This window comes from Macaca nemestrina, chromosome 10 (genome assembly GCF_043159975.1).
Source record: "Macaca nemestrina isolate mMacNem1 chromosome 10, mMacNem.hap1, whole genome shotgun sequence".
Taxonomy (NCBI): Eukaryota; Metazoa; Chordata; class Mammalia; order Primates; family Cercopithecidae; genus Macaca; species Macaca nemestrina.
This window is the reverse complement of record NC_092134.1, coordinates 18,934,625-19,006,713: the sequence shown is the minus strand read 5'-3', so window position 1 is coordinate 19,006,713 and position 72,089 is coordinate 18,934,625. Positions and strand designations below refer to the sequence as shown.

The 72,089-nt window shown below is 42.8% G+C and overlaps 1 long non-coding RNA gene across 2 annotated transcripts; it reads left to right on the top strand.

Moving 5' to 3' along the window:
• The first annotated feature begins 36,396 nt into the window (after positions 1–36,396).
• On the top strand, positions 36,397–60,958 carry LOC105495403 (uncharacterized). Of its 2 annotated transcripts, none has more exons than XR_011608498.1 (5): positions 36,397–36,600; positions 38,391–39,181; positions 41,083–41,297; positions 58,383–58,451; positions 60,629–60,958. It is a non-coding gene; the product is annotated as an uncharacterized lncRNA (long non-coding RNA). The 2 variants fall into 2 exon arrangements; XR_011608497.1 differs by having other exon boundaries at positions 38,391–39,216.
• Positions 60,959–72,089: the final 11,131 nt, after the last annotated feature.

The following is a 72,089-nucleotide window of genomic DNA, read 5'->3' as shown; positions in this document are numbered from 1 at the left end:
AGGAAATGTCCTATAAACAAAATAGCCTCCAAAGACAAAGAGCATGTTTTAGGATGGGAACAGAAGTAATATGACCCAAATCATACCATGACCTCATTTTTAAAATGAAACAAGCTGAGAAAGTTCAAATCAGTTGTCCGAGGTCACACAGCTGGAAAGGAGCTGAACTGAGATTTAAATCCTGTCTTTAAGGCTGGGAACAGTGGCTCGCTCCTGTAATACCAGCACTTTGGGAGGCTGAGGTGGGCAGATCACTTGAGATCAGGAGTTCAAGACCAGCCTGGCCAACATGGTGAAACCCTGTCTCTACTAAAAATATTAAAATTAGCCAGGTGTGGCGGTGCACACCTGTAGTCCCAGCTACTTAGAAGGCTGAGGCAGGAGAATCATGTGAACCCAGGAGGCAGAGGTTGCAGTGAGCCAAGATCATGCCACTACACTCCAGCCTGGGTGATAGAGTGAGACTCTGTCTCAAAAAAAAGTGAAAACCAAAAAATAACAACAACAAAATCAAATCCCGTTTTTAAGATTCTGGAACCTATGTTCTAACCAGGGGCCTGCTTGTTTCTACTTGGATTAAACAGTTTTGTCTTATGCTGCCCCTCCCCTACTTCTTCTTTCCCCCTGCTCCTCCTTCTCTTCCTTCTTCTGCTTCCCTCCTCCTTCTCCTCCTCCTCCTCCTTCTATAAGTAGTGTACATATACGGCCTGTATTTTAGTAGTTTCTAACCTAGGATCAGTGGGACCCACAAACCACCTTAATTTAGATGAAAAATTTTGTACACGTGTCTGTTTTTTGCAAGGAGCTGGTCCATGACTTTTTTCAGATTGTCAAAGAAATTCAAATACAAAAAATTTATAACCTCTGCTGTGGACCTCATCTCTCTCTCTCTCTCTCTCTCTCTCTCTCTCTCTCTCACACACACACACACACACACACACACACACACACACACACATATCTCTGAAAGAAGGCAGCCTTCACCCAGACGTGGCATGAAGATGCTGGGAGATGGGCTTTGGGGAGGAGGACCCTCTCCTTGGAGAGCGCCCTCAGATAGGAACGGCATCTGCTGGGGTGAGGGTGAAGGAAGGGGAGGAGGTCTCTTTTAGATGCCGTGTTGGCCCGCAGCCCGCCTGGACACAGATGGCAAAATACACGCTGTGGAAAGAGCATCCTCCCTGCTCCCTCTCCTCCCATCCTGCGCTGGGGCAAGAAGCCTAATCCCAGTCTAAGTGAACCCCAAACATGAGGAGTCAGGGATGAAAAAGGCTTTGGAGCTCGCTCTGTTTTCACTTCTTGGCTTTGTAGTTGGGGAAACTGAGGCCTGGGGATAGAGAGGGGCATCTTCAGTGACTCCGGTCAGTGGTGGCAGAGCTAGGTCAGACCTGCACCTCCTAAGTGCTTACCCAGAGCTCTTTCCACCCTCCTAAAGTCAGTCTTTCCCAGTCTCATCCCAGCCGCAGTTCTGTTAACCAGGAACGGAGGCAACCCTGCCATTCTGCCGACGAGCCCAGCTAGAACCCAGGAGATTTTAATGTCATGAGCTGCTTTTGATGTAGTCCTTTAAAAATCAAAAGGCCCCAAAGCTCTTTCTCCAGTGTCACCCACTGGACAGTTGGCGGGCTTTATCTGCCAGCACTTAAAAAAGAAAAGAAAAAACGGAAAGATATTGCCACTAAAGAAGAATCGGAGGCCCCCGGAATCTTAACAAGGCAGCTCTGTTTCTTATCATCTTCAAAAAGCCTTTATTAAGCCTCTCTGGGCTCATGTGGCCAAGTGAAGCACTTTACAGAATCAGATCAATCAGTGGTCCGTCAACAAATGTGTACCTTGAACCTACTGTGCGAAGCCGGCGATGTGGGGGGTATGAGGGCATGAGGCATGACCCTTGACCTCATGTTAGGGATGCCAAGGGTCTATCTGCCCAAAACACTGCCTTATCCAAGTTAGGGTGGAAAAGGTGGTGAGTATTGTTGGGGATAGAAGAGGAAGGAAGGAAGGAAGAGGACAGAGAATCTGGGTACCAGGCAATTAGAGCTTCCAACACCCTGGGTATCCTGTGATTCAGGTTCTCAGGCCACTGTTTTCATTATATTTGGCTCTTTGGGGCATGGAAACCATCTTGGGCATGAGATGTTCTCAGTACCCAGCAGAAGCCTGGTATTCATAAATGTCTCCAAAGCAGAATCACAGACCTTAAGTTAGCAAAAGAGCATCATCACGAATTAGATATGGGAGACACTGAACATGCAAGGTTAATGCAGGGTATGAGAGTCCATTTGAGCTCGAATCCTGGTACCTCCTTCCTGTGAGACCTTGCACAAGTGACTTCACCTCTCCAAGCCTCCCTTTCTATAAAATGAGTCCTATATAGAAGCTACATCGTGGGTACGTTGTGAGCTTAAACAAGATGTGTGTAATGTGCTGAGTGCAGTGCCTAACACACAGTATGTGCAAAATACATAGTTGCTATTTCTACTTTTATTAGTTTTGGCACTTTTACTATTGTTCTTGATAGCTTGCACTCTCTAATTTTATCATGTAAAGCAGAAAGTTTTACATGGATATTTTATTCATTTAGTCATCTTGACAAATTATTTTTTGAGCACCTACTGTGTACTAGGACTATCTGTGTGCTGGCCATACAGCCGAAAACAAGACAAGCTCTTTCTTCTTCAAGGACTCAGATCCCGGGACATATGTCTCATTTTCAAACCAGGTAAAACCACGCAGCATCTGCAGATGGAGTGTTTGGGGTACGCTTCCCGTGGGTGTCTCTCTCCTGCTTGGGTGGGCACATCTGCTTTGGTTCTGCCAAGGTGAAGAGTCTGAGGTCAGAGGTAATGAATGACTAGGACCCATTGTGGTCCTAGTCCCTCCCCCAGCTATAGGTATCTCTTGCCTTCTTAGTTTGTTCCTACAGAGGCGGCTCTGTGTGGTAAGGAGGTCCTGGGTAGGGAAGGGGTCAGGTCAGGGCACTGGGGTTTATGTCCCTCACTGTCACCTTCTCACTGTCTTACCGTAGGCAGATTCCTGGCTCTATTTCCATCTTAGGGTCCGTATCTCTAAAACAAGGACACATGTTGATGAATGACTCTTACCCTTTCTGACAGCAAAGCTCACTGATGATCACAGCCTTTTCCAGGTATGGACATAATGATGCCATGTTTGGAGAATTGTTTTTTGGCTTCCAAAACAATTGTAGCTAAACTCAGTGATGATGGGACTTAAGCTGAGGAAATACATCTTCTCTCTCCATTGGATCCTGGCTTAAAGAAAACATAGATTTGAAAATGGTTGCAGAAAACAGTTTGGAAAAAAAATCTAGTTTTTTAAGATGGAGGATAAAGAACTTTTGAATCAAGTCAGTCAGACCTGAGGTACAAAACTTATCTTTGCTACATTTCTGGCTGTGTGACTTTTGGCAGGTTACTTAACTGCTCTGTGTCTCAGTTTACTCATCTGCAAAACAAGGATTAAAATAATTTTTTCCTGGAATTACTGTAATGTTTAGAGATAATATTTGCAAGTGGTCTAGTATAGTACCTAGTACACGCAAACAGCACATGAAAGCAATTATTATTACTCAATAAGTGGAAGCAATGCCTCATTTAGTCTGTGTTAACTGTTGGAGGGGCCATGTAAACATTTGGAATAGGTTCTGCTATTCCAAATAGAAATATCCAAATAAGTGACCTAAACAAAATACATGCATATTTCTTTCTCTTGTAAATAAACCCAGAGGTGATCAATACAGAGCTGCCATGAATGCTCTACTCCTGACATCCTAAAGAACCTAGATTCCTCTCAGCTCAATGTTCTGTCATCCCTGGAGTGTGGACTGATCCTCATGGCCCAAGATGATTGCTGAAGCTCCAGCCATCACATTTCAAGTGCCTGGATAGAGAAGGAGGACAAAAGGAGCTACTTTCTCCCTTAATAGGGTTGCCAGATTTAGCAAGTACCATTACAGATTACCCAATTACATTTAAATTTTTGATAAATAACAAATAATTCTAGCATAGGCATTTAGGATATACATATTTTTAAAGTCTGTTTTTTAATTTGAACTTCATATATAATTTGGTGTCCTGTATTTTATCTGGCAGCCCTACCCCTTAAGAATCTTTCTCCAAGTATCTCACATTTCTACTTACATTTATTGTCCAAAACCCAGTCACATGACCAACATCTCTGCACATGAGACTGAAAAATGTTGTATTTACTCTGAATGACCCTATGCCTTGCTAAAAATTAGTCTTTGTTACAAAGGAAAAACAAGAAAACAGACATTGGGGACAGGAAATAAACAATCTCTCCTGTGTTTTATTTGTAAACAAGGGGTGATAACATTAATGTGCTTGAGTATATTGCACACTGTCAGAGAAAAATAATCAATTCCATTAGAATATATAACTTACCTCTACTCAGTGATTTAGATTTTCAAAGCATACTCACGATGACCACATAGACAGATGTTGTGGACCTGATTTTTCATCTGAGAAAACTGAGGCTCAGAGAAGTCATCTGACTTGCTCAAGGTCACGTAGAAAGAAAATTTTATGACAATCCAGGTCCCTCATCGGCACAACCTTCAGTGAGTATTTACTATGCACCTGTTATAGAACCAGACTGCAAACCTATTCAGAACATAAGATAGAGACTATCTTGTGTATTATTTTATCTGCAGCATCTTTTACAGCCCCTGGCACATTGTTGGTACCAGTTTTAGATTTCTATTGCTGTGTAGCAAATTACCACAAACTTATAATCTTAAAACTATATACATTTATTATTGCATGGTTTCCTTGTCTCAGAAGTCTGAACACAGTTTAGCTGGGTGTCCTACTCAGGGTCTCACAAGACTGCAGTTAATGTGGCAGCTGGGCTGTGTTCTCATCTGAAGACTTGACGGGGAAAGAATCTGCTTCTAAGCTCATTTAGGCGATTGGAAGAATTCATTTCCTTGTGCTACATACAACTCATAGCGGCTCATTTCTTCAGGGTCAGCAAGAGAGAGAGCCTCTGACCTCAGGGAAGGCCATGTTTTTAAAGCTTTTGCCTGGTTAAGTCAGATGCACCCAGGATAACCTCCCTTTTCTTATAACATAAAAATCAACTAATTTAGCAGCTTAATCTGCAAAATGCCTTCATCTTTGCCATATTCCATTGGCTAGAAGGAAGTCATAGGTTATACCTATGAGGTTATACCCAGAGGAGGGAATTATGCAGGGCATGAATGTCAGGGCTTGGGAATCATGAGGGTTACTCAGTTCTATCTGCTACAGTGACAACATATATTTCAATAAATAACTGAATGGATGAATGATCGAGTATATCAAGCTTGTCCAACCTGCAGGCCACATGTGGCCCAGGACAGCTTTGAATGTGGCCCAACACTAATTTGTAAATTAAAACATTATGAGATTTTTTGTTGTTTGTGTGCACGTGTGTGTGTGTGTGTTTTTTTTTAGCTCATCAGCTATTGTTAGTGTATTTAATATGTGACCCAAGACAATTTTTCTTCTTCTTATGTGGCCCAGGGAAGCCAAAAGATTGGATACCCCTGGATTATATGAATACATGAATATTTAAGTGACTTAATGCTAAAGACACAAATACGAACTAGATGATCATCCGGCTCTAAATACTGTGTTCTTTCTCTACATCACACCAGTATCCCCATCCCTGAAGGCGCCTTCTGGCTTTGAGAGTCCCAGTTCCATGATCTAATGTCTAGGGCCTCAGGCCTAAGCCTCTAGGTACCTACGGGCAGGAAACAAAGAACCCCAAACAAAGAAGCCGCAAAGAGGCAGGAAGCCCGTACATCATGCAGCAGCCTCGGTGTTGGAAGCCCTGTTGAAGTGCCGACAGCGTTTTTATGTTTGGAGAATCGTAGTAATGGGGAACACATTTTTATTAAATATATGCAGCATCAGGGTGTCTGCTAGTAGCTATTTTCTTAAACTCACACAGTAGGTATTGATTACCGACCCAAAGCCGTGTCTCCTAGGAACTGTAAGTTATGTCCTTCCTGGCTTTCTGAAAACTATCTTAAGCTGTTGTGTGGTTGTCAGTTCTTTCAATGAGAAGCTAAAAGATTTTTTAATGTATTTTTGGTGGGGGTTGGGTGGATGGAATGTTGACCCAAAGTGAGGCATGTGTAGTCAAGCCTGCTGATCCACACAGATCTATTAGATTAATTTCATTTAATTTAACTTTTTTAAGACAGAGTCCAGCTCTGTTGCCCAGGCTGGAGTGCAGTGGTGCCATCTAGGCTCATTGCAACCTCCAACTGTAAAATGGGAATAAATAAATTCACAGGATTCTTATAAGAATTGAATAGCGGAGCATGTAAAGGTATGAGGATTATGCCTGGAAAATGGCACATAAAGCCTCTTCCTCTTTCTTTTCTTTCTTCCTTCCTTCTCTTTTTCTTTATTCTTTACTTCCTTCTTTTTTCTTTCTTCCTTTTTTCCTTTTTCCTCCCTTTCTTCCTTTTTTCTTGATTTCTTCCTTTTTTCCTTCCTTCCTTCCATCTAACCTCTTCCATCCATCCATACAACCATCTACTCACCCATCCAACTATCCATGCACCTATTGTCCGTCCATCCATCCATCCATCCATCCATACACCCATCCACCTATCCACTCTCTTCTCTTCTTCTAACCTCTGTTCCTGTGTCTATGGTCCTGATCTCTTAATTTCCTATTTGGGGCTCCAAGTTTGCCCTATGAGCTAGAGGACATTTCTGGTCTCTAGGATCCCATGGCCCTTCAGGATATAGCTGTCACTGTTCTGCCTGTCCTTTATCTGACCACCCTTAATCACTGCACAGTCCCAGACTCCTGGACCCAGGCTTTCATTCCAGGTTCTTTTTTTTTTTTTTTTTTTTTTTCTGGGCCTTCCAATGCCCTCACCCTCTTCTAAATCCTGCCGGATTTCCTGCAAGCCTCTGGCCATTCCTTCTCCAACTTCTGTGGGTTGTTTTCCACTGGTCATTCATTGGCTGTGGAAGTTTCTCAGGCTCCTTCCTTGCTCTGTCTCTCCTCATTGTGCATATTGGGTCTGGGAGATTCCCATCATTCTCCTTATCACTGTGCTGGAGATTTCCCATTTACTCCTCCAGATCCACTCCCCCTCCTGCTCCCCCTTCTCTGTGCCCAAAAAGTTGGGCCACATGGACACATCAATGGACTCCCTGCCCTCTGGTTTCAGGTTGGGAGGCACCAGCAAGAGACTGGAGGATGGGAGGATAGGAAGGTCTGGGTGTTTATTCCCTGCTCCCTCCCTGCTAGGCCCCTCTTCCAAAGTCAGGCAGCCCCTCTTCCTGAGAGCAGCTACAGATCTTGCCAGACACTGGTAACCACCCCTTCCCCTTCTCCCTTCAGAACTCAGGATGGTGTGATGGTCATTTTCTTATGTCAACTTGGCCAGGCTACAGTCCCTGTTATTTAATCACACACTAAGCTCTGTGTTGCTGTGAGGGTATCTTGTGCATATGGTTAACATCTATAATCAGCTGACTTGAAGTAAAGGAGATTTTCTTTGATCATAAGTGTGGGCTTCATCTAATCAGTTTAAAGGCCTTAAGAGCAAAAACTGAGGTTTCCCTGTGAAAGAAGAAATTCTGTCTCAAGACTGCAGCATCAGCTCCTGCACAAGAGTTTCCAGCATGTTCACCTGCCCTACAGATTTCAGACTTGCCAGCCCCACAATATCATAAAGCAATTAAAAGTAACTCTCTTGATAGATGGGTGGATAGATGGATAAATGGATAGATAAAGGATAGATGGGTAGATAGATGGATAGAGTGATAGAAGGATAGATGGATAGAAAGAAAGATCGATCGAAAGATAGATGAATGGATAAAAGGCAGAAAGGTAGAGGATAGACAGATGAATGATGGGTGGATAAGATTGGCAGATAAATGGATATATGGATGAGTAGATTGATGAATGGATGGATAGTTTGGATACATAGAAAGATAGATGGATGTATAGGTAGATAGAAGGAAAGATGGGTAGATAAATGGATAGATGATAAATAGAAGCATAGGTAGATAGAAGGGAAGATGAATTGATAGAAGGATAGATGAATGGATGAATGGATGGATGGATGGATATGTAGAAGGATGAATACACAGAAGGATGGTCGGATAAATATGGAGATAGAAGGATAGATGGGTAGATGGGTGGATAGATGATAGACAGGATAGATGGATGAATAGAAAGATGGAAAGATAGATGGATAGTCTACACTGATTCTGTATCTCTGGAGAACCCTGACTGATACAGGTGGCATAGGCACCCCACTGTTGCTAGCCCCAAGCTTCTTCACCCCTTTGTGGGTCTCCTTCCTCTGTTCATATTCTTATAGGACATCTTTTCATTTAACTCTTCTCAGTTGCCCAGTTTGAATAAACATATGCTTCCTTCCTAGGCCCTGGGTGATACTCCATCAATTTGTAGACAAGGCCCAAGTCTGTACCTCCAGCTCAGTCCCTGCAATTTCAACCTTGAACCTGGTTGAGATCTATAATGGTTAATTGTATTTGTTAGCTTTAGTGGGCACCCTGGCCAATACAATATTTCCACTTGAACATTCTACCAATATCCAAAACTTCAAAACATCCCAAATGAAGCCTGTCATTCTCCTCCTCAGGCACAGCAAGGGCATCCCCTCTACCAGTCCCTCACCCCCTTATCCAATCAACCACCACTCCGTCCATGAGCCCTGCCTGCCATATAGTGAATGTAACTGTTCATCAGACATGTATTTCCTGAATGTCGACTGCGTGTGCAGCCCCATTCCAGTGCTGGGCATCTGTGCTGAACAACACAACCAAACCCCCAGACATTCTGGTCAGGGAAATAGGAAATAAATAAACATGTCAGGTAGTGACGAGGGCTATAAATAAATGAGTAAAACAGAGCCAGAGTTTACAAAGGTGGGAGGCACAGAAGGACTACTTCAGGACGGAAAGGTGGTTGGGAAACCTCTCTGAGGAGGTGACATTTGACCAGAGTCCTGAAGGAGGTAAGGGATGGAGGGAGCATGGTTACATGTAGGAGAAGATCGGTTCTGGGTGGTGGGAACAGAAGATGCAAAGGCCCTGAGGCAGGAGCGAGCTTTGTGTGCTGCAGGCCCGGGTGAGAAGGTTCATGTGGTGGAGGGAAGTAGGAGAGGCCTCAGAGAGCCCAGTCACCTTTCTTCTCCTCACTGCAGCTCCTGAGCTCAATCCCCTGTGTCTGTCTCCTGCATTGCTGCAGCAGTCTCCTAACTGTCCTCTTTTTCCACTACTTCAATCCATCCTCTGCAACCACAGTGACTGGTTCGATCACAACACTGCTCACCTTTGAAATGTCCAGAGCCCTTGGAATCAAGTCCACAGTCTGCATAGAAACATACAAAGGTCACCTTGATCCAACCCCCTGTTGATTCTCCTGGCCTCAATCACCCCTTGGCACTCCCCACCCCCCACTCCTCCCCAGCCACCAGGAACATCTAATCCCCATGCTCACCACACTCTCGCTTGTCTCTAGGTACTTGTGCCGTTTCCTCTATTAGTATTCCATTGGCTACCCTATGCTTTATCCAGACATCAACTTTGATGTCATCTCCTCCAGGAAGCCTTCCGTGACCCCAAGCCTGGGTCAGAGGTTCCCACTCTGAGTTTCCACAGCCCTTAGTATTGAGCCATCAGAGCCCACTTTAGCTGTATGGAATGTGTCATCTCTTTGAGCACAGTAACTGTGCCAATTATGTCTGATTCCCAGGGCTGAACAAGTGCTTGACACCCAGGAGATGCTCAGAAAATACTGATAAAATAAAGGAGTAAGGAAAATGGAGCAACAGACTCTCAAGTATGCAGAAAAGATATAAGGCTCTGTCTTTGCCTGGATAATCTAACAACATACCTGGGGTGGGGGGGATGAGATTCACACACACACAAAAAAAAACACAGGATGCTTAAAGCTAAGCTGTAGGGGTCAAGAGACATTCAGAGCAAGGGTGGCTTGGGGAGGGATGGAATATTTGGGGTTTATTTCTAGGAAGAGAAATAGGAAAAGATAGGATAAGGAAGAGGGAGAACTTGAGTGGCACCTCCAAGAATAAATAGGATTTGTATAGGTGCAGAGGAGGACCAGTAGAGAAACAGTACCATCAAAGACAGGGGGTGAGGCTAAGCTGAGTACCCATCCAAGTGATAGCTGTTGAAGAACCATGGGGAAATGCCAGCTGGGTAGCAAAGGGTAAGGCAATGCAGTCTCTAAGAAGTCATGGGTAAGAGCAGAGCTTCTGGAGTCAGACCTGGGTTCAAATCTTCCCTCCACTGCTGGAAACCATTTGACCTGAACAAGTCACTTTCCCCTTTTGGGTCCTAGTTTCCACCTCTGTAAAATGAAGATCATGAAAATTCAGCTTCAGGACCCTTTACCCTCACAGGTTCCTTCAAGACTCCAGGAGGGGCTCTAGAGATGCTACCACAGGGTCACACGGTTTTAGAAAAAAATGGTAATTTTGCCCATCAATGATAGACTGGGTAAAGGAAATGTGGTACATATTCAGGCAGGAGGAAATACGTACTCTCATCTTTGCCAGGGTCACCTAGGAGGCAGGGCAGGGAGGGCAAGGCAGTCCTGAGAATCTGGAAGGGCTGCCCTGGGGAGGCTGAGGCCTCAGGCATGCAGGACCAGAGAACAGCAAGCAAGCATCTGTGTCGCCAGCAGCAGGGGGACCTGGTCCGGGGGACACCATGGAATACTATGCAGCCATCAAAAGGAATAAGATTATGCTCCATGGATGGAGCTGGAAGCCATTATCCTCAGCAAACTAACACAGGAACAGAAAACCAAACACCCCACGTTCTCACTTACAAGTGGGAGCTGAACAATGAGAACACATGGACACAGGGAGGGGAAAAACACACACTGGGGCCTGTCGGGGGGTGGGGTTGGGGAGGAAAGAGCATTGGGCAAAACAGCTAATGCACGCAGGGCTTCATACCTAGGTGACGGGTTGATGAGTGCAGCAAACCACCATGGCACCCAATTACCTATATAACAAAACTGCACATCCTGCACATGTACCCTGGAACTTAAAATAAAAATAAAAATTAATTTTAAAAATGGTAACTTCATTTTATTTTTTCTTATTCCAATTTAATAAGCTTCGGGCCCCATAAAACTTGGATCTTTACCCGCCAGCCCCCACCCTCACCTCCAGCCCTCTTCCAGGGGATTAAATGGAATCATGTGTATAAAATCCTTAACACACATATAGTAGATACTTGGCATATAGTAGATACTCAATAAATGTTAGCCATCATTATAACCATCACCTCTATCAACATCTTTGTATTCATCAGATTAATGGAAAACAAACAAGAGAAACTGAATCTAACTAACTTGACAAGAAAAAGAATTACTGGGAGAGTTTCTAGCAGCACCTCAGATTGGCAGGAAGGCTGGTGAAGTAGGCCTAGGGGAGGGCAGGGATGAGAGCATCGGGGCAACAAGAGGGCCCCTCCCTCCCATCCCCGCAGGCAGAGTTCAACAACATCGCTCCCTTTTATGAGTTTACTTCCCCACCCCTGTCTGAAGAGGAGTGTTCCTGTCTTTGCAGATAAGGCAAATAGGTCTGCCTTAAATATTTCTATTACTTTAAAGTTCATAAATCCATTGGTTTAAAACTGTCAGCACGATGGGAAAATTCTGAGATGGAGCCACGCTTATCATTAGCGGAGGAATTTGCCCGAAGCGGGGGCAGGATGCTGAGTGAAGGATGGTGGTGGTGCCCAGAAATAGGCTACCTGCTTGCCCCATTCATGACTCTTGCCCTCTCAAGAAACATTTTAAAATCTGGCCCTAACCGTCAGATGTCATATGAGGCAGGGGTCACTGCAAGCTTCACTTACAATATTCCAGGTCCTTGTCTGGCATGAGATGATGTCAGGGCAAGATGCTCATCCACCCTCCAAACCAGAGTGGCCCTGCATCTGGGAAGTAGGAAGTATTTTGCGCTCACCACTCATGCCCTGCAGAGTGATAGGAAAAGCCTCAGATGAGAAGTAAAGAGGCTCGGGTTCTAGGCAACGATGTACTGGTAAAATGTTTAACAACTACCTCTCTTGGAGGAGAAAAGTGGTCGGATTTGTAGCATTTGCCAATTTCAGTGGTGTACATACTCCCAGCATGGCTGACGTCATGTGACACAGTTAGGAAGAGCTGGTATGTAGCATCTCATTATACAGGACTTCCACCACACAGATACAGCAGGTGTAAATGACCTCAAAAATGAGTGATACATTAGGAGTGATATATTTGGACTATTTATTACCTTTGTCTTTAACATAATTTATTTAACTGAAAACTTTATATAATTTAATTTTTAATAATGTCTGTGTTTAACAACTGGTTCACAGAAGTCCTGAAAATTTAAAAGTTGGCTTTTGCAAGCCAATACAAACCAGCTCCAGCACAACCCTGGTTCCAAGGCCTCACTTCAGGATGCAGGTTTGCATAACCAGCACTGCTAATTTCTGTCTATGTGACTTTGGGTGACTTATTTAGTTTAACATGAGAACTATCTCTGAGCTAACGCTCCCACAGAGCTTACTATAAGTCAGACGCTCTTCAAAGCTCTTTATTTGATCTTTGCAAGATCCTCATGAGGTAGACACTGTTATTTTACAGTGTTGTTTTGTTTACAGATGCGGGGGCCCAAGACACAGGAAGACCATGTTACTTGTGCAAGATCCCACAGCTGGGAAGTGGCAGGGCTGGGATCTGAACCGAGGCCATCTGGATTTACTGGTTGTGCTCCTAACCACTGCTCCACACTCCCTCTCTGTTATGCTAAGCCAACCTTCTGTCTCTGCCTATAAAATGTAGATGTTATTATGTATCTCCTGGGGCAGTCATGAGGATATAAAGATTAAGTGAGTTGATGTAAAGGACCATTGGCATGCCGCTTGGCACATGGAAACCCCACATAAATGGTAGCCACTTTAAGCATGCTTGGTACAGGGCTATGGAAATTCCTTCTGTGCAGGAATCCCCGTGGGTGAGGGTGGCTGTTCTGTCTGAGCAAAGGGGAAAGGCTGGCCAGTGTATTCTCAGCTGGCTCTGAAGAGCACTGATGAATCATCAGCTGTCATTCTATTATTATCCAGGCTTCAGGCACCCAACCTCTTATCTGTACTTGCTCTGCAAAAATATGTTCTCCCCCCACCGAGAAACTCTGGTGCACAGTGCTGGTGGATTCATAAAATAAAGCCAAAGTATGGAACTTCCAAAAGTTTCAAAATCCTGCCATGCAAAGCATGGAATGGTATGCAACTGAAGGCTGATTCCTCTACTGAGTGACTGTCGCTTGCTGTGTGGAAGATGGCGGTTTGGTTGCAGAAAACCTAAAAGTGTCTCCCAACTGCCCCTTTGAACCTTGGGCTGCAAATTCTCTTTGCCCCTTTGATTTCTGTACCCTGTCTGTGTTCTGGGAGGCTGGGTCAAAATCAGGGCTCTATTGTCTTCTATCTTCCTGTTGGGTTTTGCCTATGGGAAACTAGGAGAACAGGATGGGAGGAAAAAGAGAGGTCAAGGTATTTATTCCCTGGCTGCCTCCATGCTGGCCCTACATGGGCTTAGCAGCGACTGCTTTTCTCTATGAAAGGCTGCAGCTTCTTCCAGGGAGTATCCTCTTAAAGAAACTCTCATCCTCACCAGGTTCTGGACACTCTCTGTCACCCTGTCCCTTCGGATCTCAAAGTGGTAATAATTTTCCCCCTTGCTAGCCTCGGGGTTTTCTGCCATCCCTGTCAATTCCCTAAACCCTGTCCCACAGTAATGGCCCCTTCATTCTACCCTCTTTCACCCATTTTGAGTGTGCATCTATTTCCTGCCGGGACATAAAAGCTTTCTCTGAGCCTCAGTTTACCCATCCATGAAATGAGTCCTTCTCCTTCTCAGTCCATCTTGCAGAGGTTGCCTCGAGGGCAAAGCAAAACCTGGATGGGAAAGCTCTCTGGGGAAAACAGAAGTTCAAAGTGCCACCCAGGAGCCAGGCATTCGTGTTATTAATAAAAGCCAGATAGGACTCTTCCATCTGCCTGTGCCTCCCTCCTCAGAATCCCCCTCCCCTCCACGCCCCCTGACCTCCTCTACATGTCTCCGCCTTGACAGCCTCCTCCCCTGGCTGGTGTTCCCGCTAAAGCCATCTTCCCTTCCCCCACTCATCCTGCACCTCCGTGTCTGTGGAGGGATGAAGTGCCCGGCTAATATAAGCGTGTTTACATTAAAATATAAGGACAATTACACTAGCCGATCTAATAGTCGGCTCTGTATATGTTACCAAGTACTTAGGGCTCTCTTTTGGAAAGCCATTATGCCCATGTGATTCCCCTCAAAGCCTTTCTTGAGGATTTTGTTTTGACAGGAGGGCATTAAGGGGTTGAAACTGATAGCATAAGCACACCACTTACACACTTTGATCAAATCGGTCCATAATTCTCCTGCAGAAAGTCTTGTATATATTAGGAAGGAAATTAATTTTATTGCTGCTGCGGCTTTGCCGGTTAATGGCCCAGCAAGTCGACCGGCCCCAGAAGGTGAGCCATGGGAGGTGGGCTCACCACTTTCCTCCCAGGCTCACAGTCCACGGCCACAGGCGAGGACGATCCAGAGGGCACAAGGCGGGAGAGCCCTGGATGCCGCAGGCTTTGGGGTGCAGGTAGCTGCAACCTGCTCCCTCTGGCCTTGCCTCTCACCAGGGTTGTCACAGCTGAAATGCATATGGGGTGCTTACTGCATAATGTGGATTTGGTCCAAGCACACAGCACATGTCACAAGCTATCAGCATTGGAGGGGAATTCAAACACATACCATAATTTGAAAGACTTTGAGGGTGAAATGGTATCGTCCATTTATATTTGTACTGTTAGGAAACAGAACTGGGAGAAGAAGATAATCTAAATAGCAGAGGTGTTGATCTGCCCATCATTTTATTTAATGAGCACGTACCCCAAAGTGGTACGAGATGCCAGATGGGAACAGGATCTCCTGGGCTCTCTCTGGTCCCTGTGTGCTAAGATTGAGTCTAGAGATTAAGACGATAGTGTTTTGTACAGTATGCCCCCAAATGTCAGGCAGCCATTTCATCTGGCCCCTTCAAAGGAATGAATACCAAACTATTGCTATACTCAAGGGACAATGGTACTTAAAGGAGTATTTTGTCTATGGTTTTTGCCTTTGTCACTGATTTTAGAACTTAACTTCCCCACAAAAGGTAACTCCTTGTACTTCAAAAACAAATTCAAGTAAAATTTTAAAACCACACAAACCTATGAAAACTATCATCAACGTCATTATCAGGTGAAAGGTGAAGAGTAGGGGAAGGAATAGATATGACAATACAGATGCTGGTAATTGCTGAAGCTGGCAGAAGGTACAGGGAGAGGGATACACTATACTATTCTGTTTACTCTGTTTATGTTTGAAATTTTTTACAATAAAAATTAAAGATCATAAGGCTGGTCTTCTAATGACCTCATTTCGATTATCTTGAATTCTAGAATGCTCACTGGAGTGGGAGAGAGAAGGGTCGAATAGAGGTCTCACAAGAGGAATTGAGTCTAACCCCACAGGAGAGGTTGTATGTGAGAATGTCATTCATCACACGTGTTTTGGGTTTTTTTGTGTATTTTTTTCTGGTATAAAAAAGAGATGGAGGACTTTGGGGCATAGAGGGGCAAAGGCATGAATTTTGCAGTCAGGTGACCGTGTTCTGATCTCAGTTCTGTCACCGTAGAACCTTAAGCAAGACACTCTTTGAGTGTCAGTTTCTTCATCTGCAAGATAGTGATAATACTTACTTGACAGGATTACATGATAACAGCACAGGTAAAGTGCCTGACACAATCTAGCCCTCAGTAAATAGTGGCTGGGGTCCGCATGCGTAAATCTTTGCCTCTCAGCAGGAACTCTCTCTTTTTTCTAATGACATCATTCTGGTTTTCCTCCAGGAAACTGCCTTTCCCTCTAATTCCAGTCCACGTGGTTTAGGTGCTGTGACTCTACTCTAAGCTACAATGGGCATGTAACTCAGGATGGCCAATCACACCTCCTTCCTGCCTTAGGGTGTGGTTTAGGTGCTGTGACTCCACCCCCAGCTACAATGGGCATGTGACTCAGGGTGGCCAATCACAGCACCTTCCTGCCTTAGGTTGGTTTAGGTGCTATAACTCCACTCCCAGCTACTATGGGCATGTGATTCAGGATGGCCAATCACAGCTGCTTCCTGACTTAGGTTAGTTTAGGTGCTGTGACTCCACCCCTAGCTACTATGGACATGTGACTCAGGATGGCCAATCACAGCTCCTTCCTGGCTTAGGGTGGTTTAGGTGCCATGACTCCACCCCCAGGTACAATGGGCACGTGACTCAGAATGGGCAATCACAGCTCCTTCCTGCCTTAGGGAGTCACAGATGTCATGTGGCCACATTAGAACCAATGGGACAGATGTGTCATAGACTTTCACTGGCTTTTTTGATGGAGAAACAGGCTGTCTTATTGGAGATGGAAATGTAAGCCTGGATTTGCCAGCAGCCACTACTTTGTGAAAAGCAGGTCTGAGGTAGACTAAATGTAGGCAGAAAGAAAATAACATCCACTCCTGAAAGAAAGTGAAAAAAAAGACCCAGTCCCTGGATCAACCCATTACTAAATCTATTGCATTTAGCCAATCAACTGCCTTTGGGACTTAAGCTACTGTTAAGTTTTCTGTCACTTGTGATGGAAAATTCTAACTAATACAATTACTATTGCCATTATTATTACTATCACTTGTCAGTTACAGTAGCCTATTTTTGTTCCTATTATATGAAGCTTCCTTCTGAGGTAGTGCCCTTTGGGATCTGTTATTCTAAGATCATATTATCCACCCAGCTTTGTAGTTTGTATCATTTGTGGTATTTCTTGCCTTCAGTATCACTGCTACACCATAAACATGTCTTAGGACTCTGATCTAACATGACTAAGAAGGGAAGAGAAAGACACATTATCCATTATCCTGCCAGGCAAATTCCCAAAATGCCCAGCCTCTTGGCAGGACCCCTAGAATATGACCAATGGGGTGGCAAGCCCTGGTATCCCTAACATACTTTGGGGTAGGCATAGGGGCTATTTATGCTCCTAGAGTTGAACAAGGCAACAACAGGGATAAGAGGTCTTAGACGAGTTTGTAATATAAAGGGCCGGAATCTTATCAGCTCACAGTTCACCTTCCAGTTATCTGCTGCCACATAACAAATGGTCCCGAAATTAATGGTGTAAAACAACAATTATTTTATTAAGCTCGCAGATTCCATGGGTCAGGAAGTCAGACAAGGCATGGTGGGTAATGAATTGTCTCTAGTCCATAGTATCTGGAGCTTCAGCTTGGAAGACACATGGTTAGCAGTGACTTGAACAGTGGGGGCTGAGAACATCTGGAAGCTTCTTTTTTTTTTTTTTTTTCAGAGTCTTGTTCTGTCACACAGGCTGGAGTGCAATAGCATGATCTAGGCTCACTGCAACCTCCGCCTCCTGGGTTCAAGCACTTCTCCTGCCTCAACCTCCCAAGTAGCTGGGATTACAGGCACCCACCACCATGCCCAGCTAGTTTTTCTATTTTTAGTAGAGACAGGGTTTCACCATGTTGGTCAGGCCTGTCTTGAACTACTGACCTCAGGTAATCCACCCGCCTCTTAACCATCTCTTTGGTGCCTGGACTGGGTAGCTGGAATGCTAGGTTCAGCTGAAACCTACATGTGGGCTCTTCTTGTAGCCTGGGCTTCTCACAGCATGGCAGCTGGGTTCCAGATATCCCAAGAGGGAACATCTAGAGAAGATGTGTTCCAAGAGAATGGGGAGGAAGCTGCAGAAGCTTTTCTGATTTAGCCTCAGAAATTATGCTACGTCACTTCTGCTGCATTTCATTGGTTATACATGAGTTGCTAAGATCAGCCCAGATTCAAGGGAAAGGAATTAGACTCCACCTCTTGGTGGGGAAGTGACAAGGTAACACTGCAGAAGAGAATGATGAATGAGAAATATTATTTGCTGGCACCATTGGAAAATGCTATTAACCATGGTGCCCAGGTACTGCCATCATACGTAGGGTAGAGACAATACCCAATGTTTACTGAGAATTTACTGAGCGGCAAGCACAGAGCTAACCAGTTTATATGAATGATCTCATTTCATTCTCATAACTCTATAAGGCAGCTATCATCTTTATACTCCTGTAACAATGTAGAATAGAAAATCAAGAGGGTAAGTGACTTGCCCAAGGTCCCCCAGCTAGCAAATGAAGGAGCTGAGATTCCACCCCAGGCCTGCAGGAGCCTAGACACACTTAATTATGTGCTGTTTTGCCTACAACTTCCCTTTTCCTCTTCCACCCTGTCCCCTCTCTGCCTGTCCTTGAGAAATTCTTCTGTCTTTCAAGAAATATCCTGCTCTTTATTTTCACCTGATTTCACCTAGAACCATGGAAGTTAAAAGCACCATCTCTGCTCTCATAGGTAAAGCAGGGAATACAACCCCAATCTGACAGATGGGAAAACCAAGGGCCATAGAAGGAAAGTAACTTGCTAAGGTCACACTCAAGGTCATTGGCTCAAATTACTAATCGGTTTATGGGTTGCACATCGCCCTTGAACAGTACCTTGACCGGGCTTCCCTGTGATATATGAGGGGAGGGTCCCTGCTGCCCTTTATGCCTCGTCATGACCGGCTTTTCTCCTCTACCCCTGGTCCCGTTCGAGGATTCCCTGTCTCCAGTCAGGCTGCTCCCATGGCTGTCAGACACATAAATGATGGGTTCCTTGGCCCCTGTTTCTTCCCGTCTCTCCCAATCTCCCTTTCCTTTACCCCAATCCAGCTTCGGCCTCCCAAGCTATCTCATCTCCTTCCCAGTGGGGGATTGTGGCATGTCCAGAGAGTGTCCAGCCCTGAGAACTGTTTACACTAGAGATTAGCATTTATCTCTATCCTTTCAACCTCTCTCCCCAAGCTCAGTGCTGCTGTCTGCATTGAAGATGGAGGAGCAGCCCCCAGAGATGAGAGCCAGCCAGGCTGGGGTTACCTCCCTGGCATCTGCATCCCCTGAACCCTCTTTCCCACCATCTTTGGGATGAGTCTTCCCATTCTTGTTCAATCTCTGAAAGTCTTGGGGCTTCTGGATAAATGCCGGTGACCCCCTAAAAATATAAGCCTGTACCTTCTTTTTGGAGAGGAGTTTTGCTTGTGGGTATTTGAGCCGTGTAAGCCCTTTCACCCAGAAACTATACTAGGACCCTTATTCTACAGAAACTCTCACATGTCTGTGCAAAGGTAAAAGTATGTTCATTTAAATATTTTTTGTTGAAAGAATGAAAAATTAGGGAAAAAATATATCTTCGTCAATAGTAAATAGCCTGGATAAACTCTGCTCCATCCATACTCTAGACTAGTAGGCAGTCATTAAAGAAATGAGGTCATCCTGCATGTTCCAATCTGAGAAGATGTTCAGATTATATAGTGTTTTCTTTAGGGCCCCAGGAGGACACTGATGGCACATTTAAGCTGAGCCATTTAGAAAGAGTTAAACAAAGGGTCTATTTGTAAAGGTGTGAGCAGGATTTAAAGAAACCAACAAGGGGCAGTGTAGCAACATGAGGGAGCTGTTACCACTGTAGGCCGGAAGGGGGAAGAGGAGCTGGGGTGCCTCATTAGCCAAACCCAGCCAGAAACTAGAGACCAAGGGAGTGTAATGATGCAGTTCCCCGGGGTGCAGAACCGGGTGGAGAAAGGTAGAGGTAGATATACATGGGCAGAAAGAATTAATCCAGCACATAGAGCTAAATGAAGAAGAAAAAAGGAAACCATATGTGCAGGATATTTTCTTTTATGTAAAAACATAGAAACGAAAACAAAACCAATCCCCTAAGCTGTGTATCTGAATTGATGTACGGTGCAAAGGTACAAGCGTGTTCATTTTAATGTTCTTTGTTGAAAGAATGAAAAATTAGAAAAAAATATATTTGTCAATAGAAAATAGCCTAAACTAACCCCCCAGACTATATACCCGTAGATACATCAATAGATATATCCATATGAATATGTATCTATATGGATATATCTATGGATATTTTATCTATCCATACAGATGTATCTATAGAAAATAGAAAATAGCCTGAACCAACCCTCCAAACTATATATCCATAGTTATCCATAGGCTAGATACATATATATATGATATATTTATGAATATCTATCCATATAGATACTTCTATGGATATATAGCTATCTATCCATATAGATATATCTATGGATATATAGTTTTGGGGGTGGTTCAGGCTATTTTCTATTGATGAAGGTATATTTTGTACTAATTTTTTATTCTTTCAACAAAGAATATTAAAATGAATATGCTTGTACCTTTCACAGACATGTGAGAGTTTCTGTAGAATAAGGTTCCTAGTATAGTTTCTGTGTTAAAGGTCTTACATAGCTCAAATACCCACAAGCTATTTTATGTATAGTTTGGGGGTCTCTCTCATTATATGTATAGATATAGAAGAAAGGGCCTGAGGGATAAAGAACAAATTGTTAATGGTGGTTACTTTAGGGGAACAGAAGGAGACGTAGGAAAATATTCCTACTTCTGTATTATCTTTTTTCTATTATCTAAATTCCCTATTAATAAGGTGCATTCTCTTTTATCTCTTGTTTCCTTCCTCTCTTCTGCTCTCAATTTTTGCCTGAGCTCCTATGTCTTCTCTTCAGATGGGCACTCACCCCACACCACAGGTAGCTAAAAATATGGTGGGGGAGGGTCCTTCAAGGGACTTTGGGTGAGGCTTGACGAAACGCTCACTAGCTGGGAGGGAGGGATGAAACCCTGGACTTTTAGAAAGTCCAGTTCAATTCCATGCTTTACAGCCAACTGGGTAGCTTCCCTTGGGCAGCTGGCTTCAGTCTTCTGGTCAAAGGCAGTAATAACAGTATATGCATCAGGATGTTTACAAAGACACTACTTGAAAGTGCAGTTGGCATGGTGGCTGGCACCTGAATGGTGCTCTTCATGTGTCATGATGTTCATTTCTAATCTCCAGGAAATTAGCAGTTTCTGGAAGACGTTCACATTCATCCTTTTGGATTTAATGGAGGAAAAGATGTCCAAGGCAGGCTGCTGACAACACAGCACTCTCTCTTCTCTTTGTCTTTAAGTCCCCCATGTCCCAAGCTCTCCTGATCTCCTGCAGATTCAAAGGCCAGCAGGCGGAGTCTCACAGTACGGCAGGCCCTAACTGGCTGCCTAGCTCCCACCCATCTGATAGGACACAGCTGTCCATGGGAGGAGAAGGCACATTAGATAAGACAGTCAAACAAAGGCTACACTTTGTATATTTGATTTGTCTGACCTAATTCCCAGGCCCCACAGGAACAGGTTCAGGGCTGGGGATGGGGTGAAGAAGAGGGCATGGTTTCCATCTCTCTCCTGAGACTGTCCCGATCTTTCCTGGAACCTTGACTGTTTCACTGGGGATGCCCATCCAAGAGCTCTGCATCTGCAGGCCAATGGCCATGAGTTCAGATGCCAATTGTGCCTCCATGTGACATTGCACAAGTTGAGTCACCTCTTTAAGACTCAATTTTCTCAGTAGGCAAAATGGGCCCAATAATGCCCATCTGAGAACATATGAGATTTTGTGAGTAAGATGTGTTTGATAATAAGTCTGATGGGTTCTTTGTCATCCTGCATCCTTTTTTTTTTTTTTTTTTTTTTTTTTTTTGGCCTTCTAGGGAGGAAAGTTAGGATATTTAGTTCTCTGGGGCCTGAATCCCTTTCAGTAGCCCTATGAGCCCAACTAAGCCAGGCTGATAGATCACTGATTATGTCCTTGAACCCCTTCATTGGATTACTCAGGAAAGTCAGGTTTGGCCTCATGCAGGTGGGAGTAAAGGCCATTGTCCAGGTTCTCCCTGAAAATCATCTGCTTCTGCCCCAAACTGATAAAGCCATAAGCAATGAAATGTCATGAGCGTGACAGGGATCAATCATGCAAGAAAAAGTAAGCACCATTCTCAGACCTGAAACTAGATGAAAGGAACTCAGAAAACACAAAAAATACATACAATATGTATTTTCAGAAAGGCATTTTGTGGGGTAAAACATATTTTTTTCTTACAAACTTAAAATGGCTTTTAAATGAGTCCTACTTTGACATTTTAAAAATGCCAGAAGGCTCATAAACACACAAATAATATAGGTGATACCTGCCAGGACAGGTAGATTTATCACCTGTACCAAAAGAAGTTAATAAACAAAACACTGATCTTAGAAAAGACTAGAAACCTACGTACACTTGTACCCCCAAATCGGATTCCCAGGTGCTTAAAAGCTGTGCAAACATATGATTGTATTACAATGAGTTATATCTTTTAAAAAAGCTTATGTGTCATACTTATGAAATTTGTTTAGCCTCCATCTACCATAGAATGCCAAGTGCCTGAGGGCAGATTCCTGGTTCATGTCCTTCACCTCTAAATCCCCAGCACCTTGGACAGTGCCTGACACAATGTAGCTACTCAATAAATATTTCTTGTATGAAAAATAAATCATCTGTTTATGCATCCCTTTTCTTTAGTAATTATTTTATCCTTCTGTATTTACACTACCCAAGAGATTAAAGAGGGAGTGATTCAGTTTTGAGCCTCCAGAAGCAGGGATCTGCCACACATCAGCTGTGTGACTGAAGGCAAGCAGCTTCACCTCTCTGAGCTTCCGGATTTGGTTAGAGTCTTATTTTGAAATAGAGCATCCCTTCTCAAGAGTATAGCAAGTATAAACGAGCAATTTAAGGAGTAACAATAAAATGGACACCAATGCAACAGCATCTGAAATATCTCAGCTGTCCCTCAGGACCCCTCCTCCCTTGCATTCTTCTTGCTCCCCACCCACATTGAGAAGGAACCGTTACCCTGAATTTTTTTGTAGCAATCACTCTCTTACTTTTCTTTCTCATTTTACTACACATCTCTGTCTCCTAACAATATATGGCCTTTATTTTGCTTTTCTGCAGTTCATATATAGGGAAACAGGCTTACGCATCCCTCCATGAGCTGCATTTTGTCTTCACATGATGTCTTTAGGAGTCTTCCCCTGTTGAAGCATGCAGCTGTAATACATTCATTTTTCACTGTTGATTGGTGTTCTAGTATGTGGATATGCCACACTTTAATTGTCCATTCAGCTGTTGATAGACCTTTGGATCGATTCCCAGTCATTGCTTTACAAATGATGCTACTATGAGCATTGCCTTGTGTGTCTCCCAGAACACACACAAAGGAGTGTCTCTCAGGCCCACGCCTAGGCCTCGGGTTGCTGGCTCACAGGATATGTGCACCGTCAGCCTCAGCAGGCAAGGCCATCCTGTTCCCCAAGTGGATTTTATCCATTTACAACCCAACAGCACTGGTTGAGCCCCTTGTTGTTTCACATTCTCATCAATGCTTGCAATTAGAGCTAGAGTTTCTTTATCCGTAAATTAGGTGTATCATCTTCTGCCTCAATCTTTCCAGTGACAGTTCCATGAGAAAACACATGTCAAGGCTGTGAGTCCACAGTAAGGCTGTGTTGAGCCCAAGATACTTCTCCAGGGGCTGCAGGGGTAGACTTTCCTGAACAAACAATGTTGGCCTAAGCTGCATAAATGTTAGGTACCCGCCACTAGAGGAAATTAGGAACAATGCACACAGCAGAGATGCAAATGTTAATTTAATTATTGAGGGAGGAGGACTGAATGAAGAAAGAGGCCTCATTGGGGGAATTAGTGATTAATAAGTATTGATCACCTTTTTGGGGCCTTAAATTGTTCTAAGATTGATAAACATTGTCTTATTGATCCTCTGGACAGCCTATGAGGTAGATATCACCATAATATCCATGTGACCAACAAAGAAATCAAGGCAGAGATAAATTATAAAACTCATCCAAAGCCACGAAATAAATTGGCTCAAGAAACCTCGATCTAAAACACCTTATACCACCTCTCTCCTGAAGGGGAAACTGCACTCCTAAACTAAGATAAACATTGAAATTTATGAATGTCAAATTACATGTTGGCTATCACTGAGAAAGGAACGATGTGGCCCATCTAGATCCATTGCTTACGTAGGGGTCAAGGGAAAGCTTCTCCTTGGCTCTCTGAAGGATCCCTGAAAAATCAACTGACAAAAGGAAGATTAATTAGAGAAAAGGCATACAAATTTATTAGCATGAACACAGGGGAGAACTGCAGAGTAATTACCCACAATGCCCCAATAGGATATAGTAGCTTAAATACTATCTTAAGGTTATAGAAAGAATAGGGACTTGGATTATGGCAAAACAAATTACGGGAGGCGAAGAAGAGGAGGCCTGGTTGTCACAGGTGGTCTTGCTGTTTAGATAAAACTTCACAGTTAGCAGGTCTCAGAAAGAATAGATGGCAGCTGTTCCTTTCAGACCTTTAAAATGTGTCAAACTCTGATATGGTTTGGCTGTGTCCCCACCCAAATCTTATCCTGAATTATAGTTCCTGTAATCCCCACGTGTTGTGGGAGGGACCTGGTGAGAGGTAATTTAATCATGAGGGCAGTTACCCTCATGCTGTTTTTGTGATAGTGAGTGAATTCTCATGAGATCTGATATTTTTATAAGGGACTTTTTCCCCTTTTGCTTGGCACTTCTCCTTGCCACTGCCGTGTAAAGAAGGACGTGTTTTCTTCCCCTTCTGCCATGATTGTAAGTTTCCTGAGGCCTCCCTAGCCATGCAGAACTGTGAGTCAATTAAACCTCTTTCCTTTATAAATTACCTGGTCTTGTGTATATCTTTATTAGCAGTGTGAGAACAGACTAATACAGACTCTCAGTTCATCTTTCCTAGATTTAGAGAAGGGAAGACCTCAGTGAAGACTTGGCTACATTAATGCAGATTTTCCGTACAAGTGCAAATGTCCCCTCCCAGAAGACAGGTTTGTAGGCCTTCTTCTGTTTGCAGGCCTTCTGACCAGCTATCTTAAAATATGCTTTTTACAAAAGAGTATACTTTGGGGTGAAATATTTTCTTTCAGTTACATAATTCCTTTGTGATATGTGTGAAGGTGGCTACAATGGCTTTGCCTTGGGTACAGAAGACTAGCCAGGCAGCCGCTGTCATTTTCAGGAAGGTGGGAAATGAAAGAGTTAAATGGAATCAGATCAGATCTGCATTACATTTAGAAAAATTCTCCTGTGTGTGGTTAGGGAAAGAGAGAAAAGCAGATTTAATTGTACAGTTGGTTCCTCCAACCTCTCTATTTACTGAGTGTCCACCCAGTGTGAAGGTAAGAGGGGAGATGTATCAATTGGGGTCCTTGCAGGAAACCAAAGACTAACCTAGGGTTGTTTGAAAGGAGTTAAAATGAGGAAGCATTTGCAGAAAAATGAGCAGGATTAAGGAAAACAACACAGGGAGGTAAGGCACCCTGGGATTATTAACAGTGGGGAGCAGTTACTACCCTCAGTCGGAAGAGGCAGGAAGGGAACAGTGATACCAGAACTCACAGAGAGCCAGAGCTGCGGCATACTGGAAGGCAGCCACTGCTAAACCACAGCCCACCAGGTAGGGAATAGAGGGAACAAATATCCCTCTTCCTCTTCCCTCCCACCCTCCAAGACAGAGAGGAATTATTTAACGCATCTGGTCTCCTGCTGGTGACTCCTTTTGGCCAGATTTAATCAGAAGGCAGAGGACAAAGGAGTCCATCTTTCTCAGACCATCATGGTCAACTTCTGAGAGCAGAGTGGGCAAGAGTGAGGAATGGACCTGATGAGCTCTCTGTTTGCATGGGCCTCTCCTCTTGTGAGCCTCACTTGGTTTGAGTATGACTCAAGAGTTTAAAGATGCTTATTATAATATAACATGGCCCCGAAGTTTGTCAAGCCTATTGCTTCACTGATGCTTATACAAAAAGCAATCTAGTCCAACTTTGGGGAAGAAAAATAACCTGTTAGGCCTGATTGGGAGAATATATGTTGGTGACCAAACTGGCACTTTCTAAGAAATTTCCATGAGTCATATTGATTTTAGAAGGTACCCATTGCATTCTAAGAGACTGCTAAACAGGTTTAATGAAGGGGAAGAGATGGTAGATAGCTAGATATGGATTTGTAAAAATGTTCTGGGATACCCCAAGATGCAATATATTCAGTATAATCCCAAGAATGACTCAGTGCATTCAGCAGCACCCCAGAGTCTCATATGCCAGCCCAGGAATGGGAAGAAACCATCAATGGTTGCCAAGTTGGAAATGGATTTTGCAGATGAGGTTGCCCCATGAAGTAATTGTCAGAGTCTGACTGCAGCTGACACACGTGAGGCTTGGTGTGACTGTGTGGCATCTTCTTCTAAAGAAAGTGCTGCACTGTGCTTAGCACTGTTTCTGTGAAGTGGGGTCCCTGACTCTATCACTTGCAGTGGTGGGTGCTGCGATGATTAGATGCTGGGAGCAAAGGCTACAGAGAGCCTTCAGCTGCCAGCCCCTTTGGGATCCCATCAACTTCAGAGAGCCTATGATGACACTCTTCCAAGAGTGACCAGCATCTAATAATCAATGACAGATGGGATATAAAGGCTTGGCTGTTTGGGCCCAACTTGAGACAACTTTAAAAGGCCATTTTACTCCAGAGCCTTCATTCAGTCAAGTAAGTTTTTGAGCCTTAGACACAGCTCAACTTCTACCTACCCTTGCATTCTCTGTCTCTTCCCTCCCACTGACATTAAGAATATCCTCTCATACAAACTTCTGCATGACAAACTCTGTCTTAGAATTGGCTTTTCAGGCAGCCCAACCAGCAACATTGACTAACTGTGTTGACTTTGGACAATTTACCTAATCTCTCTATGCCTTGTTTCCTTTTCTGTAAGACAGGGGTGAGAAGAGGGATTACCTCATCAGCTTATTGTGAACATTAACTGAGATAATATATGTAAAGTGTCTAGCACAGTGCTTAACATGCAGCAAGCACTCAATAATTGTTACCTGTTATTGTTTTGACTGGCTTTCTACCCCTGAACACATCATGGTGGGAGGGGTTCTGCTGAATGGTAGTCATTTCAAGAAGTTCTAATAATATCTGAGCATTGCTCATATCTCCTTGGGACAGATATTTTCCATGTGCCCTCTAGGTCTACTCCCTACCCTTCTCCATCTGGCTCTGTGCCTAGGAGGTGAACTTGTGTAGATAGCACCAATGGGCTCCCACGCACACCAGCTTCTGGTTGGATCCAGCCAATAGGAAGCTCCAGTGGGAAGCAGGAAAATAGGAATCGAGTTAGACTGGGATACTTACTTCGGGGATTTTGCCTTGGGCTGAATGTGACCTCAACCAAGGGTCAACACTCCTCTCAAGTAGCCACCTTCACATGAATTTTTCCATGAGTTCCAATAACTGCTACTTCCTCTCATCTCTTTAAACATAGGACACCCTTCCCCTCACAAATTTGCTGTTATTATTCACAAAACATTCCCTAACACTTACAGCACCTCTACATCCTACTCACACTTTTATTAAGTAGTCTTCTTATTAAATTCTTCTCTAATTATCCAATTTGTGACACCATTTTTTTTCTTCTGGGAAATAATCCTGAATGGAATATTATTTTTCAATCAACAAAATTTACTTAGCCTATGTTGTGGGCTAAACAATATGCTGAACATCTTCATGAGCTTAAATCAAGTCAATCTTTAAATGCCATAGCATGATGGTCTTCAAATCCCCGAGGCTTGAGCGAGAAGAGTAAAATCTCCTACTTGGGAAAACTGGGTCTGTTAGTTCAATTCACACTGAGACGCTAATGAGCTACCCACATTCTACTTCTTTCAAAGGCATTTCCATTCCCAAACTCTGCTGGGGAACAGGAGTGATCCTGTTCTTGGCTTTCTCCACCAAGCACTGTGCAGAATTTAGAAGTTGAAACCTAGTCAACATAAATTGTAGCTCCAATTATTTTTATAGGCCAGCTGTTCTTTCCCCATAAATGAAGACTGGGGAGGAAGAGAGTAATGCTTAAGCCAAAGTTATTCATTTCTTGCTGGTAGAATGTTAGGCAGTGTAACCCCTGGGTTGGAGAAAAACATTCTGTGATAGAGTACAGCTTTCCTGCACAACTCCACTTATTGCCGCACTTCACTGATACGAGTGGGGAAGGAGGACCCCAGAACAGCCAAGTAGAAGCAGAGTCCATGAGGCAAATCCCAAGCTTATTTGTCCTTGACACTTATTAATCTCAGCTGAGCCTAATCCACTTCAAGAAGGGTCCAAAACTGGCTGTTCCCTTCCTCTTGAGGAAAACCTGTCCCTTGTCCAAGTTCCAACTTCCTTCCTGTAAAACATGAAGTTGCGATGGAAACAGTCAACCTTGTTTATTTTGCCTGTAATACAGCCCTGGCCAGGGGAATGAGCACTGGACAAAATGGTGTGTTCCAGAGGCAGCTGCCCTGAGATCTGGATCTGAGATCTGAGAATGCAGCTGTGGCTACTTGGTGAAAGTGGATGGCACTGGGAGAGTTTGGGGTGTTCACGTCCTTGCCTTGCAAGTAACATCAAAGACTTACTAGCCCACAGGACCATTGTATCAGCCTCTCCTGGAACCTGCTTCAGAAAAACAAAACAAAACAAAACAAACAAAATTAATGAGTATGATTGCTCAAGATAGAGGTTCAGCTGTTATTGCAAAGCCCAAAGTAAATAGGACTTAAATAAGATATGAATTTATTTCTCTTCCCTGTTATAGTCTGAATATAGTGATCCGGTATTGGGGTTACTCTTCAGAGTGGGAGATCCAGGCTCTTTGCCTTAAGTTTCTCTGCCAAACTCAACATATGGCTTCCCTACCATGGTCTAGGAAGACTGCTGTTCACTCAGGGGAGGAGGAAAGAGGAAGTGGAGGTTACACCCCTGCTCTTTGGTAATACAACCAGGAAGCTGTACATGTTATTCCTTCTCACATCTTATTGGCCAGAATTTAGTCACATGGCCATGGATACCTGCAAGGGAAAATGGGAAATATAGTTTTTATCTGGGTGGCCATGTCACCACCTGCAACTTAGGATTTTATAACCAAGTCTCTGCCAGTGCAGCAGTCTAATATGGTGGTTTAAAGTGTAGATTTTGGAGGCAGGCAGTCCAGGGTCTGACTCCAGTTCCTCAACTTTCTTCCTATGATCAATGGATACTGAGACAGAAATATCCACAGTGACCCCTGGGGTCAGGAGAGGGAATATGTGGGAGGGTAAGGGGAGGATATTGGTGAGATGGGATGTCATCTGATCAGAGAAGAGTGTGAATGCCTGGCTAAAATTCTGTGGGCACTGGGGAGCCATCAAAAGTTATTGAGCAGGAGAGAAGGAACATAACCAAGGCTTGAATGGAGAAGAGTGGTTTTAGTGGGATATTTCGTGGCTTGGTGTGGTCCATGAGAGAGCCTCATGACTCTTCATGACAGCTATATGGGCAAGACACTAACCAAACCTCTTAGGGGCTTGACCTGTCATTAGCCCTCTGTGAGGAGTCCGTGGTATAGAGCAGGGGTCAGCTTTCTTTGTAAAGGGCCAAATAGTAAATATTTTAAGCTTTGTATGCCAGATGATTTTGTTTGCAGCTACTCAACTCTGCCATTGTAATGTGACAGCAGTTATAGACAACATACAAATAAGTAAGCATGGCCATGTTTCAATAAAACTTTATTTACAAAAATAGGCAGCAGGCCACTTTGACCCACAGACCCTGTAGTTTATCAATTCTTGTCATAGAGAATTTTCAAAGTATCAATCCATTCTGCTGTAAAATAAAAACTCTGGTAAATACAATTCTTGAGAATGTGTCTCAGTGTCTTCTCTTCATGTGCCACTGTGCCCTCCCCATACCCAAGGTCATATTCTGGGTTGGAGGGGCCTAAAGTTTATACTATTCAGAAGGCTATTTAAGGAAAAGAAAACAAAATTATGGATGCAAAATTAGGTATAAAGGTAACTATTTAGCATGAGAAAAGAGATTACAACAAATTTTTGAAACCTCACAAATCTCATAAATGGCACAAAATCCATTAAAATAACACAACGTGGTTTATTAATGAACTGCCTGACACACTGTTTAATATTTTTTCTACATTTTTGCAGGGTTGCATACTCTGCCTCTTCCTATAACAATTATTACTTTTCTAATATCATTCGTGCAAGAGAATTTAATCTTTCCTCTAACAAGATTTTTCCTCCACTCCCCATATATTTCTGGGGTGAGGTGACATAGAACATGTTCATACCACAAACTGGGCAATAGGCATATTCCTAGAAGCCACTAAGACAGCCTGGCAATAACTTAACTATACACAGAATAACTGCAAACCACAGAAAAATATACCACTAAACCAAAACTAAACATATTACCAATTCAACTTCCCCTTAGATGGAACTCCAAAATGCCTGAGGCCACAACTGACAGGAGGGAAAGTATAATGAAGAGGAAGAGGAAGTTGGAGTGGAAAGAGAAAAGGGTCTTAACTCTTCCTTTTACAAATTTTACAAAACATATGGCCATGCACACACACTGCTGAGTCCTCCCCAACACAGAAAGGGACTTATGGGTCTTGGGGACTCTGACGTTTGTGCAACCTGGTAAATCTACCTGTGTTCCACAATGTTGAGCCCCTTATATGTGTGCACTAAGGAATGGCTGCATTGGCACAGGAGCCCTAGACTTCCAGACTTCGTGCTCCACCCTGGAATAGCATCCAGTTTCATGGCAGGCTCTGTTTTTTTCCAAGGAAATTAAATATGAGCAGCCCACACTTTGCAATAAAATCAAGGTTATGCAAAAAACGAATTCTGCTCTGGCTTCCAGGAATCCCTGTGGAAAATATATATGTGTCCATTTATAAAGAAAAAAATTAATACACCAAACAATCTCATTAAAAGAAACTTCCAAATGTGTTCCAACAAAACCTATCCCAGAGTCAGCAAGTCCTCCCGCCTCCCACTTCAGAGGCACAGAGATTTCAAGTTCTGGTTTAAATTTAGATGCTGTCTTTTCTGATGGGAATTTGAAAGTTGCGGGGGAAAACACACACCAAGTGTGTATTAGGATTAGGAAACATCCGCAGAATCTATTTCCTGAATTTCATAAACAGAGGAGATAAATTATCACTGAGAAGGTAGCAAACCAAAAACCAGCATGCTTGCTTCAAAGAGGGGATCACAGATAACTGGGAGGGAAGATCTCTCTTAACTCTGTTTCAAAAATCCCACAAGAAACCGAATCTCAAAATTTGTCTGTGTCAGAAGCTAAAAGTGGAGGAGAGGATGATCAGGTCCTGTGAGTAACTTTTTCAAAACTGAGGCCTTTCCAGCTGTTATTAGAACTATGATCAAAAAGACATTGGAAAATGCAGTGTGAAATTTTGTATAGCAATATAAATGATTCAACTATGAAATTACAGGGAAAGTAGGTAGGTAAGATATAGACTAAGCCACTTTAACAAAGAAACCCCTCATACAGTGACTGGAGCATGAAAAAAGTTTACTCTTTATGAAAGTAGAAACCTGGGTACATGGTCTATGGCTTCCTTCCGTCTGTGGCTCTGCTATCTCTAATGTGTGGCATCCATCTTGTGATCCAACATGGCTGCCCCGGCTTTAGACATCAAGACTGCATTCCAGCCAGTGAGTAGGGCAAAGTAGGAAGGGCAGCACACATTTCTTCCTTTCACAGGCATTATCTTGAAGTGGCAGGCATCATTTCTGCTTGAACTTAATCACATTGTTACATCTAGCTGCAGGGCTGGCTAAAGAATGTGATCTTTATTATAATTAGCCAAGTGTCTAGCTAAATCTGGAGGGTCTACTACTAAGGAAAGGGAAGAGAAGTGTTTAGAGAGACTGAATATTCTCTGCCATGGTAATTGAACGGGGATATCTTTTATACATACTTGTCTCTTCCCCACCAGCTAATAATGCAGATTTTGCTCTTCTCACTTCTTAGGCATCCTGATCTTTCATTTAATATGTTTTTTAGTTTCTAACAGGTCCCAGATGCCATTCTTGCAACAAAGTCCCTGTTCCATTGCATGTACATCCTACTGCATGGACTAAAAAAGTAAACAAACAGGCTGGGCGTGGTGGCTCATGCCTGCGATCCTGGCACTTTTGGAGGCTGAGACAGGAGGACTGTTTGAGCCCAGGATTTCAAGACCAGCCTGGGCAACATGGCGAAACCCTGTCTCTACAAAAAATACAAAAATTAGCCAGGCGTGGTGGTGCACACTTGTAGTTCCAGCTACTCGAGAGGCTGAGGTGGGAGGATTGCTTGAGTCCAGGAAGTGGAGGCTGCAGTGAGCTGAGATTGTGCCACTGCACTCCAGCCTGAGTGAGAAAGTGAGACCCTGTCTCAAAAATAAATAAATAAAATAATAAGTAATCATATGAATAAGGTTTTAAAAGAAGAATTATGAGTGCTGTTAAAATTACATAACAAGGTGATATAGTAGTGAGTCATGGGGATTATTTTGGACAGAGTGTTCCTGGAAGGTCTCTCTACGGGAGGAGGGTGAGATTTAAGTAGAGACCTCCAGTGTATAAAAGAGGCAGTTACCTGTAAGCCCAGCACTTTGGGAGGCCAAGGAGGGAGGATGACAAGGTCAGGAGATCAAGACCATCCTGGCCAACATGGTGAAACCCCATCTCTACTAAAAATACAAAAATTAGCCTGGCATGGTGGCACACGCCTATAGTCCCAGCTACTTGGGAGGCTGAGGCAGGAGAATCACTTGAACGCAGGAGGCAGAGACTGCAGTGAGCCAAGATCGCACCACTGCACTCCAGCCTGGCGACAGAGTGAGACTCAGTCTCAAAACAAAACAAGAGTCAGTCATGGGAAGTATGGGGACAGAGGACTCTAGACAGAGGAAAAAGCTGGTGCAACAGACAGGAGGTGGGAATGAACACAGCTTGGTCAAGGAATAGAAAAAGGTCATGGTGGCTGGAGGGTAGGAAGCAAGAGAAATGAAGCTGAGGAGGTAGCCAAGGGTTAATTCACATGGGGCCTTGAAGGGCATAGTGAGGAGCCTGCTATGACTTTTCTTCCTGGGGCAGGGCCAAATAAATAGTCGGTTTGTGGCTAAGCTGACCTTGTAGAAGCTGCTAACTTTGAAGAGGAAAGAGCTAAGGGCATGATGGATTACGAATCCCTGATTGGGTTTCACCAATATGTGTCCACTTTGTAGAGTGTTCTATTCTCCAGGAAAACATTTCCACTCTTCTTGTCATTCCTTTCCCATCAGAGCGCTCAGAGGAAATAAGGGCAGGTGGAAGTATTCCCACTTGACAAATAAGCATAACCTTAGAGAGGTTAAGTGGTCATTCCAAGATCACACAGCAAATAAGTGAGAGTAGAAGATTGAAACTTGTCTTTAGTTTCAAAACAATCTATCTCATATCCACTCCCAAAAGAAATTAGGCATGAAGAGAAACAAACAAAAAATAATCACTGCGCTTAAACAAGATGTGCACATTTTTCTTATGTAGATATATGTGTGTGTATATATATGTACGTATATACATACATCCAGATAGATAGGTAATATAGATAGATTTGTTACAAAAGTGTATGTTCCAAATTGAAAACTTGGAAAACACTGAAAAGTACGATGAAAAAAATACAGTTGGTCCATAATCATTTCACTCTATAATGGCAATGGTAAAATATCCTTCCAAGATATTTTTATGGCTACACAAGCAATATTTTATTTTTACAGAAATGAGATCAAATAGCACATAATGTTTTACAGCTGGTCTTTTCACTTTTTCATGTATTTTTAAAATTTTCTCATACTATTAAATAGTTTTCTATCACATGATTTTGAATGATTGTCCTGAGTTTAATCACTTGATTCTAGAAGAATTTACTCAAATCTCCTTTATTCTCGGACATGTAAGTTACACTAAACTCCTTATCTTGTTCTGCAAGGACTCACATTACTTGGCTTCTGCCTACACACCAACATCCTATAGCCCCTTCTCCCCAACCATACCTCCCATACCCTTTGTACCTCAACCTCTTGTCTTCTTTGAATTGCCCAAATACTTTAAGCAGTTTCCTACCTCAGGACCTTTGTACATACTGTTCTCCCATTCTTCCAACAAGTGGCTCCTGATTGAATACATGACTGAATGAGCTTGTCTGACTCCAAAAAAACATCTGTGTTACTATCCACGAACACCATCATAGCTTTGCAGCAAGACAATCAGTACATTTGTATTGACAGTGAACAGCAGCTAGGCAGTAGGGATGGGGGCTTGGGAGAGATTCAGTAGACTCTGTTTCTTTTGTCACAATGACTTTGGGATTTTTCCCATTTCAGTTGATTATAATACCATTATAGACGGCTGGAAAGACCTGCTTATCATATAGGCTCAAATATGTGCTGATACTTAATAAGTGTCTATACATATATATCATGTACTGAACGTTTCCCATTTGCCCCTGAAGATCCTCTCTTCACCTCCTCCATCCTGCCATATGTCCCAGGGGCTGACTCTATGGACTGCATCAACGTGTTCCCTTGCCCTCTGGCTTTCTGTTGAGTTCTTCCAGTGCATGATACCAGCAGAAATTCAGAGTGCAGGAGGAAAATAAAATCAGGGTGTTAATTATCCTAGCCTTGTAGCTTCTTCACTGCAGTGCTGCTATTGATTAGTGGAGTGTCTCCATCTATAGTTGACAGGTAACACCTGGCAGATGTGTCCCTCTTCACATAGCCCATCTTTCCAGGTCCTAGTTGACTGCTTCAGAATCAGGGGTGGTAATGGCTCCCCATTTGTGCTGGATTGTTCTTTTGTCAACTTGATTGTGCCAGGAACTACATTTTCCAGAGTTCTATTTCCATATTTTTACAGATTAGAAATTGGGTAAGATACAGGAGGTGAAAGTGAGGTGACAGCCATTACCCTTTGAATATCATTGTTGGTTAGAGGCTGAAGGAAACAGACACAGAGGTGCCCATGGGTTCCAATTTATACTCCCCCTTTTCTGTTCTGTGTCCAGCTCTCCTTCTCAATGGATCTGCTGACCAAAAACCACCTCAAGCCTACAGCCAAATGCTTTGCTGTAGACTCACAGAAATGGTAGCCATGAAGAACCAACAACCTTCCATAGACTTCTACAGTGATCTAGAGTAGAGTGCACTTCTACTCTAGCAATGGGACTGACCTAGCTTAGGATTTCCCAGCAAGCTTCAACTCATTCACTCAGGACTAGTGAGTGACCTATCTCTGTTCTTTTAACTCTCCTTTCAGGCCTTACTTTCCCCAGCAACTGCCACAATGGTGTAAGGTCTAATTGCTGTAATAAATTCCTTATTCTATAATACTCATAGTGGTTCTACTTTCCTGAGTGAACACAGACTGATATATTATCTATGATTATCTGTGTGAAAGTAAATACATAGGACACACACAGACACACACAAACAGAGGTATATATGACACTGACAATTACTTGACTATAGTAGTCCCCTCTTATCCACAGGGGATATATTTCCGAGACCACCACTGGATGCCTGAAACTGTGGATAGCAGCCAACCATATATATATATATATATATATATATATATATGTTTTTTCTTATACATAGCTACAATAAAGTTTAATGTATAAATTAGACACAGTAAGATATTAACAACACCAGCTAGTAATAAAATAGAACAATTGTAACAATATGCCAGCTTCACCATTTTTGTGCTTCAGGGCCATTATAAAGTAAAATAAGGGTTACTTTTCAATATAAGCCCTGCAATGCCGTGATAGTGGATCTGATAATGAAGATGGCTGCTAAGTAACTAACAGAGGGGTAGCAAACACAGAGTGGATATGCTAGACAAGGGGATAATTCACATCTAGGATGGAGCACAACTGTGTGAAATTTGATCATGCTACTCAAAACAGTGCACAGTTTAAAACATATGAATTATGTCCTGAATATTTTATTTAATATTTTGAGATTGCAGTTGGCCCTGGATAACTGAAACCAAGGAAAATAAAACTGCAGATAAGAGGTAACTACTGTACTTCTTGAAATGCTGTGACAGAAACTGCTGTTTGCCTCTCACTATCCATTATCTTCCTCTTTAGTAAAGAAATCCGTCAAATTTTAGCTAATAAAGTGGTCTTCTACCTAAAGACATGTTTCCCAGTCTCCTTTGCAGTTGGTTGGGTCATGTGACTAAGTACAGGCCAATGAGATGTAAGAAGACAGAACAAGCCTGAGTGCATGACACCACAGAGCCGCCATTTCAGCCCAGGATGGCTTAGACGTGGACTGATACAGGACAGAGAAACAAACTATCTTGTTTAAGTTACTATCAGTTTGGGTATTTGTATCAGCAGTTGAAACTGTATCCCGATTAATTCAGATGTCAAACTAAGTCATGGGCATTTTGCTTGGAAATAGGAAGGAAAGTTCTCAAGGCATCTGTATGTGGAGAGTGGTGAGGATAGTAAGTAGCGATATCAACTTCCATTTCTGTTTCTTCCATCTTAAAATTCTTAGGCTCAGATTCCTCTCCCTCATACACTACACTTTGTCCCTCTGTAAAATGCAGTTATCTTCCTGCTGTCAGGGTGGTCTTGGCAGAATAGTCATCAGCATCACGCAGGGGCAGGTATTGTAGCCCCATGATGGACTATAATGGATACCAGCAAGACACAACTTGAGCTCTGAAGTCAGACAACTTGTTTTCGAATCCTGGTTCAGTCACATACTAGCTTTTCAGAGAGATTAGTGCGATCCATTTGACAGTAATTGAAACAATGGTTTGAGAGCCAGAGAAGAAAGTGCTTTCAAATTCTGAAAGCTGGCTAAGTGACACAGATCTGTCTCACGGGAGGAGATGATGGGGTGTGTGAAGAGTCCTTGGGATGGTGGTCAGAGCCATCAACACCTTCCTCACCATTCTATTTATTGACTTCTGCTAGATTCAAGTGAGTAAGGAGGGATGAAATTACTCCAATACTTGAATCAGCTCTGAAGTCAATTTCTGCCTTTTGTTAAAGGGGAATCCCTGCTCTCTGGATTGGCAATGATTCAAAGCAGATATGCCTGGGGATTAGGGGAATAAAAAAGGGGGAGGTGGTCTCAGCTAGAGTTCTGGAGAGAGTAAACTCAGAGGAGTTTCTGCCACATGAGAAAGAACTTTTAGTGAGTCATCATATATGTTTTGTTGCCAACATTACAGGGAAGGGTTAAATAAAAGGAGACCGTTGAGTCAGGTCCATTGTGGAGCTCAGGGACCGGGAAGAGTATTGATTTCCTCTGAGTCACTTTGGACTGACCTATTAATTCAGGCTCGCTGAGAAGGTGGAAAACATGCAAGTTGCACTTGGCTGCATTTTTAATGCTCCCTTACTGGGACAATCCAATGTCTTCCAAATGAATGCATGGGGGAGGGGTTCAGAGTAGAGGATATAAAGTGAGAAGTGGTCAGGGTACAGTGAGCTTCTGACAGATGCATCTGTGACATCACTCTGCCATCCCTGGTGACACTGTGGATGTTCACTAAGTGTTGATCAACTCTTAAACTGAATGCTGCTCAAAAGAAAGAAGTTAACAAATCTTAGACATGCTATATCTCTGGGCTTCAGGCTCTATAACTCAACCTTGAATTTCCCCTCTTTTACCCATAAAGTGAATCTGCAGTCACCATCTTTTAATCTGGCCTGAAACAGTTTTGTTTGTTACCAAGTTTGTTAAAAGTCATGACTTCGAATTCCATTTCTATCACTTGCTAGCAGTGCATTTTTTAGCAAATTACTCAAACATTTCTACACTTTATTTTTTATGCCTAAGATGAAGGTAATTATAACATCACCTTATGATTTTGTTTTTCTTTGTGTTTAAGATTAGATGATATTGCACATAAGTTCTTAGCATAGAGCCTGAATCACAGAAATGTTCAGTATATTTTAACAACTTTATGATAGTGTTATATATATTTTTTCATTGTATAATAAGCAGATTTCAGAGAATTGAGTATAAAGGAGGGGGACAAAATGGAGCTATATTGGAGCAAGCTTTTTATATTTTACCAGAATTGAATTACTATTAATCTGAAGTAGATTATAACAAATTAAGATTACATTATAATCCCAAAACAATCACGAAGAAAATAATTTTTAAAATGTATTAAAAATAACAGAGGAATTAAAAGTTACGCTTAAAATATTTATATAACACAAAAGAAAGTGGTAACAGAAGAACCAACTCATTCTTGTTGTCCTGTCCACACAGGTATCCTGTCAAACAGTGGACTGTTGTCCTTTAAATTATCTGTGCGGCTGACAGATCACATGGCCTAACCAGCTGTGTCATAATCAAATCAGCTGGTCCAATCAGCTGTGGTTGAGGAATCACATGATCAAATCGGCTGGTCCAATCAGCTATGGTTGAGGAATCACATGATCAAATCAGCTGGTCCATTAGAAAGACACTACGTGGTTCCTTGCCCACTTAGCCTAGATGTGGATGTGGATTCTTCCAGGACCTATGAGCTCAGCATCTGAATACATCTGAAGAGGTGGACAGAACCAGCAGCGAGTGTTTCTCCCACCCCAGACAAATGAAAAATAAAGCCATTACAAAGATCTTGCATCAATAAGGGATGATGACACAGTGCTGGAAGTAGAGAAGGGGAACAGGAAATTGGACTCTGTAAGGTTCAGTGAGAAAAAGAAAGCTATACCTCCATCTGAATGTCAGGGCCCCTTGATTATTCCAATAATAAGATGGATCTATCTGGTGGAAGGGATTCCAACCAGGAAGACTCACAGGGTCTGAGACCTAAGACTGCGATTATGATGTAACCTCTGGGTTCAACTTGGAATAGGTCTTGGAAAGTTGGTTGAATGAAATGTTGCATCATCGCCCACCTCTGCCCACTCTGGCCACAGGCAGTAGCCTTGCCCATAACTCCCATTACCTGAGTAACCACATTTTGTGCCATGGAATGCCAACCTCATGACCTCTGTTGATTAAGCCTGGCCGAGGCCCATGCACATGTCTGAGAGTCTGTTATGTTGCAGGTGAGGTCACCGAAGTTTGTAACCTGGGCCTTGGGGTAAGGCTTCTAAAACTTTCTTCTTGCCTCTGCCTTAGATATCTACTTCTCTTAATTCTCAACATTTGTCTGTGCCATTTCCTTTGCATAGAACACATTTCCTCCCCTTTATATGGGCGACCTCCCCACAACACACACATACACATACATATCCTTCAGTTCTCAAATGAAATATGGTGGCAATTGACTGTAGCACTGAAAAAACTGAGATCCAATCCCAGTCCAGCCTCTTACTCTGGGACTTGGGCAAATTATGTAACCTCGCTGAGACTCAGTTTATTCATCTATAAAACATGAATAATAACATCATTGATAGGTTATTTGGAGAATTATGTTTTAAAAATGTGTAGAATTTGGCATGCTGTGTGGAACAAAGAAAGACCTCTGTAAATTATAACTTTTGAGGACCATGATGACGATGAAGACAGACAAGATGATGATGATGGTGACATGCCACCTCTTACAGGAAGCTTTCTCTGCTTTTGACAAAGATGGGTGCTCTGTGCTCTCCTGGTCCCCCGAACATCCCCCTATCATAACACCACACTGCATTGCCATTATGTACTGGCTCATTTCTCTCCATTAATAGTAAATTATTTGTAGTCAGCAACTGTGTCTTATTCACCATTGCACAGCCTGGGCTTTGACATACACTGGGCATTAGATATCTACCCAAAAACTTGGCCTCCTGAAGCTTTTCTTGTCTCTCCCATGGACTGTTAAGATGAGCTATGGAATTAGTTAGACCTGTGTTTGCATCTAGGATATACCAGATATAGGCTAGGTGACCTGTGTCAAGTTACTTAACCTCTCTGAGTTTCATTCCTCCCACCTATATAATGAAAGTTAAGAACCGTTCCTGCCCTATGGGATCGTCATGAACATTAAGTGATAGACTGAACGTAAAAAGTTTAGCCCATCCATTCATCAAATATTTATTGAGTACCAACTATGTGAAAGGAGATATTCTAGAAACTGGGGGAACAACACAAGGAAAATTGCTGCCCTCATGGGGGAAGGCTGACCACAAAGAAAGAAAAATCCAAATGAATGCACCATAGGTTAGAAGGAAAAAATATACGGTAAGAGGATAGAGTGGGGGGATACTAATTTTATAGCACTCAATACATGTTTATCATTCTCACTAATATTCAACCCTGACACACCCACCAGGGAAAACAGAGAAGCAACCAAACCTTGGAACTCAAGAGAGCTTAGATCTAGGGCTCCGTCTCCAGCAGTTGGCTGAGGCTGGTTCTGGCTCCCATACCCATGGAGCTGACTCTGCTGCCAAAGTCTGCCCCCTCCTTACTGGGAAAGAGCAAAAGCCCACTTTTCATGACACCTGTAGTAATCCTTGGTGGAATGTATCTGAAAAGATGCAGGAGAAATTCTTAAAATATATTTCCCTCCGACCACAATATATTCCATATGCTTGGAAACTGTTGGGAGGGAGCCTGGTGTGTTGAGTTACCTCTGGTAAATGTTTCTCTCCCACACTGGGGAAATCCTTATCAGGGGGCTCTCCTACCTGACAGCTGGAAGGAATTTAGGAGAAAATGCAAAGTGCTATTGCAAAAGAGGAATCAAAACCGCAAGAGGACTTGAGAGCTTCTCTCAAAGTGAAAGGGTTTAAGGCTTTGGGGGGCTGTTTAGCTTGAGGAAAATTCAATTGCTGGGATGGGGCATTAACAGACCCTCCCCCACAAGAACTTGCTGTGCAAGCTTGGGAAGTCCACTGGCCCCCCTTGAGCCTCTGTTTCCCAATTTGTAAAATGATGGTGAGCTTTATGGTTAGAGTTCTATTAACTGCAGAGGATCTATTTATGAATGTATGGCTTTTTCTGTGTGTTCTTCCCACGGAAGGAAATGCCCTCTAAGGAAGTGTGGGTACAGCACTGAGCAGAAGTGAAAGGAAGTAGAAGCCAGTCTCCAACTGAGAAGGAAACTCTTTACATTTGTGACTTTCAACCTTAGCTGCACATTGGAAGCAGCGTTGAGGTCCCCTGTCCAGAGATGGTGATGCCTGGGCATGAGGAAGTTTAAAAACCTCCCCAGGGGATTCTGATGCTTACACAGAGGTGAGTTTCCAAGACCAGTCTCATGATCTTGCTAAATCCAATTATTTCCCCTTCCCTTGTGCTACGGAGCTGGCAATTAGATCTCCCTAAGAGGGGCAGGTATATGACGTGCTTTAGAACAGAGGGATCTAAATTCTAGTCCAGCTCTGCCACTTAATTGCAGAGTAACACATGACAAATTAATGTTTCTGTGCATCAGTTTGTTTATCATCCCCATCAGTAAAATGGGGATGAACATCATAGCTCCCACTTCATAGGTTCTGTGGTGATTCATTGAGACATGTATGTAAAGCCTCAGCACGTGTTTTGCACATGGTCAGCACACAGTGATGCTGACAATAACTAATGATGATTGACAATGACCCTCTTGGAAATGAGCTCCAGGCGACTTAGAACAGTGATTCTCACACTTAAGCATGCATTGGAATCACCAGAAGGGCTCTTTAAAACACAGACAGATAGACCCCAGCCCCAGAGCTCCTGACTCACGGGTTCTGGGGTGGAGACTGAGAATGTGCATTTCTGATAAGTTTCCACAGGATGCCAATGCTGCTGGACCAGGAAACCACACTTTAAGAACCACTGTCTTAAAAGGAAAAGAACAATATATCCTTCACACAGTAGAGTTTATCTCCCTCTTCATTAGGTTTCTATCTGTTTGAGCTTCTAAGGACATGAAAGCACATAAGTTAGGAACCTGCATAATAGAAACTGAATTTTATGTCTGGGCAAAGCTTTCAAGATCTATTCTTCTCTTTTATGTTGCACTTGTAAAAATTAAAGCTCAGAGAGGGGAAGGCATTTGCTCAAGGTCTCACAGCAAGTTAGTAGCAAATCTAGCACAAGAACCAGTTCTGGTCTCCACCTGTTATGGAGCCTGAGAGAGAGAAAGAGGCTTCGAGCCCTTCAGGGTTGGTTCATCATGGGCTGTGATCACAGGAGCTGGGGTCTCAGCTCCATAGTCAGCCACTGCCAAACCTGATCCTAGAAAACCCACCCACCTGAAGAGGGGACCTGTGACCACTTATTAAATGACATACCTATTAAATGGCACACCCTACTGCAAACCTTGTGACTGAAAATTAAAACAGTGAGACTGGTCAAGAGGAAAAGCAGTGAAAGCAACCAGCATGGTACGAATGTGGGGACCCTGCACCCTCATACACTGCTGGAGGGAATGTCAACTGCTAGAACTTTCCTGGGGGACAACATGTATTTCTAAGGGGCATCACCCTTTCTGCCTCAGGCTCTAATGTGGCTTGGTATGGCACTGTTAATGATCTTGTCTTTATTTAAAATTTTGATATTTTATTTTTTATGGATGTTTATATGAGTTTTGATTTTTTAAAAATAGCTCATGAAAATATTAGTCATCTTGATTATTCACATTTTTGGTACCCCCACAGATTTTGTGCCCTAGGCAAGCACCTTCCTCCCTGCACCCTCATCCTAACCTTGTGAAACATAACCTTGGCCATCTCACATTGTGGAACATTTCAGGGGACTGTGCTTATATGGAGCACACATTGTGAAATCTGTATTATCATTACATGTGCTTAAAATAAGCAAAGTGCCGTGGGTTTGGTTTTATTTTTCAAATATCAGAAAGGAAAGAAGAGAGGAAATGAATAAACTTCTTTTTAATTTGGAGTTTTTAAGAAATATTTGTGACTATATCTTTTCAAATGGAGTCCTAAGACTATATTAGATTAAAATATATCTATTAAGATATATTAAACTGTATTAAGATACATCTACTACGATATAGATATCAGATACTTCTCAGTTATCTGAAGCCGACACAATGCTGTGTGATCAAGCGCCGCAAAGCCTTAGTGGCCTATTGAATGCCCATTGCTCATGTGTCTGGTGTGGGCAGCCTGGTGACTCTGTTAATCTTGGCTGGGATTGATCACATGACTGGGGGTGGCTGGCTGTTGGCTGGGCAATTGGGAGGGCTTGGTTCTGCTCCACCTGTTTCTCACCCTCTGCAGGCTAGCCTGGGCATGTCCTCACAGTGATGGCAGAAGGGGAGAGAGAGGGAGAGAAAGAGAGGAAACATACAAGGCCTTTTGCTGTCAAGGCTCAGTACTGACATGCTGTCACTGCAGGCTGAAGCAGATCATATGGCCAGCCCAGCTTCAGGGCTGAGGAAATAGACTCTGCCTTGTTGGTGAGGGCATCTTCAAAGTCACTTGGCAAAGGGAACGAAAATCGGGCAGCATGAAGAGGGGAAGCTGTTAATGTGCGTTATCACAGATAACAAGGTGGTTTCATGTAGATTGTGCCACAAAACTCCCAAAGCAGCTGTCCAAGAATTAACTATTAGTTATTAACTGTTAATATTATTAACTAATATAATTAATATTATAATAGATGACTCTTAATACCCCTCACCTCATCAAGGATATGTAAGGGTCAGAAAAGAAGGACTAAGGAGAATATATTTATTTTTAGAGATTTATTCTAGAAGTTTTACCTCCCTAAGGAACAGGGTGGAGATAATATTTTTTACTCCAGGACAAGAAAAGGGAACTTTAAGAAAACTACCCAGAGAATTTCATATAAGACCCCACAGTACGGGATAAACCGTGAACTTGTTTCTGGCTCCCATATGAGAAACAGGGGACAAAAAAATAGATGGGTTATCTGCTCAGCTGAAACAGAAGTGGTTGCCTTAGGAAATATCTTCACTTGCAGGCTTTGTTGGAGCCAAAGATTGTGAGTGTATCCTGTGAACCCACTGTGGACTATGTTGAGAGAGAGCTGTTGGCTGGTGTGGGTCACCTGTAGTCAACAGGCACACCTGGAAGGGTGTGCAGGTCCCAGCAGAAAGCAGCCAAAGTATTGCATAATTCCTGGAGGCTCCTGAAGGCTTAAACAATGAGCTAGGGTGGTGCTCTTTGAGCAGAAGTCAAAAGAGAAGCAGGTGAGGGGTCGCCAGTGATGGGACAACTCCAAGGAACTTACATAAGTGCCCATGAGAGGACAAGTCAGTGCAGAGAGCTTAGAACCATCCTCAGACAGTACCAGTCATCTTCAGACAGTACCGGTCAAGCAAGAACTTCCGTACTCCTTTCCTTTCTCCTCCCTGCCTGGCCCCCACCTGCTCAAACCCAGAAGCCAAAGTTAGCTAGTTAGGGCCAAAACATGGAGAAACAAGAGAAAGGCCAGTTGGCAGGTCCTACCTGGGAGAGAGGGAGAGAAAAAAAAGATTATTTAATTTTAAAGCCAGTTTGAAAGAGGAGAATAATAGACATGGAAAACTCCAACATATACGATAGCGGAAAGAGGATGAGGCCTAAAATTTTGGCTACAATGTTCACTATTGAAGTGATGGGTATGGTAAAAGCTTAGACTTCACTGCTATGCAATATATCCATGTAAGAAAATTGCACTTGTACCTCTTAAATCTAAATAAAAAATTTTAAAAATCCAGTTTGAAGTTTGAAAATTAGATGGGACTGTGCATCCTAAGTTCTGTAATGAGATGGTGTCTGGTGACTTAAAGTGACCAGAGGATCTTTTATTATTAAGGAAAAGGTAGGAAGAGCATGAAACTGCATGGACTTTCACCTAGGGACAGTGGGAGAACTCCTCCCCCACCCACCCACGCACACATACATGCTCTGAATACATTTTACAGAGTAATGGGAAACAAAAATAAAATTGTTTTATGACCACCCCTTCATCCATGCCTTGTCTGATATCCCAGTTACACTCAAAGTGAAGCAAAATTTTTACCATCGCCTCACTACATATATGGCAGTGAAGAAGCTGAGGCTTCTCTGATCTTGCTTCTTTGCATTGTAGGTTCTGAAATATTCCCTGAATCACACTTTCTGCTCCCTCCAGTGATTTCAGAAAGAACCTAGTGTGAGGAGGAGATGGGATGAAAAGGAAATAGAAGAAGATGTCATTCAAAGATGCATACAGTTGAGATCAACCCTCCTGGGGCTCAGGGTGGTTCATGGATAATCCAATCAAGGAGAGGCAAATGGTTAAGGGGAAAACAAACAACAAACAAACAAAAACAGGTTTTATAGACCAAGGTTTGTTTTCCCGTATGTATGGGAAATGGTAATATCTTCATAATAGAATATCTTCTTAATGTAGTAGTTAGAATTAAAGAGAGATGTGTATATTAAGCTTCTGTGCATAGTAGGTGCTTAATTAATATTTCTTTTTACGCACTCTGATTTCAGTCCTAAATATCTTGAGGCTGGAGTCTGAGCGTGGGGGAGTCAGATCTTTTAGGATTCATGTAGGGGTAAAGAATTGCTCTTTCCCAAGCCAGAATGCCAATTCATGTGACTTTTTCTCCCATTTACAGTGATTCCCTCAGCTTTTGAAATAATAGGAGAAACACATGGAACTTATATGGAGTTCATACTTCCTCTAAGGAAAAAAAAATCTATGGCTTTTGTTTTACAATGTCTCATTATTTCATTAGCATTTGAAACTGAAATAGGAATAAATCAACATTCATGAAGATGTTTGATCCCCCGTTCTTGGATGTTAAACAGAGAATGACCTGGGCTGTGAAATCTACAGCTGTGCACACAATTCTCTACAATGCATGTACTTAAGTGCCATACGGTTCTTAAAGGATAATTAATCATCGCTACCCATCATCAACCCTACAGAAAGCAACTAGTTTCTTGCATGTGCCATGTTCTCTCCCACCATTGGGCCCTAATGTAGGCTGTTCACTGTGCCTAAGGCACCTGTCCACCCCAAACTCCACTGTCATCCTCTCAGCTTTCAAGTAAGTCAGCTCAATTGTCACCACTTCTCAGAAGTTTCCCAGGACCCCTCAGATTAAGTTAAAACCATTTTATGCTCCCATAATATCCAGGACATCCTCCAAAACACTTTGTATCCATGACATCATTAAATTGTTCATTCTTTACTCACTTTTAATCTCCATAACAACAGGAACTCTGTTTGTGCATTTATGTATCCCAGCATGTGACAAAGTGTTTGTCACAAATTGTTGCTTAAGTAGCATATATTTCCAGTCCCACCTGTATGAACTTACTCTAGTAAAAATTAAACCCCAAGGGAAGAGCCTTGGTGGCTCCAGACCTCTAAGAAAAAGTTTCTAAAAATGAGCAGAGAGGGAATATATTTTTTACAAGAATGTTTTGACGGGTACCTCTTAAGTTTGCATTTCCCAAAATGTTCGTTGCTCCCTTGCCTGAATAAACTTTCACTGATTCCCTGATTCCCACTCTAATACCCAAACCAGGGAAAGATCATAATTCACGGGAGTGATATTTGCAGATTAAAATAAAAACAGCCACATTTCTGCAAGTAACATTGACATTTGGCAAAATGTCTCCGCCAGAAAAATATGTGAATGTCGGATGCATTGCAGGACACGGCCAAATTCCTTTTATTCTCCCAGAAATATAACAGGGTAGTGCACATTCTGGTTTGGATATATTCCCGCTTTCTGGAGTAGGGGAAAATACAATAAAACCTGGACGATGATCTCATGGAATCCTCAGTTTGTCAAGATACATCTCTTCTAAGTAGCTTTTTTTCAAAGCTTGAGATGCTTCCAAAATATTTATAAAAAGCAGCAGGACTCTTAAAAGTTAGGAGACAATCACAGACCTCCAAGAAAAAGAAGAAAGCATGATTGCTTTGCAACCTCCAACAAGGAAGGGATGAGGGAAGACAAGCAGGCATGAGCCATGGAGGAAAACTGGGGAGCTCAGCACACACTTATGCCTGGCACATCACACTTTTCCTTTGGAATCACATTCTGCGGGAGTGAACATTTGCTTTCGAACCTTATTAACCTAGCAGGTAATTAAGTCTGAAGTGTGAGCATTGACAGAAGATATTTGACACTTAGGCAGCGCATAAACCATTTTCTTGTCTAACTCGTTTTCTTTTTTCTTCGTTATTACATATGTTCAAGAGAATACATTTTTTGCCATGAAGAAGAAAATTTTAAAATATTATCTATTATCTTATGACCACGAAATAACTTCTTCTAATATTTTAAGAGATGTCTTCTCTCTAGCCTCTGAGTGTGTGTCTACACACACACACACACACACACACACACACACTCTTATGTTTTTTACACAAACTAGACACTGCTATGTGTACTGTTTTTACCAACTGCTTTGTTTTATTCTTAAAAAAAAAAATCAATAGACAGGACTATGTTCTGAATCTGCCTTTTACACCTTGTGTAAATTTGAAGGCATCACCACTTAAATAATCTGAGCTTCAATTTTCTCATCTGTAAATTAAAGCTCACAGTGGTACCTGCCTCATAAAGTGATTTGAGGACAAACATCATACCAGGCAAAGGCTTAGCACACAGACAGCCCTGTGTGTGTGTACATGTGTGCTCCCATATAATTAAGTAGTCTTCTTCCACATCATTAAAAATGTCAACATCAAATTCCATTATATAGACAGTTGAATTAACCATCTTCTTTGTCAGGCATAGGTTCATTTAAAACATTTTCAAAGTTTGTTGACGTATTCATCCTCATTTTATTCTTATATTTCTATGGAATTGGTACTAGTCATGTGGATAAGAATAGCTAATATTCCACTCTAGGGATTGACAACTGCTTTCTGTAAAGGACCAGATGGTAGATATTTTTGGGTTTTTGGGCCATACTGGCTCTGTCCCAACTACTCAGCTCTGCCAAGGTCATGTGAAGTCAGCCATAGACAATACATAAACAAATGTGTATGGCTGCGTTCCAGTAAGGCTTTATTTACAAAAACAGGTGGCAGGCACATTTGGCCCAAGAGCCATTAAGTTTGCTCGTCTCCGTATACTGAGTGTCAGACAATGTTCTAAAGGAGTCACCTGGTGTATTAATCCGTTTTGTGTTGCTATAACGGAATACCTGAGACTAGGTAATTTACAAAGAAAAGAAGTTTGCTTGGCTCACCGTTCTGCAGACTGTACAGGAAGCATCTGCTTCTGGTGGGGGGCTCCGGGGGATTCCAATCATGGCAGAAGGCAAAGTAGGAGCCAGCATGGTGAGAGATGGAGCAACAGGAGCTGGGGAGGGGTCCCAGACTCTTTTTAACAATCAGGTCCCAAACACCTTCCACTGGGCCCACCTCCAACACTGGAGGTGACATTTCAACAAGAGATTTGGAGGGAACACACAGCCAAACCGTATCACTTGGGTAATCTTATTTATTCTCACAGCAACCCTAGAGAAGTAGTAGGTATGAGTATTCTTCCCGTTTTACAGGTAGAAATGAGAAGTAAAATGCCACCTGTTTTCCAGAACGGCAAAGCAAATAAACAGTTGGGTTAGAGCTCACACTCAAACTCCCAGCTCCCAACTCCTGCCTTTTCCTTTTTTACTGCCTTTTCTTTTTTTACTCCACTCTCTACCTCTCAAACCCTTTCTCCAAATGAAATCCCAGCATCGATTCTTCAGCAGCCTCAAACAACCTGCTCACATTCTTGGTTTATGAGGACAGCAGCTGCAACAGGCAAGCCTTTTGACACTCCCTTTCTGGGGTTACTTTGCACATGGTTTAGCAGTGTCTTTGGGAAGGGTGGCTGTGGTCATTGCAAGCCCTGTTTCTACATTTTTAGTCTTGTCATTATCCATTCCAGCAGTAAATTCCAGGTATGATCCTGCCCCAGACTCAACTCTGTTAACATTTTTTGCTTTTCTGTGAGGCTCTGGTCTTAGAGATCAAAGTTAGAGGCACAGTCTCTGGGGATGCAGAAGAGAACTTCCAGAAAGAGTCATTTGCTTCTAGTAGGAACGTGCAGTGACCCCAACTCACACATGCACCTTTTTGCTCTGACAGCCACTGAACGCTTTTCTGCAGCGGAGCAGAATGCCCTCATGCCTTCTTAATTTATTGCCCAAAGAGGCAGGGTTAGAATGTTGGGGAGGATTTCTTGCATGTAGCTGATCTGAGATTTTCAAAGTTCCAAGAAGGGGTCAAGCGGCAGCTACAGGACACTTTCCAAAATGCAACAACCCATGTGTTCCTGTCCTGGAAGCAAAAGAGGCACTATCAGATGGCTGCTTCTCTCTCACCAGTTTGTCTAACTGATGACTGGAAGAGACTCCAAGGTGTAGATGTCACAATTAAATCCTGTCCAAATAAGGAAACTCGTCAGAGAACAATAGGTCTAACTCTTAGTCTTATAACTACTCAATTAGCTGGCCTTTTAAAAGTCAAGCATAAATCTTTGGGCCAAGCATCTATGTAGGACTTTCACATTTTTTTTTCTCTCTTAGGTTTATATATTGGTCAACATCTTTAATTTTGTTATGTGTTACTACCAAAATACCTATAGGAATGTTAACAGTCTGAACCAAATGATATTCTCAAACTCATGTAATGTTTTGCAAAAAAAAAAAAAAAAAAAAAAAGAGCAAAGATGCAAAGAATGTTTTGTGGTCAAACGAGTCGGAGAAATTCTGGATTGCCTAGCCTTTACCCTTCCTGGAAACTCGCAAACCACATTAGCATATTAAAGGCTCTGAGGAGTCCTGCAGAAAAAGATCCTGTTACCCTTTGTTTAGCCCAGCATTTTCCATGGAATATGCACATGGCAAATATCAGCGTTCCGCAAAACCAGTTCAGTAAAACTCACTTTAGGAAATTTGATTGTAGAGTAATGTTCTCTTTGATTTGTAAAAAGAATCAGCCATCAGCAAGTCTATCATCAGAATGGACTTGCTCATCTCAAAGGGGGAGAGAAATTCTCTCACTGGTCCAGTTTCCATCCTTGGTTGGCACTATCAATTCCTGGGGGCTCTCATTTGTGGGAAGCCTGGCAAGAACTTGGGGGCCCATAATGGTCAAGGAATGGAACAAGACCAACTGAGTCAGAGTAGAGAGTTTCTTCAGTTTCAGTTTGAGCCAAAACCTGATTTATCTGGGATCATGTTTGGGTCATTTTTTTCCCTGCAACCTCAAGTATCTAGAATCAAGCCAAAAACACAGAAGTTGGTCAGTTAGTCATACTGATAAGTATGTTGCAAACTCTTCCCAGAATCTAGAGAAAGACCTTTTCTTGCATTGTTTACTGTTGAATTCCAGTGCCTCTCACAAAAGATACACTGGACAAATACTTATTGAAGGAAAAGATGTTCTCCCCAGTGTCAGTGTACCTGTCTTGGCAGAAGGGACTTTGTAGTGCAGAGAAGACAGATGTCAAACATTAAGAAAAGGCATGGAAATTCAATACGCTACAGACTGGGGCCAGTCAACATTGGGATAAGTTGTTCTCCACCACCAGCCACTGGGGACCCCAAAAGATAGAATTCGGGATAAGAACTGGTATTTGCAACAAGGCATCAAGAAAAGCACAACTGTTTACAAAGGCGGGAAATATGCCACACAATTTAGAAAGTTTGCCTTTAAAAAGTTTGTCATCTAAGCAAAGAATGGCTTTCTCAGAATTTCCACCTGTGAGGGAGATGAAGTTGCATTGGCTGAACACTTTCTATGCATCAGACAAGTTGCCTCTAGCACACATCATATCATTCAAAACTCTCAGTGAGACTCTGATGAGGAATTGTTTTGCCAGAGGTACAGTTAAGGAGCTGACACTCAGGGAAATTCACCTGCCCAAGCCACCCCGCTGGGAAAGCACAAAGCCAGAGTTTAAGTTTTCATCTGTCTGACTCCTGTTAAAGCAAATTAAATATGGCCTGAGAAGGACTCTGTACTTCTATATTTGAGTCCTGTGGACAACCTAACTTAATAGGTAGACAAGATGGAAAACCTAACTTAGGAGTATGCACCTGTAACAACAGCTGAGTCTTGGCCAATCCCAGCAGCCATACATCAACCACTCATACACTGCTGTGTTCAAACTGTGTTTAAATAAGGCAAATGCTGAGCTGTAACCAATCCAGTTGTTTCTGTTTGGGTGAGGGAGAAAGGACAAGATGGAGGAAGGTGAACAAGAAGGCACAATCCATGCTGCTTCCGGGTTCTTCCTCACCAACTTTCCCGCGTGGGAAAATGCAGCCCGCGCCCGGGAAGATGCAGATCAACCGAGCATGTGCCAGGTGACATCAATCCGTAGAGATTGAAACTTACCTGGCCATGCCTATGGAGATGCCCCTATCATGCCCTTATCCCGCCCACTGCCCTCCCCCTTCCAGTACCAATGCATAAAAGTCCGCGGCCAGCAGGAGCCAGCGTGACTTCTTCAGCCCCTCCTACTTGTGGACCGAAGAACCTCACCTGAGAGCACCGGCGCAACTTCCCTGGCTCCCATACCTGAGGACCGGAGAACCTCACCCGAGAATGTATGCATATTTGCAATAAAAGGCTGCCGCTTTTCTATGTCCTTTGGCCTCATTTTTAATTATTTAGCTCTCCTAAATTAAATTAAGACAGTTTCTGTACTTCACTCTGATTTCTCTATATCGCTTCCTGTTTTTTGTCTATAAATCTTATTCCGACACGAGTCTCTCTGAGTCTGCTGTGATTGTAAGAGCTGCCCGATTCACCAATAGTTCATTGTTCAATTAAACTCCTTTAAATTTAATTCAGCTGAAATTTTTATTTTAGCACTCCAAACTTGATTTTTTATTACCCCATGTTGCCCTTGGCCTAAACATTTCAAATTATAAGAAGATATCTTGATAACAAGTAAAGGCTTACAGAGTATTAGTTATCCATTGCTTCATAACAAATAATTCCACAATTTAAAACACAAACATCTATTATGTCACAGTTTCTGTGGCTCAGGAATTTGAGCACAGTTTGGTTCTGGCTCAGGGTCAGGGCTGTGGTCTTCTCAAGGTTCAGAAAGGGGAGGATCTACTCCCAAGGTCACTTACATGGCTGTTGGTGGGTGTCAGTCCTCTCTGGCAGTTAGCTAGAGACACCACTTTTTTACTATATGGGCCTCATCATTGGGCAGCCCATGACATGGCAGCTGGCTTCTCCCAGAGTGAACAAGGAAGAGTGCAGGAGGAAGAACGTACAAGACAGAAACCAGCATTTGTGTAACCTAATCTCAAATGTGACATAGTGTCATGTCTGCCATATTGTATTCACTAGAAAAGGTCACTAAATCTGACCCATACTCAAAGTCAAGAAGACCAGGAAGTGGGAATTATTGGGAGGTCATCTTAAATACTGGCTATCACATAGAGGAAACTAATTTGAAGCTAAAATTAGTCCAAAAGATTAGGATCAGAAATAAACTGAATATCCAATCATAAGAAATGGAAGTTTATCCATAGGCTAAGTCTGCAACCATTGAAGCCCTGTCTTCTAGTATTTTTGAGTGATCAGGAGAAGGGCTCAGGATAAACCAAAAAAGAAAACTCTTGGAGGTGGAGATATGAGGGGAGAAGTGAGAATCTGGAAGAGAAAACATCAAAATATTTATTAATGGCAATTTATATTTTCTTTGTAATTTTCTTGATGTTTCCAAATTATTACAATGACAATACACTACTTGAATAACAACAAAAAACAAAACTCTAATTAATTTTTTAAACAAAGGTGAAAAAACCTGACCTTTCTTGAGTTCCACATAGAATGAAATACAGAGATAAATAGTAACTTAACTTAAAAGTAATTTGAATGCAATTCTCTCACCAATGCCAGCTGAAGAAGCACATTTTTTGCATTGGAAGAAAAGACACAGGATGAAGTCTTCAAGCCTATGGATGAACTTGAACTGTTTTTACATTTCCTATGACTGGATATGCAGTTTATTTCTAATCCTATCCACAGGATAAATACAGAGGTACAATTAATAGCCTCTGCTCTATGGTGGCTCACACTAAGGGAGGAGACCACCCCTCATATTGTCTTATGCCCAATTTCTGCCTCCAAAGAAAGAAGAAGTAAAAACTAAAAGGCAGAAACGAAATCCACAGGCAGACAGCCCAGTGCCGCACCCTGGGCCTGGTTAAAGATCGACCCCTGATCTAACCGGTTATGTTATCTATAGATTCCAGACATTGTAAGGAAAAGCATTGTGAAAATCCCTGTCCTGTTCTGTTCTGATTACCAGTGCATGCAGCCCCCAGTCCTGTACCCTCTGCTTGCTCAATCGATCATGACCCTCTCACACAGACCCCCTTAGAGCTGTGAGCCCTTAAAAGGGACAGGAATTGCTCACTCGGGGAGCTTGGCTGTTGGAGACGTGAGTCTTGCCGAAGCTCCAGGCCGAATAAAGCCCTTCCTTCTTTAACTCAGTGTCTGAGGGGTTTTGTCTGCAGCTTGTCCTGCTACAACACCTGTAATCTCAACACTTTGGGAGGCCAAGGCAGGAGGATCATTTGAACCCAGGAGTTCAAGTGATGAAACCAGTCTAGGCAGCATACAGAGGCCCCGTCTCTACAAAAATTTTTAAAATTAACCAGGTATGGTCCTATGTCCCTGTAGTCCTAGCTACTCAGGAGGCTGAAAGAGGAGCCAGAGAGGTTGAGCCAGAGAGGTTGAGGCTGTAGTGAGCTATGATTTTGACACTGCAGTCCAGCCTGGGTGACAGAGTGAGACCCTGTCTCTTAAAAAAAAGAAAAGAAGAAGAAAAAGTCTCCACTCTGGGACCAACAAATTATATCTGCTCTCCCCTCTGAGTACTAACCACCCTATTCCCTCTGAGTGTTAAACTCCAGTAGGATTTTAAAGTCTTGCACTCACAAAGCTCCTCTGTTCTTCATCCACATCTGTCCCACCCATGCTCTCCGATGAGCTAGCAAGATGGGTGATATGGACAGAAAAGTGTATCTTTCCTTGCACAGAGAAGAGAATCATTAAGTCTGAGATCCCATGATTTCCATCATCTAGCAATTAAAGGCATTTTAATCACTCATTTCATATGTTACTATACACCTCCAGGAGGCCATAAAAACTGATCGTCTTAAAACAGACAGTGAGTGTGAGCCACAGTGGCCGATATCATGATAGCACCTTCAGAAGGGCTTCTGAAGCAATGACCTCAAATTGAGATCTCTTTCTGGAGACATCTTTGGAGGGAAGCAACTAGTAACTAAATAGTAATGACTAAAGTGCCTACTATGTGTCTATCACTGAGGGGGAGTTTTGAGAGAAAGGTAAGCAGTGGCAAATGTGTCCTAACCCACAAGGAGCTCACACTTGGCCAGAGGCCATGAGTTGACTGGATGTTAACAAGACATGATGGGCAGGCAGACAGACAGATACACACATGCAACAAGCATACATCATTCATTTAGAATGCTAGAAGCTGGGTGCAGTGACTCTTGCCTGTAACCCCAGCACTTTGGGAGGCTGAGGCAGGTGGATCACTTGAGTTCAGGAGTTCAAGGCCAGCCTGGCCAACATGGCAAAACCCCATCTCTACAAAATATGCAAAAATTGGCTGGGCATGGTGGTGCATGCCTGTGGTCCCAGCTACTTGAGAGGCTGAGGTGGGAGAATCACTTAAGCCTGGGGAGGTCAAGGCTGCAGTGAGCCGAGATTGTGCCACTGCATTCCAGCCTGGGCAACAGAGAAAGATCCTATCTCAAAAAAAAGATTCCCAAATTAAAACAACAAGAAAATTTGCAATAATTTGTTTTAAAGACAATATCAAAGAAACTGTGACATTGTGGAGATTATGTCACAATTTGTTTCCTGTTAGTGTGTAAAATGATACAACCTTTCTGGAAAGTGACTTGGCAATGAGCTTCAATAGTTTTACAACTATTCATTTTAGACTTTCATAGGAAAAAATAGCAGCAGCAAGCACTGCCAAGTGTTCACAGTGACTGTCTACTGGTAGGAGAATTACAAATGGAATTTTGGTTTCAACTTTACTTTTTTGTATTTACCAAATTTAATCCACAGAAAATGATTTTCTTTTACAATCTGGGGAAAAAAACTATAAATGTTTGGCTAGACAGAGAAATAGCTATGCTTATAGCCATTCACTTCTGGACCCATTCTAAGGAAATTATCTGGAGTATAAAGACAATTTTACGCACAAATATGCTCATCGCTGGGCCATTTATATTATCAGAAAATGTAAACCTGATATGTATCATTGCAATGGAGAATTATGCATTCATTCAAAAAGACAATGTCAGGAACTTTTTAATGACATGGAAACGTCTATGGTATAATGCTAAGTCAAAAAATCAAGGTACAGAATTACACAGAATTAAGTGGAAAAAATGTGTCCATGTAGAAAAAAAAAAAGAAGGTAATACTGAAGAGTATTCATTGAAGTTATCTCCAGATAGTCCATTTATAAATTGTTTTTCTTTGTGTTTTTAGATTGTCTACAGTGAGTATAAATTTGGGGGGGAAATCTTTAATTTTGCAATTTATGAGTTACAGTTTTATCTAACAGAGAGGAGACAATCTATTTGTGTACCAGATAAAATTAATTATGCTGTAGCATTATTGTGCCACCGAGCATCAAATTGTGATTAGCACAAGAAGATGACGCAGGCAGGGATTCTTTGAAGGTTGGCTCATAGTCTTTAGGGATTAACAGAGGGTAGCACTGACATACTTAGCAAATAAAAATGTAGAACCTTTGGACGGGCATGGTGGCTCATGCCTGTAATTCCAGCACTTTGAGAGGCCAAGGTGGGCAGATTGCTTGAGCCCTGGAGTTTGAGACCAGCCTGGGCAACATGGTGAAACCCCTTCTCTATAAAAAATAGAAGAATTAGCCAGGCATGGTGGTGTGGGCCTGTAGTCCTAACTACTCAGGAAGCTTAAGAGAGACGATCACCTAATATATATCTATAATATAATATATACATCTTATATATTATATATTATATTACATATAATATATATAAATTATATATATTAAATATAATATATATTTTACACACACAAATATGTCCTCCAGTTCAATTTGAATTTGAATTTCAGAGAAACATTGAATAAGTTTTTAGCATAAGTACGTCTCAGGCAATGGTTGGGATATACTTATATTAAAAAGAAGTTCGTGGTTTATTTAAAATGCAGTGGTGCATGTATGTAGTCCCAGCTGCTTGGGAGACTGAGGCAGGAGGATTTCTTAAGCTCAGGAGTTCAAAGTCAGCCTGGGCAACATAGTGAGACCCTGTCATTTAAAAGAAAAAAAAAAGAAAATTAAATTTGACTGTGTATTCTGTATCTTGTTACTTGGTGACTCTAAGCATGTGGCCATATGCCAACCGTCTGGGTAAACAAGATCCCAGGTGGGCACTTGGAGTCTCTCCTTAAGACTGGTTTTTATTCCTTCCTGGTTTTTATGTAACGAAGGTGAATATAGGCTGGGTTTACTTAGTCGCATATGTAGTTTTATCTGGGAAAGTGGGGCACAGTGAAGGGGGCTGAGGTGGGAGCATGGATGTGATAAATAAGACAGGCAGTGTGTTTAGGCGACTTTGACCACCTCAGTGCCTAGTCGACCTTTTCAGTACATGTTTGGGCCCCCACATCATGTCAGGGGGATCCCACCGCTCCATTCTTCTAATTCAGTCAGAAAAGAGAGAAGGAGAGAGAGTACCAGGGGATGCACTTCTGACCACACACGCATGTGCGTGTGCACACATACACACACACATGCACACACACAGAGCCCGTTTTCATTTCCACCATCTTGCCTTTGCCTTTGCTGTGCCTTCCACACTGAATGTCCTGCCATCTCTTCAACCTAGGAGAATCCTTGCTCGTCAAAGTGATATTGCTCTGAATTCCCAAGTCACATACATCCAAGCACATTAAATATTACTAGTAATATTAGATGCCATTTCTTGAGCCTCATCTCTGCCAGGCACTCTACTAGACGCCTTATAGATATCATGTCAAATCTTCAAAAGAACCCTGCATTGAATCCCGTTCTACAAGTGAGAGAATTGAACCACAGAGATGTAAATGGAATCATTGGGTTATGAGGATTAGCTGAGATAGTATATTGAAAGCGTCAAATAATGCTTAGGATATAGTAAGTACTCAATAAATGGGATAATCACTTTTTACAGAGGCAGACATCTAGAGATGAAGATAGAGAGCAAAATAGCAAATAATAATAACAGTAATGGTTACATTTATTGGGACAAGGTATAAAGCACTGTGATGAGCATTTTACAGATGTTATTCTATGTAATTGTTCATGACTCTACAAGTAAGTAGTGTTAGTCTTCCCGTTTTACAGATAAGAAGACCAAGGCCCACAGCTAGTAAGGGCTGGAGCTATCATTTGTTAGGACAGGAGTAAAAGCAAGGATCAGGTCCTCAGACTTGGGCTTGGGAGGAAGGTTAGAAGGGAGGTGGAGGACACCATGGCAAATGTCATCCACATCACAAATTTACTTTGAATGTGTCCTGCACTCAGAACCAGGCACTATCTCCTCTAAGAAGCTGGAGATCAGGTCCCCTGTTGTCACTTGGTCTGAGGCCAAGGGTACTAAATGCTAAACAATACTTCTAGACTGACAAGAGAAGGAGGAAGGAGAGGGGACGTCTTAGCATGGCCGTCCTGGGGTTCCTAGGCAAGGACATGCTCCCAGCCAGCCCATGACCCATCTACAAAGTGAAATGGATTAGCGGCTCACTTTCAATCAGGCTGAGTTACGAGCTCAGCGATTTGTGGGACGTTTACATGAACCAGAAGATGTGTTATCTGATGAAAATTGCTTAATTTAATATCCTGGCTTGACAGGCAAAGAACTGTACCTCTCTGGGAGAATCTGCCAGGGTGCATGCTTTTTAAAAAGTCCCTGGACATGTTTAAGGAAAGCAAGTGCTATCCTTTCCTTATCCATCAAGAAACAGAATGCAGTATTTGGATCCAGCAGGAAATCTGCCATCAGACTGTGGGCCCAGGGAGGCCTCAGAATATCCGCTTTCGTTGGATGACACCAAGACAGTCACATCAACCTATATCCTGGGATTTGAGTAGTCTGGTTTTAAGCTGCCAGGGAGCAAAGCACTCAGGCACAGCTCTTTGGGGCTGGAAGCCTGGCTGTTGATGAATTATGATTCAGCACAGAGTTAACATTTTTTAAAGACATAAAAATAGAGACTGCCATGAGCGCACTATGTTTCCCTAAGCTTTTCATTCATTAGTTCAACACAAAGCTACTGAGGATTTAACACATGTTTCTCAAACTTTAGCACACATTAGAATCACCAGAAGAACTTGTGAAATTGCAGATGACCAGGACCTCCAAGCAATCTGATAAGGTAGGTTTGGGGTAGGGACCAAGAATATACCTTTCCAACAAGCGCCCCAGGGCTGCTGCTGCTGGTGGTGGTGTAAGAACCACTGTGCCAGTTCTGGTGCCAGGCACGCAGCAAACAGCATCACCTTGGACCATTTTTTTTTTTTTCCTTGAGATGGAGTCTCACGCTGTCACCGAGGCTGGAGTGCAATGGTGCAACGTCGGCTCACTGCAACCTCTGCCTCCTGAGCTCAAGAGGTTCTCCTGTCTCGGGACTACAGGCATGTGCCACCATGCCCAGCTAATTTTTGTATTTTTAGTAGAGACAGGGTTTCACCATGTTGGCCACGCTGGTCTCGAACTCCTGACCTCAGAAGTGCTGAGATTACAGGTGTGAGCTACCATGCCCAGCCCCTCCTTGCTGCATAAGTTCTACCCAAGACTGGCTCCAAGTCCCTATTCTGTGCCTTACAGACACTCAAAGCCCGACCCAAGGTGTCTGCAATATCAAGATTGTCATTCGTGACCCTGGATGTGAGTGTTGATTAAAATCATTCTATTTGCAGATCACTGCGTTGTCTGTCATACTGTCCACCCATCTATGAATCAGGCCTTCTTATTTCAAACTGCAAAACAAAACAAACAAACAAGAAAACTAAAACTAAAGCAGTCTCATAAGATTCCTGATTATGTCAGAGATTTTCACTTAAGACTAAAGGATATCAACAGGAGTTTTATTGCAGAAATACTTTAAAATTTCAAATGAATCATAGACATCTCTGTTGTCAGAAACCTGACCACCCCAGCAGACAGATCTATTCATGGACCCCTGGCAGCGTGTGACAACCTCATGGCCCTTCCCACCTCCTCATCTCTCTGTTTCCCCTCCTGTCGCTTCTCACTTCTACCCCAACCCACCTCTGTGGGCCACCTTGTAGAACTCCAAATTCTCCACTCTCCATTTTACAGAACAATGCCATTCTCTCTGGCTCTGCTCCCAAATTCAGTTTCAAGGTCCATTTTTTGCAAATGCAAGCCTGTGGCAATGCTGAGCAAGTTAAAGGGGCTTGCCTGTAGCAGCTGTTAGAGCTGCACGCAGCTCACCCCATTCCCTCCTCACATGTATAGAGGTGAATAGTGCAGGTCAATACCAGGTTAGCTCTGTTAGCCTAACAGGAGAGACAACACATGTCACACAGTTACACTATTAGTGTCCATGTTCAAGGACTATAACCTAAATAAACATTAAAGATTCTGGGAGAAAGGACAGAGGACAGGAGCAACAGGGCTAGCTACAGAAAACACGGAAAGGGCCCAGAGGAAGTAATGTTTAACCCGAGTTCTAAGGATAACTGAAGGCGAAAGGATCACCCTGGAAGAAGGAACAGCATGAAGAGAAAGACGCGTGCTCTAACAACTCTCTTTGAGGAAATCCTCACAATTTAGTTTTTCCTTCATATTTGCCGCTTTGTGTCATGGGTGATAAGAACAGTTTTAGGTCCCCTATTGCAAGTAATCCTGACAAGGGGGTCCAGACCCTTTCTTTAGAATGTCTGAGCCCTCAAGAGCCATTACGAGCCTCAGCTTTGAAGTTTGGCTCAAATTCCAGGATAGCAAAAGCCTTATTTACAATGCCATGACACTGGCAAGCAATGATGGAGCACCTGCTGTTTAAGAATGTGTGTATGCTGCAATGATGGAGCACCTGCTGTTTAAGAATGTGCGTATGCTGAGCATGTGAGGAAGAGACTGGGGAGACCCCACAACTATACTGGAGGTGTCTGAAACATAATAAAAAGGAAAGGTGTCTGTGGTCTTTGCAGCCAGTGAGCGCTGTATGAAGCTGTATGGTCTTAAACACAGTGCTGCCTCATGTTGCCATCTGTATCATGGAGAGAGGTTGCATTTGGAGACAAAAAGGAGAGCAATGATAAAAATGTGTATTTGCCAGGATTCTTTCTGCCCCAAACAGAACTCCCACAGCCAAAGTATTGTTTCGTGTACTTGTCCAAGAGGAGATCAGACATTGATGCATTAAGGTGATCAAAACCAGCAAAAATTTTGACTTCAATTCTCTTTATCTCTAGCCTTTATTTTCCTCTGTTTTAGTTTCATTCTCAAGGGCGTTTATTTATTGGATTACCCCAAAAATGTTAACATTGTTTTTTTTGTTTTTTTTTGTTTTTGTTTTTTTTTTAGCAATCTCAGCAGAGAAGAGGCTTTCCCAGTAATTCCACTGAAAGTCCCTGGTCTAACACTTTATGGTGATGATTGGTCCGGCTTGCACTATGTAGTCACTCCAAAACCAACCTCATAGCCAGGGGAATGCTGGGTCTCATTAGCCAAGTCTAGGACACACACCTGCCCATCCCACGGAGACTGGAGTCAAGTTCATTGGAAGCACCAAGACTGAAGGCAGGGGGCTGGAGAAGGCCACAGAGGAAAGGACGTCAGACAGGCAAAAACAACAGACATCCACCTGAGTGTGTAAAATGTAAAAAAAGTGTGACACTTTGAAACCTGAATCATTAATTTCACAACAAATTATAATTGGGTCACTCCCATCAGAGTCCCTCTCTGCCAAGTACTTTGGAAGTAGTGCTTAGAAACATAGACACTGGCCGGGCGTGGTGGTTCATGCCTGTAATTCCAGCACTTTGGGAGGCCGAGGCAGGTGGATCACGAGGTCAGGAGATCGAGACCATCCTAGCTAACATGGTGAAACCCTGTATCTACCGAAAATATAAAAAATTAGCCAGGTGTGGTGGTGAGTGCCTGTAGTCCCAGGTACTCGGGAGGCTGAGGCAGGAGAACGGCGTAAACCCAGGAGGCAGAGCTTGCAGTAAGCTGAGATCGCAGCACTGCACTCCAGCCTGGGTGACAGAGCGAGACTCCGTCTCAAAAAAAAAAAAGAAAAGAAACATAGACACTGGTTGGGTGCAGTGGCTCACGCCTGTAATCCCAACACTTTTGGAGGCCGAGGCAGGTGGATCACAAGGTCAGGAGTTTGAGACCAGCCTGGCCAACATGGTGAAACCCTGTTTCTACTAAAAATACAAAAATTAGCTGGGTGTGGTGGTGCGTGCCTGTGATGACAGATACTCAGGAGGCTAAGGCAGGAGAGTTGCTTGAACCTGGGAGGTGGAGGTTGCAGTGAGCTGAGACTGCACCACTGCACTCCAGCCTGGGCAACAGAGCAAGACTCCATCTCAAAAGGAAAAAAATAAAAGAAAAGGAAGAAGAAAGAGAAAGAGAAAGAGAGGGAAGAAGGGAGGGAGGGAGGGAGGGAGGGAGGGAGGGAGGAAGGAAGGAAGGAAGGAAGGAAGGAAGGAAGGAAGGAAGGAAGGAAGGAGAAAGAAAGACAAAGAAAGAAGAAAAAGACAAGACACTGACCTCAGAGTTCTGGACTCATCTCCCAGATCCCCCACTTAGTACCTGAGCAACCTTAGATAAATAGGGATAATAGAGGTGTTTATATCATGAAATTTCAATAAGGATTAAATTAGTGAACTTAAGAACTTAAAAGAGTACTTGTGCTGTTTTAAATTCTCATTGTTATTATTAGAATTTTATGTACAATTTTATGTATCTGTACATGTGCATTTTTTTCCTGATCAAAGGACTTAGAGCTTTTACCAGATTTTCCAAGGGATTTGTGATGGAAAAAGAAAATCCCTTGTTTTTCAAGACAATGTTCTCCTGATTTAAAACCACCCTGATCACGTGGATGAAGAATTGTTTGCATGCTGTCAGTGACAAGCAGGCCTCGTCTATCTTACAGTTTTTGTGGGCTGGTAAAATCTCAGGGTTTATTTGCAAGGCAGTCTTATAGCACAAATACAAGCTTTAACACAAGCCTGTGGGTGTTTCTCAGGGTTGCCTGGCACACATTTCACTTCAGTCTTCTTAGGTTCATTAGCGCAAGATTGGTGTGTTGGAAGGATCTTCAATTTCAAGGCTTAAACAAGAGACTGGCTCCAGACCTCTGAAGAAATAGCTTTGCTGGGCATCAATCACTTTGTCAGATTCCTGGGAACTGGAAGCACCAGCGCATATTTTGTGGTAGCCCACATTTGAGATCAGACTGGGTAGGTGCACAGTTAAGCAGGTCTTCAATTTCAATTAGACACGCCACGCAGATAACTTGGGGAGAGGGAGAGAGGAGGGTACCATTAGGTGGGCATGCGGAGGGGGTGACTGATAGAACCAGTTGGTCTCTGAAATCTCTACTGCTCTGCCCTTTGCCTTTCCATCTCTGCCTCCCCCATCTCTTCTAACTTCCTCCCACTGCCATCAGAGACACCCCCACCACCACTGCGTAGTAAAGGAGAGGCTGGGGGAGGGAAAGCCCTGGATGAGAGGGGCCAAGGAAGGAAAATTCAGGGAAAAGCAACCTGAGAGCTTGCTCTGTGTTATCTGCTTTCAACACAGGACCTTTTCCAGAATTATCAAAAACACCTTGGGCTCCTTTGGCCTGTGGGGTATGCTGGATCATTGGGTCCAATTCTTCACTTCCACCCAGGATTAGAATCATACAGCTATGCCCTGTACCATATGACTTGGGGGATCTCTTCTGTCTTCCCAGTGCCTGGAATTATGCCTGGCACATAGTAGGTGCCCATTAAATATTCCCTAGATGAATGCAAGGCTTATAAGTGAGAAACTAGAAACTCTACATATAGCATCACTTATTTAGACACACAGCTAGTACACAGAGACGAACCCAGGTCTGTCTGATTTCAAAACCCATGGTCTTCCCAATATGCCACATGGTCTCCTATTGAAGTAGACATGTTATCAGAATCTTGTTCCCTAAGCCAGAAGTCAATAAAGCAGGGGGCAGGGGGGAATGATCTACTGGGATACAGAAAGAAAATATGAAAGCTTCTAGATTACCTCTTCTTTTAAGATATCTATGTATTTCTGTAAGTGCTTTACAGTGTAGAAAATATATTACTATAGTGGTGCATATACTACGTGTGTGTGTGTATATATATATAAAAATATACATATATATATATTACATGCTCAAATATTTCTTTATAATAGGGTGCATGATTAACAAAATGTAAATATCCATCAGTAATAGAATAGGTCGGGTGCTGTGGTTCATACCTGTGATCCCGCACTTCGGGAGGCTGAGACTGGCAAATTGGTTGAGCCCAGAAGTTGGAGACCAGCCTGGGAAACATGATAAAACCCTGTCTCTACAAAAAATACAAAAAATTAGCCAGGCATGGTGATATGCACCTGTAGTCCTAGCTACCTGGGAGGCTGAGGTGGGAAGATGACTTGAGCTGGGAAGGCGGAGGTTGCAGAGAGCCAAGACTGTGCTATTGCACTCCAGCCTAGGCAACAGTGTGACCCTTCTCAAATAACAATAATAATAATGTATAAATAAATTATAATCTATTCATAGAATAGAACGCCAAACTATAGAAATGAACAAATACTGTCACACCCAATAACATGGATGAATCTCAAACACAATTAATATGAGGTGAAAAAGGCCAGACATGAAATAGTATATGTTCCATGATTCCAGTCACATAAAATACAAAACCAGGTCAAATGAGTTCTAGTGTTAGAAGTTGGGATATTAGTTACCGTTGAGTAGGACAGTGGGTGGTGATGTGAAAGGGGGACCCTGGAGAACATCTGTGGTGCTGGTGAGGTTTTATTTCTTCATCTTGTTGGTAAATATGTGGGCATGTCCTCTTTGTGATAGTTCATTAAGCCGCAGCCTTGTGTTGTATAAACTTTTCTATTCTATGTTTTGAATCAATAAAAATTCGATGCTGCAGATAAAGAGAGCTGCATTCTCTTTGCTGCTCCTCCCACTGAGCAGTAGAGTCTAATTCCTCTCTCCTTGGATCTGGCTTTTCCTCTGTGTATCAATTTGGCTCCCCTGATAAGCAGCTGGTGAGACTGAGTTAGGAGTGCAAGAGGTTTATTGGGCGTAGCAAAGCACTCCTGAAAGATCAAGGAAAGGGAAACAGAAATGAACAGGAAGAGCCTTACACCACAGTGCAGATTGGACAAAGTCTTGGGCAACTTGATATGGAACTGTGGAGCAATTTGCTCATTAGAGGAGTTCTGCATTGGGCAGAAATGGCCAGACCCTAGTACTCCACCAGGCTCAGTCATTGGCTGGAAGCTCTCTTGGCTGGAATGCTGCAGTAGCTCCTAAAGGTACGGTTGTTGGAGGTTGCAGTGGGAGCCATTGCACCCAGCAGAAGGGTAAATTCTTTCTTGCGGGGAGCTCCAAGTGGTACACCCCCATGGCTGCCATGCTTGGGGCCTTGGCTGACCTTCTGGGACTTCCAAGGCTTGCTCCTAAGAAGACTACATTGTAGCCTCTGCTTAGGCATCTTGAAATGAGGACTTTTAGAAACCTAAATCATGCAAGAAGTCTAGTTACCCTTAGGCTGCCATGCCATGAGGAAGCCAAGCTAGCCATCAGGAGGAGCATGTAAAGAGAGAGAGACCCATGAGCAGCCCACTCTGCTCCAGACATCCTAGCCTAGACACACATGTGAAGAAGACATTTGGATTTTCCAGCCTCAATAGACATTCTCTGGAGAAGAAATGAGGAACTTAACTGACAGCCCCAGACACGTGGCTCCAGGCAATCTGTCCCAGCCATTTCAGCTATTTCAGCCCCCTCGGCTGAGTCCCCAGTCATTGCAGAGCATGGATAAACCACCTTACTCTTCCATGGCCAAATTTCTGGCCTACAAAAACAACCATGAGAAAATGTTTGTTTTACTTAACTAAGCTTGAGGGATGGTTCTTTTAATGCAGGAATAAATAACAGAAACCATTTAAAAGAAAAAGTTTGGAGACCATGCTAGTCTAAGCCACATGGGTATGTAATTGGAGGAAGGGACAGTGATGTCATTAGCAAATCAGAACCTCTAGTGCATTTGATTTAGAAAGAGTGCACACGATTATGAAGAATAGCATGGCACATTAGTTCTGCTGTTTACCAGCTATGAGGCCTTAAGCATGTGGCTTCACTTCTCTGGGCATTGGTGAACTCATTAGTAAAATGGAAAAAAATGAACGGGCTTGAATGAAACAAAGCATCTGAAGCACTTAGCATATTGCTTGGCACGTAGGAAACATTCAACAAACTTTAATTATTATCAGTACCATCATGACCTCAGTTTTTCCATCTGATAGAAGGCACTAACAATGCCTGTCCCCACCTATCAGAGTGGAAAGAATCTTCGGGGTTCAGAGGAGTTCAGAAAACAGTCAACCAGCCACAGAGCCTGTGCTTCTACCTCTGAATGACAAATTCTTTCTATCCATTCCCCATTTCTGAAGGTACTGCCCCAGGTGCTATTCAAGAGGAGAGGTTTGCCCTGAGCCCCAGGCTTAACAGAGCAAAGCACAAAGTGAAGAAGGTCAGGAATTTTGAGCAGGATGGTCAGAAATGTCACATTTTTCCAAGCTGAGCCAGAGTCTTGGCTGGTAGAAACCTGCCTCTCAGTCTGTCTCAACCCAAGAACCCTTCAGGACCCATTAGCAAAGCCTAATCCAGAGCTGATGTGCATGACTCCAATCTGGGGGTGTTGATCAGAACCATATTCTTACATGCCAGAGCCACAGAGCTGAGCTGGAAGGCCTCCAGACATAAGCGTCTCTGGCCCAGATCACCCTTTCTTTAATACTGAGCAAACCCTCCAATGTGACTTGTGGTACTTTAAGACACCCTGGTCTGGGGCTCTGGCTGTTGAGATCTATGTAGGGGAAGAAAAAAAGAGCAAAATAACAAAGCAAAACACTCCAAATTAAAAACAAGCTAACCAAAGAAGTAGTTGTAGACACCGTACTTCATATTTCCAAACTGTTTTCTAATCCTTCCAATTGGTCTCCTCTCTTTGGGGCACCACAAGGTTAAATATTGTACTCAGTTATTCATTTTGTCTTGCTTTTCTGGCTTAGAGAAGATAAGTGACTCAGTTTATCCTCCCAGCAGGAGGATATGAGATTCAAAATATCCAGAGCTCATCACATAGATTGCAAGGTGGCAATGCATCACTCACACTCCTTGCTTGTATAATTTGTAGAGTGGGGATGGAAAAAGTAGTTCCCATTGTCAGTGGTAGGGGTATAATAATATTACTATTAATTAAATACCCATGGAGCCAGGGACTAGATACTGTTCTGGGTGCTTCATGCCTGTTGTCTCTCTTAATCCTTACAACAGTCTGGTGATCAGGAAACTCTTGTAATTCCAAAGTCAGATGAGGAAACTGAAGTTCAGAGAGGAGAAGTGGGTAACACAGCCATAGAGCAAACAATGAGTAGAGTTTGGTTTTGAATCCAAGTCTCTGGCCTCAAAGTGTCAAGTTAAACACTGCTGAAAGCTCTACCTTTCTTGCTACAATTTGGGCCATATATGCAGAAAAACACCTTTGTTTTGATACAGGGTACAAGAGACTCATGGATAAAGTTGAATGCCAACAGGCTGATCTTTCTAGAACATGTCGAAGTTAGCCTATTGTGATACTGGAGCAGAATATTTAAAACTGGAACCAACCCTGAATGTAGGTTGTATAGTAATTGTGGATTATTTCCAAATAGAGGTGCATTTATCCCCCTCTCTGTGTACAGGCTCCAATGCAACATGAGTTTTCATCTCCTCCCATGAAAAGGCAGAGCCTATTCTCCAGCCCTTGAATTAGAGCTGGCCTGTTGCTTGCTTTAACCAATAGAATATGGTGGAAGTGATGTTATGCCTGTTTTGAGTCAAGGCCTCAAGATGCCTCACAGTTTCATCTCTTCCTCTTAGAAACCTGCCCAATCACTGTGAGAATTAGCTGAGTGGAGGCAGACTACATGGAGCACAGAAGCCAGCTAGGGCTCTCTAAGATAAGCCAGCCCCCAGCCAACCCCTGCAGCTAACAGCAAATGCATGTGAGCGCAACTGCAACCAGAAAACCACCTGGCTGAGCCCAGCACAAATTGCTGACCTACAGAATTATGAGCTCAGTATTTGGCTGTATACAGATACAGTGGCTGGACCTTTGAGCTATTATTTATGACATTTGTACAGGCCCTCTGTCCTGTATTCAGCAGTCAAAGGATACCATTATTCTCATCACCATGGCAGGGTTCAAATGGCTGGAAGCTTTAGGACCAGATACATGTATACAAATAATTAGGACTGGCACGTATCCAATACCTGTTGTGTGCTAGGTGCTATTCTAAGAGAGCCACATGTGTTAACTCATTTAATCTTCCTACCACTTCTCTGTGGTATGCACTTATTACCAACCCTATTTTATAAATGAGAAACTGAGGAACAGAGAGGCTAAGAAACTTGTCCAGAGTCACATAGCTAATAGATGATACAGCTGGAGGTCAAACCCAGGCAATCTGGCTCCAGAACTTGTGCTCTTAAAAGCCAAGTCACGTTATGTTATTCTGAGTAAGCCTACTACTTACTTCAACTGGCTCAACAGCTTACTAGTTACAGGGGAACTTGGCAAATGAGTTAATCTCTCTGAGGCTAAATTTCCCCATCTGTACAATGGAAACACTAATAGTATCTCCCTTAATGGAGTTATTCAGAGATGAAATGAAATAATGCAAGCAAAGCACCCAGTCATATTTAACAAATATCAGCCATAATAATAATTAGTTGCTATCCATTTATACTGCTGTTTGATTATATAAATATCTTATTACAAAAATAAATGATGAATTACATTATGCAAAGGTACACTATAATTATTATTCAGACTCTTAAGTCATCAAATTCCAATTCACATGACAATTGTCCTCACAGTTTTGTTGATTCTGTTTTGACTCTGCCTCTGTCATTGATTTCTCTTGCGATTTCCAATGCTGAGTTGTTTTTGAGATGCTCCAGAAATCCACCGACTCTATGAAGTATACACACATTCTTCAACAGCCTAAGGAAGCAAAAAGACACAACTTAGCAGGACCCCAGCCTGACTTCTCCATTGGCCCACAGCCTGAGTTCCTTTAGGGCTCTCTGACTTCCCTGAAGTCCTTGGGTCCAACCATTCCTCCTCTTCAGCACCCCAGAAACAGTTTGCCTTTGTAAGGCATATTTAGCCAAGACTTTGTCTCTTTGTGTTCTCAAATGTTGATGACTGAAGTGTGAATAACCTCAAAAGCTCCCATTGCAAACCTTTAGTCATGAGGAGGCTGGTAGAAAACTTCCGGAATTCCCAGCTGAGCTCCGTGATGACTAGCTCATCAACATGAGAGTTTCTGCAAAGATGAAAGCTGGTATCACTAGCCACATGGGGAGGTGTTGTTGGGCATTATTGATAGCCAGGCAGGACTTGGACAATGGGACACAATGTATGCAGCCTAGGCTAGGGGAATCAGAAGGAGTTGCAGAAAGTGTGCTAAAATATGGTGTGCTAAAATATGGTTTGTCAATTCAGCCCCAAAACCTCATCATTCCTCTCCTGATTTTCATCATCCCATCAGCCTAGCAGACTTGGTAGACATGAAGATGCACCTTCCAGATCCCTCTTCAAAGGAAGACTTGCTGTCCAGGGGCAGGAAAGATGGACAGCAGACCCTCCAGGGCCTTTCTCAGCTGCAGAGAGTCACCTCGCCTCACTCGAGTACATGCTCTTCTTGGAACAGCCTGCAGAAGAGATCGAACATGATGGAGAAATAAACACCCCCTCCTTTTCATGGATATGGTCCCCAATAAACACCTTGTACCCCAAACTCTGGTTCAGTGTCTGCTTCCAGAAAACAATGGATAATATAGGCACGATTTCTCCCAATCTCCAACCTATCCCAGCTTCCACCTATACTACCTCTTGCCAAATAAGGAACCGCTATTTCTTTTTCCATTGGCACATACCCCCACCTGTTTACCTGGGAGATTAATTTCATCTTGCAGGTACAAAAAAAATGCCTTTGTCATGTCAGTCATCACTTCCTTTGGTTAAGAATAGAAACACTAACTAGTCCCTATTAACCTAGTACCTTGCACACTGTATGTCATTTCATCTCCTCAGGAATCTTGAGAAAGATAAGACTATCTCCATCTTACTGAGGAAGAAACTGAGGCTCAGAGAGGTGAAGGGGCTTACCCACAATGACTCAAAGGCTACTTCTCTACTTCCAAAGCCTAAACTGAGTAGGTTGGCTACCCAAGCACATTTCTTCCAGCAGACATGCTGAATGAGCACTTCTCACGGTAGAACCTTGGGGAAATGCGGTCAGAGAAAAGCAGTTTGGCTTAGTGGCTAACAGTAAGCATTTGTGCTAGATGGCTTGAGTTTGAGTCCTGCCTTCATTACACATAAACTCTGTGCTGTTTGGCCTATGACGAAACTTCTCTGTGCCTCAATCTTCTCATGGTAGTAGTTCCTGTCTCAAAGAGTTGTTGTAAAGATTAGGAACTTAGAATATGCAAAGTGCTCAAAACAATGTCTGGCATATAGAAAGCTGTCCAAAAATGTTGGATGCAATTATGAGGGAACAATCCTTGGAGACCAATTACTCCTGCAGTTCTCAGCTTGATGAAGATGTTATGAGATGTTGTGATCATGAGAGCTGCCTGCCTGTGGCAATCAGAATTTTTTATTGTCAGTTATACATTTTTTTCTCTATAAAGCTAACCGTTCTTAGTAATATTAATGGGGAAGAGAAATCAGTTTTTAAGGAAGACTGCTTGCTAGAGAAATCATTCTAAACATGGTATAAACCTGACATAAGTAAACTAAAATAAGTTGACTTTGATGGTGAGAAATGTGAGGACCGTGGATCTTGTCCAGCCCATTACTCTACAGATGGGGAAACTGAGACCTAGAGTGTACAGCTGAATTACCAGGAGTCACCCATGATTATATGGCCAGAGTCTATGCTTGCAGGATGCTTGAGACTTGCTGACATGCACAGGTAATCAATGGATAATAAAACCAGTTACCCACAGCCCAAGACTGAGTTTACAACCCTGACCCTAATGGACCTCAGAGAAGCAAAGGGTGCTAGAAACCACTTTTCCCTCCTCTCCCTGGGCTAATGGCTTTATAGAGGTCATAAACTACTGAGTATTTTAATAATGAGAGTGACCTCTCTTGGCCCAAATGACCCACCATGTCTTGATTGACATGTAGGCCTGGCATTTCTTACAGCAGCAAGAACCAGCCTCCTTCTGGGCCTGTGGTCTGAACCACAAGACCCCACCTCCCCTGGGAATTTTCCAAATGTCTTTGGGAGTTGTTAGCCTTTGTTCACCTATCCTGACTCAAGGGAGGAATAATTCAGACTGGCAGCTTCTACAGTGAATGCACAGCTTAGTCCAAACTCAGTTCTCAGATAATTACAACATCTCTACACAGAACAGCTTGGAAGGCTTGGTGAGTGTCATTGTCTTCTGGTTCTGAGGCTTTCATTCATTCACTGAATTATTTATTCAGCTCATTTTAATAAATGTGGTGGCCAGCATTCCCAGCGACCCCCAATCATTCCTGCCTCCTGGAATTAGTTGTATAAGAACCTAACACACTGAATAGGGCTGACCAATTTAACTAGTAAGATATTGTGGAAATAACAGAGTATGACTTTTGAGGCTGGGTCATAAAACAGACTGCAGCCTCCACATTGCCCTCTCTTTTGGATCACTTCTCTGGGGGAAGCCAGCTGTCATGTCATGAAGACACTTAAGCAGCCCTGTGGAGAAAACCATGTGACAAAGAACCGAGTCCTCCTGCCAATAGCCATGTGAGTACACCATCTTGGAAGAGGATCCTCCAGCCACCATCAAGCCTCCAGATGAGACCACAGGCCCAACTGATATATTGACTGCAACCTCATAAGAGACCCTGAAGTAGAACCACACAGCAAAATCATTCCCAGATTTCAGACCCCCCAGAAACTATGTGAGATAATCAATGTTTACTGCTTTAAGCTGTTAACTTTGGGGCTAATTTGTTATGCAGCAATTGATAACTAATACAACAAGCACCCACTGCATACCAGGCCCTGAACTACATAGTAGGATGCAAAAAATGAACAAAGCAAATACCACCTCTACTTCCCAGAGCTTATAGTCCAGTAGCAAATCTTATGAAGACAGTAGAGTTAGTCTATAAAGATCATTTAGAAATTGGGATCTGATATCAGTACAGTAAAAATACAATCTTCTCTAGGAAGAAAAATTAAAAAATAATACCTTTTACTTTACATTTCTGTATTGTCTAATTGTCTTTTTTAAAGTAGTTTTTATCAAGCCATCTTCTCATGAATAATTCTCATGAGAATTTAATTGATACCTTTTCAGAAAGCATCTTGGCAACATATATCAGAAAAGCCATAAAAAGACCAGGCACTGTGGCTCACACCTATAATGCAACCACTTTCGGACACTGAGATGGGCAGATCATTTGAGGTCAGGAGTTTGAGACCAGCCTGGCCAACATGGCAAAACTGCATCTCTACTAAAAATTAGCCAGGCGTGGTGGGGCAAAACTGCATCTCTACTAAAAATTAGCCAGGCGTGGTGGTGCGTGCCTGTAGTCCCAGCTGCTTGGGAGGCTGAGGCATAAGAATGGCTTGAACCCAGGAGACAGAGGTAGCAGTGAACCAAGATTGCACCACTGCACTCCAGTCTGGGTGACAAAGCAAGACTCTGTCTCAAAAAAAAAAA